Source organism: Papaver somniferum, chromosome 11 (assembly GCF_003573695.1).
Source record: "Papaver somniferum cultivar HN1 chromosome 11, ASM357369v1, whole genome shotgun sequence".
Lineage (NCBI taxonomy): Eukaryota > Viridiplantae > Streptophyta > Magnoliopsida > Ranunculales > Papaveraceae > Papaver > Papaver somniferum.
Window position 1 is genome coordinate 129,586,134 of NC_039368.1, and position 72,089 is coordinate 129,658,222.

Consider the following 72,089-nt stretch of genomic DNA (forward strand, 5'->3'; position numbering starts at 1 on the left):
TGTGGGGCAATTAGGTCCTGTAGTTCATAGTTAGGATCAGTTGTACGTATTCTGGTCCTATTTGGATTCCTCGTATCATTTTTCCAGTTCTTTTTATGAGAGGAGTTGATATTGGCTCATATTTATGTAAGTTCTTTTACTGCAAATCCTTTAATCTCCTAGAATATGTAAATTCGGGGTTTAAGGTTTTGGTGGTGGTGTTGGGTGGTGAGGACACCTTGTTATGATGTTCTCTGGCTTAATTATGTCTTAATGGTTGGAACTGAATCAATAATATCATAATGGTGTTGGCGTTGGTCATAATGGTTGAATAATTTTGTTACGCAGCTTCGAAAATGGTTGCATAACCTATTATGCATCTACGAAAATTGTTGCATAACTTGTTATGCAGTCCATAAAATGGTTCAATAACACGTTATGCAATTATTATTGTAGGTGGATGACAAGTTATGCAGCCTTTTTTTTTTGTATAACTTGTTATGCAGTACAGAGAATGGTTGCATAACACGTTATGCGCGTAGCTACATTTTGTTAGTATTGAAACCAACAAAAAAAAAGGTTGCATAACACGTTATGCACCTATAATAATATTTGCGTAACATGTTATGCAGTCAAGAAAATGGGTGCATAACCTGATATGCATCCGTAAATATGGATGCATACTGCATTATGCATCAATTTTTTTTATGTACGCACTAAAATCAACCAAAACAATGGTTACATAACTTGTTATAGATGCATAACTTTGTTATCCAAATGCATAATTTGTTATGCAGTGAAAAAATGGTTGGATAATTCGTTATGCGTCTGCAGAATGTGTTATGCATCTTTTTTGGTGGATGCATAATGGTTATGTATCAAGTTTTCGAAAATTTTGCCAAAAATGATGATCACCTCCGATTTTTTCGTAAAAAAGAAAATTTTGATATTCTTGTTTGTACTCGTTGCGTAGCTCTCTTAAAAAGATTTCCAATGATATAAAATTTGTAAAATTCCAAGGCGCGGATTTTTAGATATGTTATATCCAAGTTGCGTTGTCAATTATACCCCTGATGCATAACCCGTCATGCGGATGCATAATCCGCGTCATGCAGACATTTTTAACGATTTCATATAATTATGGGTGTCACGGTACTAAAAATTAATTGTGGGCCTGGCAATGAGAATATTTTTTTTTGGGCCTCCCCCTAATTTTCCCTTCTAAGAAGATTTTGGGCATACCAAAATCTTTCTAGGCATACAAAGTAATAGTCCTAACTTGGGTGACCTTATAAGGGGTACCCTATGGGTAGTCCAATTACCTATATACCCTTAAATCTCTTAAATTACTAACAAACACAAAATCAGTTTCATTCCAACCTTTCTTCTTTCTCATCTCCTCTGCCGCTCACCGAACCTCCTCTCTATTTATTTTTTCATCCACCATCGCCGAAATTGATTATCGTCGATTCGTGAAAAGTTATTTGACGATTCTAGAAAAGTTAATCGAACCTCCTCTCTATTCGTGAAAAGTTAATTGATAATCGTCGATTTATGATACAAAAACCTAAAATTAAGTTTAGATTTGCGCCGAACTGTTCTTGAAATTGAACCCTGAAAGTGCATATGAACGACTCGGCTTAAAATGCATATCAGTTTTGAGCCGAACTACAAAGAAAATCACAAGGTTAAATACTACAAAGGGAAATTAATAGTTATGTTCGGCCTATACGATAATCATATTTTGTGCCGAACCATGAACATATAGAGGTTTTGGCTTATACAATATTCTCAATATGTGCCGAACCGTTAATAATGATATGTTCGGCTCATACGATAATCATATTTTGTGCTGAACCATGAACATATAGAGGTTTTGGCTTACACGATATTCTCAATATGTGCCGAACCGTTAATAATAATATGTTCGGCTCATACGATTTTCAATATATAAGCCGAACCACTGACAATTTTTATTCCAAAACTCTCAGGAGGAGGTTCGGCTTTCTATTAAACTTTCATACAAGCCGAACTAGTGTCTAGCAAATGGGTTGGAAGTGGAAAATATTTGTTTGGCGCATACTGTAAACAGTTTCAGCGAGCCGAACCGTTCATCAATTGGTTGGTTAGGCTCATAGATTTAAGCCGAACCTCAACCTGGTTCGCCGAACCATAAAGAAATTAACCATTGGAAATCATTGTTGTAGTTGATGTGTATTTTCCTAGGTTTTTTAGACGAATTATGACCCTCCTCATCCTCCATTGAACCAAGACGAAATTTTTTCTCACTTTCTCCTTCTCTTTCTCAATCAAAACTTTGATATTTTTTTTTTTCCCAAATTTTTTCATCTAAACAACCTTTATAATTCTGAAAATTATCTTAATCACTAAACAAAAGTTTTAATCACTAATCCAAATTATTAACACTAATACGTAAAGGGTGAATTAGCCATTAAAAAACAATTTGGTAAAGGGGATATCTGATTTTGTTATTTCACATCCTTTTTGTCTTTATTCAGTATGCCTAGAAAGATTTTGGTATGCCCAAAATGAGGGTTCTCTAAGAAACCTACTTCTGCTTTTGGAAGAGTTGCAAAGTTTGAAGGGGCGGAGCCCGTTATGAAAGCATAATTTGCACCAGCACACCCAGCCCAATTGATTCCTAAAGCCTAACATAAGATATTGGGCTCCCAAGCCCATTTTATCTTACTTGCACCTCCTGGTAAATTTTTGGGTTCTCCTTAATCAGACATCGGACTCCGACCCTCGTGGTGACTGGTGAGTAGTCATTCAGCTTAAGATAACCAAGCTAGTTAAGACTTGAGTGCTAAAAAAGAGTTTTCTTAAGCTAAAGAAGAGAAGGGTATAGCAGATTTATATGTTCTGAATCTCAATTCAGTCACCAAGTGGTTGAGCGTTGAATGATGCCCATGGCATGAGGTTGAAATGAAAGAAAACAGACAAAGTAGTTTCATAAAACAGTAAGAAAGTTACTCTATTTTGGCTATACACATTGGGAATTGAACAACAGTATCCCAGAGTCCAGACAATGGACCTTTTTAATGTAAGTTATCACTACTTAAATCTATTTAGTCTATTTACATTTTCGCCAAACTGCATTAACATTATGACTTGCTCAAGTCTTGGGGTTGTGTAGTTGTTGTTTCAGGCATCGATTTACAGTCAATCCGTAGTGCTGTCAACCAAGCATCCACCTGCAGTATCACCCATTGAAAGCTTTAGTTCCACTGGTATATTTTGATGTAAATGCTGAATAACTGAAAGAAGATCAGTGGTACTAATGTAAGCCTACCTGTATCTGAGATGGACTTGAGCACTCAAAGCGTAGTCCCTGGCGAGTTAACATATAAAATGGATATCTTGTCTGCTCATCTTCTTCTCTTATGAAGCTTGGAAGCGGACCGACTTCAACAATATCAGACAGTAGAGTGGAATCTTGTGGGCTAAAGTCTGCAACAAATAAACGATACATGACTCATGAACCGAACTTGGCAGCATGCCTTACTGGCCATTAGAAAATGGAGGCCAGAATGCCGAAATCTGCATATGGTAATTTTGCCAGGGTGATAGCTAATAGTCTTATGCGCGGAAACTTGACTATCCCGTTACCTGTAGACCGTAAATAGAAAAAGATGCATGGACCGTGCAGAACGAGAAAACGAGGAAGCCAGTCGTCAACCTCAGCATCATCTAGGGGAGGTGGCTCTCCTGGTAATGCTGTCCATCTCTGCCAAAACAACAAAAGAAAAATCATCAGTTCAGCACGCTTTTTGCACACAGCGGGGGGATTTTTAAGAGGGAAATAGTCATTACGGTTCGGATAAACAAATAGCCAGCCAGGCGCGCAGACCTCAAAATTTCATCAATTTGTTCCAATCTGAAAAGGAGATAAGAGTCCAGGTCAAAAACAAAAGTTATACAAGATGAACCATACAGGTATGGCTGGTCAAAACAATTAAGTTATACAAACAAACAAACAATTTAGAAGCAGTCGTTCTTACTGAGCTTTCAGGTGGGCTTCTCTTTCTTCTAAATCAACGATTTCAGTTCGAAGGGATTCTACTTGTGCAGCAGTTAGTTCCACCTAAAAAACATAGATATTACTTGAATAAACAAAACATTGGAATGTCATTGACTGCTACAGGAGAGCAGAAAGTACGGAATGCAACAATGTTGTCGTACCTTCTCCTGACTACCACTTCCCCAAGGAAGACCAGGTAAACTAAACAATCTTAACATAGATGCAGCTTTCATCAACTTTCTTCTAGAACTAGAACGACTCTGGGACCTATAATTCAGAAGTTCTCCATGAGCCATCACAGCAGATAAAAACATCTTAAACCAAGTGCATAAAAATTGAGACAGAACAACAACTTAAAGACAAGAAGTATGACCTGATAGAGTGATCAATCTTCAAAGTACGATCCGCAATTGGTGTTGAAACTTCAAAGTGATCCTTAAATACCTTTACATTCCCATAAAGACTATCATCCATTAAGTTAGTTTCCAAATCCCAGGACTAAACATGAGTTCCACTAGGTTTAACTCAACTTCGGTTTGCTGCCACACGAAAATGTCTCTTGAACACCTTCAAAAAACACACAAACAATATCCATAATCAAAACCAGATTGTAGTTCTGTAGTTTGGACTAAAAGGGTGAATGTGTAATGCTTTGTTTCCTAGTTCAACCATAGTGCTTATAAGTACACACTATTACTATACGCTGAATCACCGCCCACGACCCATAGACCAACTTCAAATTCATGGCGACATAGTAGTCTTTATTACAGCATAAACCTAATAAGACACCATAAAATTTCAAAACCCATTCGATCGACGTCTTTAAACAGACATTCATCGAAGATCACTACTAGTAATTGTAAACATCCATTGATAAACTTGAAAATTATGTCAAAATTCAACAGAAACACTTCTACTTTACCAATTTGATATTTTAGCTCAAAACTAAAAGAAACCCAGATCATGAAATTACTTGTTGATCAATAATTCAGCAGAAACAAATAGTCATATGACATCAATCATAATAAGATTAAATACATGGGATTTAAAAAAAAAAAAAAAAAAAAAAAAAAAAAAAAAAAAAAAAAAAAAAAAAAAAAAAAAAAAAAAAAAAAAAAAAAAAGGATGTTGATACTGAAATCAAAGAACTACGGTTTGATGTACATGTGATTAGTTAAAGGAATTTATGTAAGTACTAGTTAACAATTGAGTTTACCTGGTTTCGATTTGATGCAGCCTTTTGGAGTTCTAGAAAGAGAGAGATTACAGGGAATTCGTTGTTTGTTCGCGGAAAAAAAAAGAAAAAGATTTTGACCAATTACAGAGTGTTTGTGTTTGTTTGAGTCTACCTGTAAAATTGAGTACAGATACTTATATTGTTTTTTTGTCGAAATGGCATAAATACCCCTCTTAAATCATTGTCTCCTTGCTTGCTGGAGCATGTTAATTGGTCAGTCTATACTGCAGTCCAGATCGGATTTTTGGATATTCACACGGTTGACTTTTTCCTGCCTTCTTCCCGGAATACTAGTCGGAATTGGAAGTGATTCCTATTGAGAAGTGATATCTCCGACTCTAATTTGCTTTCAAAGGACAAACAAGATATTTTTAAAAGGATGCATCATACATGTAAGTGTGCCACTTCCAATTCAGTGTTTTTGTGAATTTTAACAAAAAAGTATTTGGACTGTCTGGCTTCATCCATAACGCAAATTGAACCTTATCCATAAGTGGATGTTGTCCGCTAAACAAGCCTCACCAGATGCCAGAAGAAAAGCCAGAAGCAAAATATTTTTTCTTCACAAAAAATTAACATTTTTGTTATTAGAAGTCATTTAGAAATCGTGTACCCAAATTAATTTTTGATTTTTTTATTTCTATAAGTCAAAAATCAAACTTATGAGATGATATCTAAAAGGTACTCTGATTTCTTAAACGATTTGGGTGGAGATAGATTTATTTTTTTTCCCGTTAATCTTAATTTCAAGAAAATATAATAATGGGGGAAAGAAAATCGTAGAACCAGTTGACCCATCCAATTTCACATCCCTGGGCCATTGCACGTTATTTGCGTAGGAGAGAAGTGGCTGATTTCACTTCTACTAGATTTGTGCCCGTGCTACGCACCGGACATTTATTTTATTTTTAACTTGGTGTAGACTTCCCCTGCCCCGTGGCGATGCAGTTTTGATTTGGTGTGTGCGGAGCTTCGCCACGCCCCATGACAATGTAGTTTTGATTTGGTTTGACGGGGCAAATACACTAAATAGGTAGAGAAAAGATAAGAAAATATGTGCAGATTTTTTTTGTTTTTGTAGAAAATATGTATTTTTTTAATTTGGAAAAAAAAATCCTAATATAGTAGGTAGTCGACTTCCGAATTGAATTTGGACGTTCTATAAACAAACACGGTAAGTTAAGTTTTCTTTTTGAAGTTAACTTTTGATTTTAGTCTAAAGATACGCCAAACTCAAAAAAACAATAATAACTCTTTCCCATAAACGGATGAAGTAGATAATCACAATACCCAGGTCTTACTTAGGTTCTATATCGGATTCAGTTTTACCCCTTACCACTAACACTATCCATAATTTTTGTCTTTAAAATAGTTATGACATAGTCAGTTTCATTTTATGAATTCCAAAGCCTCCTACGGACGGAAATATTCCTCCATCAAGGGAAGTCATTGCAAATTAACTTTTAGGCTCCTATCGTAACGGTTCCTTTGTTTTGTAATGTCTGGCTTCCGGTAATATTAAGTCATTTGGTGAGTTTCCCACGTTCTTGATTATCACCGCTCTTTCACTGTTTCGCAACCTGTGTCGGTGGAAATTCACTTGCATTCCCAATGTTAATTAGTCAAATGTTTTCTCCTTCCGTTAGGAAACTAAGGCCACCAGCATAGTGCTACGTACTCCCTCCCTCCCGATTTACTTGACGTGGTAGAGTTTTTCACGGGGATTAGGAAATACCATAGAAAATAAAAAAAATTCCAATTCTACCCATATTAATTCTTTTTAAAATTTTAAATGACTAGTTTTAGTTTCTAGATTTTAGAAAAAGTTATCAATTCCCTAGTAATTTACTTGGGATATACTACCAAACTAGAGTAGATTTAAAATTAGAGTATTGATTACAATAAAAATTAATGATATTGTATGATTCCAAAGGAAGGCAAATCAGTGAGAATATGAGGAAAATACTAAAACTATCATCTATTTTGGAACATAAAAAAAACCCTAAAACATCAGGTAAAATGGAACGGAGGAAATATATAACAGAAACTTCCTCCGTTGTACTCTTAGAGATTGAACTGTCCAGGCTTTAGCTCTTAGTGCTCGAGTAGTATTGAAATTGCTTACAACACGTTCATCATCAATATATAATCCAAGGTCCTTATATATATAAAATCCTAGCAATGCAGATGTTTAAGCCTTGTTTTTCAAAGTTGAAGCATCAAAATTTCTGCTACACATTTCTTCCCCTCATCATAGAAAGTCCCGACACCAATTGTATCCTGCATTGTACCAGTTCTTCCAGCTAATTCATGAACGTTGTTCTTTCAGGAAGCACAACCAAGGAAAGTCGTTAAAGAGATTTTTACAAACACTTATATGTTAGTATGGAAACTATACAGAGCAACGGAAAAGATACAGACCTTTTGTGCGAGGCACTGTTGTCAATGGATCTTTTTGTTTCACCCTTTGTCTTCCGTTTATCTCCATCTTTGTTGCATTACAGTATAATTTTTTTCTTTGTAAATATCATTGTGCTGAAGTCTTACGAATCTTAATGGTGTTGTGCCTTTATATACATTATTAGGTTTTCCTTTTATGCTAAAATTAGTTTCCTAACATAGTCACGTTTTCTAATTCAAGTTTTCACGGTTTCAATTCCAAATTAAATTTGTTTTTATTTATCCCAATCATACGTTGCCAAGTGTCCTAACGAAAACTCTCGTTTAACAAAACTCAAAAAAAGGCATATTTCGGCCAATAAAAAATTAGGGTTTTATTTGTCTAGGACTTTAAGTCTTTAGTTAATAAGGATGACCATATTATTATCAATCTAACTAACAAAATGCATAACCAACCGAGAACAATTTTGTATGAGAAATAACAAAGAATGGTTGGTCCGGTCGGAACAGTTCTGCATGAGAAGTAACAGCTTGGATGTATTGTTGCAAAGTGACATTTTCTATTCTGGTTTACTTACCAAGAGGTCACGTATGGTGGGATTAGTTTTTAATCCTATCCTCTTCTTGAGAGGACGAGGTGTACTAAATTTTATGAGAAGTTACCCATATAATGCATTCAGTAACGAGAATTGTTTTGTATTATACGGAACGGTAACAGTAACCATAGGAAATTGCTGTCATCAAGAAAGATCATATTGTTTTATTAAACAAACAAAATACACTTAAAGTAAGTCCGCTGATTAAAGTGACAAATAATCACAAATTTTACTCTTATAAGCTGTTTTCACTTATCCTTCCTGACCAAGGAGTTTTTCACTTCAACCAGGCTTCCGCGATTCCGTGTAACTCCTGCATGGGCGATCGTCAGTTGCGCTCGTTTAAGCCACGTTTCAGATTTTACTCGTGGGGCCTCCTTGCAAAAGGAAACGCAGCCTTGGGTTGGGGTTGCTCATCAGACGTTGCCTGCGATTCTGCTTAGCTCGAGGACCGTAGTATCGCCTATAAGAGGCTTTTATTTGTAAAATATAGGAAAAAATATCGTTTGGTCCTTTTTTAGGTGGGTTCATGTCTGTTTGGTCCATGATTATTTAAAAATATAAAACAGACAAAAATACCCTTCTATGTTAATTTTTACTTATTTTTTTGTAGCAGTTCATTCTGTGTGATGAACCATCAAAGTTCATTCTTACAAATGAAAACCTAATAAAAATCAAATTAAATCACATATGAACGAACTTCATTATTTTCATTATAAAATTCTACACAAATTTCATTACTAAGAACAAACCAGAGTTCATTTCTGGAATGAACTCCTCATAAAACTTATATAAACCAGAGTTCATTTCTGGAATGAACTCCTGATAAAAACCTATATAAATCAGAGTTCATTTCTAGAATGAACTCCTGATAAAAACCTATATAAACGATTATGTTCATCAACAACAGAGTTCATGCCAAAAATGAAGTTCATTTCAGTAATGAAGTTCATTCCAGAGATGAAGTTCATCTTAAGCAACAACAGCAACAACAAAACGCATAAATCTTCATCTTCAACAACAGCAGCAGATTTCTAGGGTTTGACGAGTTCATCTCCATCATCATCTCCAATCGCAGCAACATCAAGAAAACCAAAAAACCTAATTAAATCTTCAACAATAGCAGATCTATCTTGAGTTCGTCTTCATCTTCATCACCAATCACAGCAAACACCAAGAAAAACAAAAACCTAATTAAATCTTCAACAACAACAGATCTATCTTTGACAACAACAACAGTAGTAGAAGATGACTTCGTTCCATCAAGAAAACACATCAAAATCTTCCCACATGAATTCATTCAAAAACAAAATATGATAGCTTAAATTCATAAGTTTTAATCTACTTAATTAATTCACCTAAACTCAATTAACTAAGATAATTGATAAGGGGAAAGCCACTTTTACTAAATGGAAAGCTGGACCTGGGGTGGATTAATAAAAAATAAAATCCCCATTAATGGATTCTTAATTTTTGATCAGATGTATCTGACTTGATAAAACCACATACCCAAAAACTCCAAATTCAATGATAATGACAATTCTGATTTTAACTTGATGTAATTAAATGTGATGAATGAATCATTCAGGTACAAAATCATAATGATTCTGAGATCACATCTAAAATGATCTAAGGATAAGATTTTTACTTGATTTTTTGTTTTGTTTCGGAATGATTCATCATGGACGGAATGAGAAAATCACAAGCATGTACAATATGCTATGGCCTAGCTTTCTCCTCAAAAAGAATTGGCTTAGTTTGCTACTGTTTTTACATCCATAGAATTGATCATATCGATAAAAAGGCCAATGAAGATTAATCTGGAAAATAATAAGAACCCAAATGCTAAAGTGTGTTTAAATTAACTTCTTCAGTTAAAATCGTTGAATATTCACCAAGTCTGATTAAAACCAAGTTGATATCGATATAAGAACCTAACTAACATTGCTCTTACAGTATAGGTTAACTAGATAGATAGAAGTCATTAGTTGTCCAGCGAATGTCATACAGAGTTATTGAGATTAGTATCTGGTGATTCATGTGATTCCCATGCATTAAGGAGTAGTGAAAGTTGACTGACCAAAGGCCGCAACTATATATAAGCATGTAGCAAGAGGTGCTATGTATTCTACCATTCATAATAATATTAATCACAGGAGAATAAATTTTAATTATCAACGAGAACACATGGAGAAGAAGAATTTGCTGGTAATTATGCTTTTTGTTCTCTGTGTTTCTGTCAATTGTCGGGAATGTGACAATTTAGGTGAGGGTTGCGCATTAATTTACCCCAATAATCATCGTTCGATGCCATTCATTTCTGAAGTGATTATGATGTGTATTGCTAATAAGATAACGGAAATGTTGTTGGTAGGGCTGCACATGGGTCGGTTTGGGTCGGTTTTGGCCTCACCCACCATTCAACCCACTGATGACGGGTAACAGAAGTTGTCTCCCGCAACCGACCCAACATCACAATGGGTCGGTTTTCACCCGACCCACATTACGACGGGTGTTGGTCGGGTGGGTGGCGGGTTACCCACCATAAAATAAAATAAACATTACAAATTTACAATAATACAGTTACAGTTACTGACAAGGTGTTTACTTAAAAGTGTTTACATAATAAAAATCCAGAGAAGCAAGAAGTTGATGCAAAATTGCAAACTCCAAAGTGATAAAGCTAACAATAACAAGAACAGAGTTCAATTGTTCAAATCTCAAAAGATAAATGAGTGCATTACTATTGAGTATTGCCTACTATACTAAAGCCAAAGATCATATAAAGCGACCAGCAACGACCAATAGAAAAAGATGTGGATGTTTTACCTCCGAATGCGCTGAAAGCCTGAAATAAAACGAAGTATGTAAATTAGTTACAATAAGAAAGATGAAACAGACAAACAATGAACTCAGAAAGATCAAGCTACTGACAATGACCCTTGGCGTCATTACCTTGTCTAAGCCAATAGGAATCAATCATCTATGACGATGGAAGAAGAAGCAAGGTCACCAAATAGCTCTGCATCCATTGTGACAAGCAAACACCCACATTGTACGGATGATTTACAGAACATCAACAAACTCAAATATCATTTCATATTTCCAATAAAGTATACCAAACACATTATGAGACAGTCCCCCTTCACCAAGAAGAGAATCAAGCTTCATTCATAATAAAGTCAGAACTAGTGAAGCTATCGATATTACGTGATTAACACAACTTCGAAAGTTAACATGACCAACATCAAAAGATAAATAACAAAGCTGAATTACTTGTAAACTAAAGTGTGTGGCCAAGTTGTGGCTTTATTGCCGTCTTCAAGACTCAAACTTAGAAACCACACCAACCTAAAGTAATCAAAGACATGCCAACACCATCAAAGCCAATGCAGAGGAAACAACAACAATTTATGGAAACCTATATCTTTGGCATCATCAACAACAACGCTAGCTCATTCAATACTAGTTATAACAACTAAATACAGAGACAAAATCAAGCCAATCTTGAAAAGCATGCTAACTAAATCATTGTTGATGACTGGCATATGTCTGTTTCAGTAGACAAAGTAATCAATGAACCTTTATTTTTCAATTCCAAGACTTTCGGTCTTCTTCAGTTCTAATCAATGAACCATGCGCACAGGATCTAGCACACGAACATTTCCATATCTGTAACAAAAAAAAAAAAAATCAATGAATCAAAAAACAAGCAATTCATCACACCCTAATTGAAATCACCATTATAAGTACTCAAATTACATAAAGAAGTTAAACCCCAAACTGAAATTAAAAAACAACACCCTAAACTAGGGCCGCACAAAACCGACTCAACACACCCACCCAACTCACACCCGCCTGAAATTACCCACACCCGACCCAACCCACCTAGGAGCGGGTCGACTATGGGTCACAACATCAAAACCCATTGTATGGTAGATCGACTGTGGGTGACAACTTCCCTCATCCGACCCAACCCACCCACCCACTTAATTATTTTTAAGTTAATTCTAAACCTTAGATTACCTATCCTAGATGAACCGCATCCGTTGAAGTAATGATATATAATGCCATAACCCTAATCATCGCTAACTTCTCTTCAGTTCCCTTGAATCCCTTCAGCGACAGCTTCTTCTCTCCCTCTCAGACTCAGTGTCTTTTCTTCACTTTCTCTTCGCTTTGTAAATCAAATCACAGCATCACCAGCAACAATCAAAAAATTACAAGTTTACAGCGGTTGCTAGTCTTACCTTCCGTTATTGGTTTGCTGCTGGTGATGTCGGTGATCCACAAAGCGAATCTGATTTGAGAGATGAGAAGGGTTTCGTGAAAAATGGAGTCTGACTGTTTGAGAAGGAGAGAAGAGGCGGAAGAGAAGGGTTTCGTGAAAAATGCGATTAGGTTAGGTCTTTTATTTCATCTCTTCAACGGCTGCGATTTATTCTAGGTTAGAATTAGATAATCTAAGGGTCAGGAATAGTTTTGGGCGGGTGGGTGGGTTGGTTCGGGTGACGGAAGTTTCTACCCGCAACCGACCCAACATACGGTGGTGGGTTCTCGCGTGCCTCTCCCATAGTCGACCCATGCCTATGTGGGTTGAATCGGGTGCGGGTATTTTTCGGCGGGTGCGGGTTGGGACGGTTATGTGCAGCCCTAGTTGTTGGATATACGGTCACAGGTAAAAAACAATTCTTAAATCGACCCCAAAATTAGCTTTTTTCCCTTAGTAAACGTGGCTTCCCCCTAACAGTTATCTTAATTAACCTAATCAGAATTTTAAGTGTTAATTAAACAAGGATATATTAGGCATTTAGAAAATACAAGGTTAAGGGGTGGCTTGGTTTTTACTTCAAAATGACCCGATTTAGGTATATACCCCAACGAAGCCAGGTTTTTTAATGAGTGGTACACCTGTCGTTGGATGGATCTTTGGACTGTTTGAGCAGACCACATCCATAGGATATACGTGGATTTTGTGAAAGCATGAAGATTGGTATAAACCAGTTGACTGACCATCGGCGAGTTCACATGAATCCCAATCATCGAAGAATGGCAATTTCTCACAGTGCAAAACAATTTTCGTATATTCTCCTTTTCGACGGAAACGCGATGTTGGTTGATGATGATTCATGGCTGTCGGAGATTGCATATCTTTCAGTTTTCACATCACCGGACCCGTCGAAGAAATGACATAGAAATTAAAAAAATCCCAAAGTGCAATTCGTGCTCGTCTCTGTTCTGATTATTCGTATCGAAAAAGAAAGGAAATTATAAAATAAAATAATTCTTGGGGTATCATAATCATTCAAGAAAAACTTAGGCGAAATCCGAAGAGGAAAGGGAAAAAAGAGGGGTAGTTATGACATAAAAATACGCCTAGAGAGAGAAACAAAAACAGATCCCTTTCTTCTTCTTCATCGTCCCAACTCCTCTCTGCAACTACAATCATCTTCAAACCCTAGCCTTTCTCCAAAGACTTTTCCCGCCAATTCAACTTCCAATCATTCAATCCAACCTCTAATTCCATCTCTGTTCTTCTTCGTTCTCTCGTTGAAGAACAGACCCAACAAAAAAAAATTAGCGACAGTTTTATTATTTTCTTATTCTTCTTAATTAGGTCTTAATAGTTGACAACTGACTTGAATTTGTCTTCTGTGTGATGATTCAAGAGAATGGTTGAGTTAGAAGACGAGGAATTCAGATTCTGATTAAATTGAATTTTTTTAAGGGAACCCTAGAATTTGGGTCCTCAAATTTCGAGCAAGATGATAATTAAAAAGGCATTGAAAACCAAAATGCCGATTCTGAAACGGTGTAAAACTGAAGAAGACGATGATGAATTCGCCAGAAGACAACAACAACACCGGAGTAAGAAACGGAAGACGACGATGAATGGTGGTTATTGTGCGCTTGATCTGCTTGGTGATATTGCTTTTAGTAGAGCTGCATTTAATTACAATGGATTCCGTGGGAGATTTCCCGAGGATAATGATGATGATGAATTCGAAGAAATTATTCGAATACGGAGAAGACAAGAAGAAGAAGAAGAAGAAGAAGAAGAAGAGGAGGAAGACGAGGAAGAAGAGAATGTTGTTAATGTCAATGGAAATGGTCGTGTGAAGCATTATCAACACCAGCAGCGGCAGAAAGTGGTGGCAGCAGCAGCAGCTCAACTAGTTCGTCCGCCACTAGTTAAAACATCAAGAGGAAGAGTTCAGGTACTTCCTTCTCGTTTTAATGATTCAGTTCTTGATCCATGGAAGAAAGATAAAGAAACAAATGCACCACCCATTGAACAAGAACAAGAAGAAGATGAACACGAACAACAACAACTAAGAGGAGTTATTCCTACAATTAAAAAGGAAAAATCATCAATGTTTAGTAGTTATAGTAAGAGTAGAAACATTATTAACAACAGATTGATTGCTAAGAAACAGTTTAGTAAATTGGAGAAACATGGTAGTAGTAACGGTTATAATAATTGTCCTACTAAGTATGTCACGTCGTATCGAGACGAGGAAGAAGAGGATGTAAAGCAGCATAGTTATTTGGGGTATAACAAGTTTGCTGGTATGAGGAAGTACACGAGTTCACGTAGTAAGGTGATTTATGAGCCAAGGGGAGTGAGTGAAGATGAGGATCATAAGGATGTGTTGATAAGGAGATTTGACGACAATGCAGTGGATGATGGGAAGGGGGATTCGGATTTTGTCGCAGGGGATGTAGTTTGGGCGAAGTCAGGGAAATATCCTGCTTGGCCTGCTATTGTGATTGATCCAGCATTGCAAGCTCCTAAAAAGGTTCTGAGCATGTATGTTCATGGAACTACTTGTGTTATGTTCTTTGGCTACTCCGGGAACGGGAGAGATAGAGTAAGTAAATTACTTGGCATCATATTTTCTTTTTCCCGTTTCAAACCTAAAATTAGCTTTGTTTCGTTTTGTTGGAATTGTGTCTGAATTATGTACCCATTATTGATGAGCAAGCAGGAATATGCATGGGTGAAACGCTTGATGCTTTTTCCTTTCATTGAGTATGTAGACAGGTGTGTGGTTTACTCTCTCTTCCCTTCTGGTTTTTTAGTCTTTGGCTTAATTGCAACTTGGGGTTCGGTATGGAGATGTGTATTTTGTAATATTTGGTTTTCTATCAGATTTCAAGGGCAGACCCAATTACACAAGAGCAAGCCTACTGATCTTCGGAATGCGATAGAGGAGGCTTTTCTAGCAGTGCATGGTTTTGTAGAGTTGCCAACGATTCAGCTTGACACGGTGTCTTGGCAGTCAGGTTACCATCCTTCAATATCCAATGGGAAGATCGAAGGAACAACAACTGATTCTGATCGATATCGGGGATATCACTCTCATACCGAGGTAAGTGGACGATCAGTCCTCTTTTCGTTTTCTCTTTCTTCTTTTTTCCCCAAAGCAACACTGTAGGTGCTAAACTTAACATACGTGGAACACTAGGTTTTCTTGCGCTTAGTTTGTCTTGTTTTCTTTCGTCTTTTAGTAATAGTCGTACCTTTTGTTTCCCGATTATGATGAAAGTAGTTATGGTTGAGCATCTGTTATCCAATGAAGATGGTAGCAAATCTAGGCTTGTAGCTTGTCTTGGGGTTCTTAGGTAGATTTCAGAATGTAAATAACAGATGAGAGTTTACATTGTGAAATAGACCTTCTTCCTACTTTTGTGTTGAAGGAACTGAAACAAGAGACAACCTAAAGAAGGATTATGTCTTCCATAAGGATAATGTAGTCAATAGTCCTTAGAACATACCAGTTGTATTGTTGGTACTTCCTGTGCGTTTTAAATGTGACCATTTGGATCTGGTGTTTTTCAATGTGGTTGCAGCTACCGAAGTCCAAACAATGTTGTGGCGTATGCAGGAGGTTATTGAATCATTCAGACGGTGTTAGTTGGGTGAGACCATATAAAAAATTAATCTCTATTCTCACTGACATAAGCTATATGATCAATATTACTGATGATTTTTCACCGATTTAGGTACGTTGTAATGGATGTAAACTTCGGGTTCATGCGGAGTGTGACAAAACATCTACAATCCTTATGAAGGTGATTCTATAATTCATTGCTGTGACGTTGCGAAATTTCATAGTTGCCCTCTTTTCCACATTTCTATTCTCTGAGTACAATGGGGTTTTTGAGTTAATTCTTTTTTTCCCTTTTGTTAAAGGATTCGGAAACCTCTAATTATTACTGCCCCGATTGCAAAGCGAAGTTCAATTTCGACCTATCAGATTCTGAAAGATATCGGCCAAAAATGAGGTACTTCTCCACCGTTCTCTTTGCTATATCTGGTTTGACTTCCTTGGTAATTGCATACACTGTTTGGTAGTTGTTTTCCTTCATATTTCATCCCTGATTAAGCTATTGTGCTGGTTACAGATCTAACAAACAGAATATCCCATTAATGCCGCCAAGCAAGATAGCTGTTGTTTGCATTGGTGTGGAAGGGACATACTTTCCTAGTCTACATTTGTAAGTGTCAAACTCATCCAATTACATTCTCTATGATTTCAAGTGGATGATGTGAGGTTCTCGGCATTATTTATTTGTTTAATTGTTCACCTTTTCTTGCAGAGTTGAATGCAAGTGTGGTTATTGTGGATCAGAGAAGCAGACACTTATGGAATGGAAGAAGCATATAGGTTCAAAAAATAAAAATTGGAAGAAGAGTGTTAAAGTGAAGGGTTCGATGTTATCACTTGAACAATGGGTTAGTAATTGAAGTTTATTTTACATATAGTAGTAGAGGATATGTTCGTGGCACATGTTATTTGAGGAGAACATGTCACATATAAGTACCACTAGGGATGCAGTGATGACTTTGGATCACTGACAATTCTATCTATAATCTTCTGGTCAAGAGATTAACAGTCGCCATCCTATTTGTGAATGTTTCAGATGCTGCAGATTTCTGAGTATCATGAACGTGGTCTGTTTTCTGCAAATCCCCCTAAAAAACCTTCTATGAAGTCAAGAAGGCAAAAGCTTCTATCGTTTTTGCAAGGTTAGCTTTCTCTACCTGGAAACAAATTTTTAGTTGAAGTGTTTATTCCTGTATATGTGGCTTGCAAGAACATAATCATGACAATTGTACGCTTTCGTAATCACAGAAAAGTATGAACCCGTTCATGCGAAATGGACAACAGAAAGGTGTGCAGTTTGCAGATGGGTGGAAGATTATGATTACAATAAAATTATCATATGCAACAGGTACTTATATTATTAACTTTCTTACCACTTGCCTGGCGAGTATCTTGGTGTGTGGTATACAATATTTTTTTTTCCAAACAGTATCAAACTTTATCAAATGTTTTCCAGGTGCCAAATCGCAGTTCACCAAGAATGCTATGGAGCAAGAAATATTCAGGACTTCACGTCATGGGTTTGCAGAGCATGTGAAGAACCTGATGTAAAAAGGGAGTGTTGCCTTTGCCCTGTAAAAGGTGTGTGGATTTCTTGATTCTGATGAACTGCAGTGACTTTTATCTTTTTAATTATGTAAATTATTAGCTCATGAATTTCATGTGCGAAGGACGAATGATTGCTTGTATAAGTTATTGAATATTTTTCTTCTTCAGGGGGTGCTCTAAAACCAACTGATATCAAGACATTGTGGGTTCATGTAACGTGTGCTTGGTTCCAACCAGAAGTTTCTTTTGCTAGTGATGAAATAATGGAGCCTGCACTTGGAATCTTGAGTATTCCATCTAATAATTTTGTGAAGGTAAACATTTTGTGCATTATTGTACACCATTGACCTTTTTTGTCCTTTTTTGACCAGTTTATTATTATTAATCTTGTTCTGTTGATGTTGCTGGGTTCATGTTAATAAATGGGTGTTTTTCCTCTTCTGCCGTGGATCTGTAGGTATGTGTGATTTGTCAGCAAATGCATGGTTCGTGCACACAATGTTACAAGTGCTCCACTTATTATCACACTATGTGTGCTTCGAGGGCAGGATATCGTATGGAGGTAAATCATTCGAAGAACAGTTGTTTATAATATGTTAACATTGATCCTCTTTGTTATTTCGTGATCTGATTCTAGTTCTTTGGTTTGACTAACAGTTGCATTGCGAAGAGGTAAAAGGGAAACAGATCACAAAGATGGTCTCATATTGTGCTTTTCACAAGTAAGATATATTTGTCTTTTCGATCCTATTGATAGTTTTAAAAAGTGAAAAATAGTTGGATTAGCGAACGAGGCCACTCAATTTTGGTATTTTTCGCTCCTTCAGGGCTCCAAATCCAGATAATGCTTTGGTTATTCAGACTCCATCAGGAGTTTTCAATACAAAAAGCTTGCTTCAAAAGAAGCAAACTGGCACAAGGCTAATTTCTTCTAAGGCGAAGATAGAAGAAGTCCCAGAAGATCCAATAGCAGAAGAAACCGATCACCAAGATCCATTTTCTGCTGCAAGGTGTAGAGTTTTCCAAAAAACAAAAAACAAGGTACATAAATCATACACAGTAGAAATCAATAAATAACTATGAAAAGGAAAACCCATCATTGTCTTACTTTTATATCGGTCTTATTTGATCATAACTTCTTTGACTTCATCTTTATAGAGAATACCTGGAGTCCGACGAGAAGCAATAGCACATCGACTAATAGGACCTTGTCGTCATTCTTTAGAAGTGATACAGTGCCTGAGAACAGCTAAGGTAATTGTTTTTTCTTACTTTGTAGTTGTACAATAAATTGGCGGCAAACTGAGAACATAAATGTCCCTTTTTTATTACAGGAGCAACAGGATAATAAGTCCTTTTCCACTTTTAAGGATCGCCTTCGCCATTTACAGGTGAATAGCTGCTCCCTGGTGTTGATGTTTTTCTTTCTTGCTTACCATATTCACTTTTCTCATCGTATTAACTAACTTCTATACGTTGATACAGAAAACTGAGCACGAGAAGGTTTGCTTCGGTAGATCTGGAATTCATGGATGGGGCCTCTTTGCGCGTCAAAATATCCAAGAAGGAGATATGGTATTCTTTGACTGCAACATTTTGCTAGGACTTTATTTTCCTTCTGTCGGATTGAAGTTTCTTGACCATTAAATCAATTCTGGAGAAACTGTTGCTCATCGTGTGTGAATTTCCGCGCATGTGATTAGGTCATTGAGTATCGTGGGGAGATGATGAGGCGAAGTGTTGCAGATTTGAGAGAGAAACAGTACGCAAGAGAAGGCAAAGACTGTTATGTGAGTCCTGTTTCTATTAGTTTCATCTTATGTGCTATCTCGTTTGTTTTGTAACCAACTGAATTTGGTTTTGCAGCTGTTTAAAATCAGCGAAGAAGTTGTGGTCGATGCAACTGATAAAGGGAATATCGCACGCTTGATTAACCACTCAGTAAGTTCACTTTTCTGCGGCGCTTCTGACCTTTTCAAGATTGGTCGGCCAGGCTTTTAGTTATATGCGTAAATGCAACCTAAATTTTGGCATTTGTCTTCCCAATTCTATTCAAGTTTCTAAACAGCTCTACTTTTCTTTCTGCAGTGCATGCCAAACTGTTATGCGAGGATCATGAGTGTTGGGGATGATGAGAGTAGGATTGTACTTATCGCCAAGACAAATGTTTCGGCTGGTGACGAGCTAACGTATATACTCCTTCACTCCAACTTTCTTTTGTCACCGCATCATCTTTTCTTCCTTCTTTATATCTTAACAATGGTGATTTGCCCAAATAACTTGATTTATTGTTTAACAGATACGACTACTTGTTTGATCCGGACGAGTCTGACGACTGCAAAGTTCCCTGCCTCTGTAAATCAGCAAACTGCCGGAAATACATGAATTAACAACAACATGCACAGTCAAAAACAAGAACAGAAAGTAAAATTGTTTCTCCACATGGAGCCCCCCCACTGACAGACATCATTTGTCACTCACTCACCACACAGGACAAGATCGATCTCAACAGTTTTTAAAGAGATTATTGATGCTCTGGTAAATCAATCAATAAACCCCAAGTTTGGCGCGCGCGGTGTTGATGTAAATCACATCATCGTACAGGGAGAATCTCACATCTTCTTCTTCTTCTTTGTAATTTGTCCCAATCCCCCATTTAAGTAAATTAGTTTGAAAATTCTTGTAAATTACAATCTTGGAATATCATAAATGAGATATCTAATGTAGAATTCCATTTTTGTTATAGTCAAGAATTTACCTTCAGTAGTTTATTATGGACAGCCCGGCCTTGCCTTTCAGTGTAAAATTTCCATTTTTGTTAAATATTTAATATGAAGCATTTTTTTCATTATTCTTTCTATTCCATGCTTTCTATGATGATGATGAAATTCCTCAGAAGATGAATGATAATGGAGGGGGGAAACTGGCTGTTTTGGTTCTCGACGAAGTAGGTTGCATTGAAAAAGTGATAGTATCTCTTTTCTTTTCCGAATATAAAGTTAATCATTTTTTCATTATGATGCATTTGAAGTTAAAAAAGGCAAAAGCAATAGCGTCGAGGTAATTGAAGAAAGGAGATGATTTTCATTCATATTTATGTAGAAATAGCTGATATACAAAGAGAAAAGAGCCCAATTTTCATCACCAGCTACTTGTTAGAGCTCTATACTGGCAAGGAAAAACATGACGACTATCCTGGATGATGCAATCTCTATTTCCTACATACCTATTCTTTCTTCTCTTTATTGAAAGGTAAATAACAACTTAGAAAGAACGACCTTAAGACGATGAGTAACAGAAGAAACAGAACATGCAAATTTTCAATGGGAAACGGAATTTAAAAAGCAAAAAAATTTACGGGAACTGAAATTGTCTTAATGTGTACTTTCAGAAGAATGTATCCGACTTAAATTTACCGACCTACACTCAATTGATTCTGGCGTTAAAGCCTCCTCACATACCTCGTTATGGGCATAACCTAACGGATCATACCTTGAACCATTGATAGACTTACTATGTTCAGCATCAGTACCGGCTGTGCCACCATCACCTTCTGAATCGCTTAAAATGACAATGGCATCTTCCTCATCGACCAGGTCCACCAGTTCGTGATGATTTGCGATTGGTTCTTGTTCCTCTTGATAAATATTTGGAACAGGGTGGTGTGTTTTCTCCTGATCAGGGTCCAGTACTGGTTCTTGCCCTTCATCAATAATCAGGTCTAGTACTTCTGTTATTTTATGATCATAGTTTAGGTCTGGTTTCCCGAATTCTTCATTATCAGCAGCTGGAACTGAATCATCAACCATCTGTGGAGAAGGGCCTGATTCTTCGACCAACATTTGAGCAGAGACTGGTTCTTCAACCATCATATGAGCAGATACTGTAACTAGTTCCTCGACCATCATTTGAGCGGGGATAGGTTCCTCAACCATCGTATGAGCAGGGACTGGTCCATCTACCATCATTTGAGCAGGGATAGGTTCTCCAACCATCTTTTGAGCAGGGACTGAGTCATCAACCATCATTTGGGAGGGGACTGGTTCTTCAACCAGCAATTTAGCAGGCACAGGCTCCTCTACCATCATCTGAGTAAGCACTGGTTCTTCAACGGCCATTTCAAATGAAATTGGTTGTTCAGCCATTTCTTCAGCTAAGATTGGTTCTTCAACCATCATTTCAACTGGGACTGATTCTCTAATCATCATTTCAGCTGGGACTGACCCTTCAATCCTCAATTGAGCAGAGCCAATTTCTTCGGCCACTGTTTCAGCAAGGGTAGGTTCTTCTTCCATCTCTTGAGCTGAAGGTGGATTTTTCTGAACGGTCTCATCAGAGATAGTTGGAGGTGTCTCTAGTTTCGGCACACTCAAAGCTGGATATATCTCTGCTTTGTCATCGTTACAGCACGGAGTAGACTCTGGTTCTGACCCAGGTAGGGAAGAGAGAGGAAGTTTGGTTTGCGTCTCTTCGTCTCGTTTCCTGTAAAGGAGCATGGCTCTCTGCAGATAGGAAATTATCGATAGGTTATATGATAAACTAGAAAATAAAGAAGCCCTAGAAGATAGTTTAAGTTCCTAGTTTTGGAAAATTTGAACTAGCTTTAGCTCAAGAAGCTCCATACTCGTGCACTTCTTGCACATCTGCTCTGTCCGGATTTTATACTACATTTACATAGATTTATGAGAAATTATGGTTTTGACATAAATATACCTGTAATAGAGTATCCTTCAGTACGGGGAAAAGTGAAGCACTCAAGGGTGTGTTGGACATCTTCAGTCTTGATTCCTCGAATTCCTGTAAGAACATAGATGTGATCAGTCCTAGGCCAATAGGAAAAGAAAAGAAGTCGATGAAGCCAGACTCTCAAGGTATAGAATCTACCTTTACATGTGCATGCTTAGAGCCATAATCATTCATTGAATTTCCTTCTATTTCAAATAAACTCGCGCACTGCTTATACAGCTGAGGATGAGTAAGATCCACTGAGATGTCAAGCTTAGAAAGATAAACATGGCAAAAATGAGTATCACTACGACGTGATGTTTTGGCAGGTTCTGGTGTCTTTTCCAGTACAGGCTTCACTGGAGGAGCTTCTATTGGGGCCTTGGGTGGTGGAGGTGGTGTTTCATCGGATCTCTTTACCTCAATACTCTCCGCCCTAAAATTAGGCCTGTTTCGCTCATTCCGGGATCGCTGACTAGGGTGTCCAGCCCAACCATCATTTCCTGTGGAAGATAGGTCATGATCGTCTTTTTCAGCTGCTGCAGGATTATTTTGCGCTTTCCACGTTTCTGAATTCCCATCCCAGCCATGACCGTTCAGCATGTGTCTGTTCTGATCCCAATCTGGTCTCCCATACATATGAGATTCATCCCCAAAGACGACATTACTACTTCCATCCCATCCATGCATCTGAACATTAAATCTATCAGCATCAGGCATGTGATAAGGAATCCCAGGGTGGTTACCAAACAAAGGTGGAGCGGGAAATTGCTGCATCATTGGATGAAATCCTCCTTGAGGTGGACCATGCTGAAAAGGCATGAAGTTGTTTGGTAATTGTGCGGGCCAGTTTGGAATGCCCTTCCATGCATTACCCGGTCCTCTTCCCACATTAAAATCACCAGTCCTCCTATAACGATTGGACTTGCCTCTGCCATCTTCTTCTGATGACCCATAAACTGAAGGGTTGGAAGCCCCGCCCCTGAAAGAAGGTGTTGTAGGAATAGAAGAGGAATTGCTCGGAAAGTGACTGCTTCGATTAAATGATGATGACACAGACACTGTATCACCATCTGCCTCTACATTCTTCTTCTCCGAAGGCAGTTCCCTGCTTCCTCTGTCATCTCTTCGTCCAGTTTCTTCCATATCAAGGCTTCGGTTAACATTTGCTCTGTTTGAATATCTTCTCTCATAACTTGTTGAGGATTGAGGCTTATCTATCAACGCTGCAGGTGAGGCCTGTCTAACTGGAGACTTTTCCGCTGAAAAACCAGCCAAATGATTTCCTTCCTCTTTGGAGGGCTTTGTTACGGATCTGTGCTTCTCTGTTGACCAAGATTCAGAAGCTCTCTCAGAATTCCCATGAACACTACTACGCTCTCTTAAAGGAGTGACATTAGATCGGACTCTTTCATCTGGAACAGGTTCCTTGTACTGAGATTCCGCTTTTGAACTAGTCCTGTAAAAAAGACAACATACAGTTAGAGGATTATTCGATATCTGGATTTACGTGCTTTGAGCCTAGACCAGACATACAAATTTGGACTCTTATGTGCACAGAATATATTTATTCCTCCTCTAATAGACTAATACTAGAGTCAAGAACAGATTTCATTTTTGCCGCTAGACCATTATGTGAAAGCTATGGATAGCTTAATAGTTTGTGCTGATGGCATTTCAACAAGCATTACATGGACTCTTCTCTAGCCTGGCACAGACATTCATGTGGACCTACGGATCCAACTTTTCTAGATACCTCTTCAACTGTGAAATTTTGAGCAATTTGCATAATATATGCGGAACCACCGTCCAGTGGTCATTATCTTGCATTCATTATCCATCATTCCAGAAAGTCATGGTAGGACATCATAAGCGAGAAATATATGGATTACCTGGACTGATCCTTGACAGGATGAGCATTAGGGCTGGGACTTCTGCGTCTACTTCGGCCCACAGTAACATAATCTATATGCCGCGACTGTGATCTTCCCCTATCAGCAGGTGATTCTTTTCTGCTTGGTGTTTTCTTCTCTGCCACTGAATGGTGGTGCTCCTTGGCATTACGAGATTTAAAATCACCGTAATCATCATTATCATCAGCGTACCTCTTCTTTCCTCTACTGTCTTTGTAATTGCTGACACGGTCATCATTACGTGGACTACCATCACCTTCACGTTCCTGAGGTTTAGACTTCTCATGTGGGCTTCGTTTTTCATCTCTGGGATACTTACTGTCAGACCTTTGACCAGAGTGATCTTTTAAGTATTCATCTCTGCGCTTGTCATCTCGGTTTGTGTGGTCCTTGCGTGAATCTTCAAGTCGACTTTCTCTATACCTATCATCTTTCTGCTTGTCCTTGCGCATATCATCATGATGACTTTCTCTATACCTATCATCTTTCTGCTTCTCCTTGCGCAGATCTTCATAATGACTTTCTCTATACCTGTCATCTTTTAGCTTTTCCTTGCGCAGATCTTCATGATGACTTTCTCTATACCTGCCATCTTGCTGCTTTTCATCCTTGTACCTTGAACTCCTGGACCGATCATCCCTTGACGATACACGACTCTCTTTAGCATCTCTGCTATCATCATGATATTTATCCTTGTCATCAGAATCATCTCTCCTCCTCCTGATTCGTTTCTCAAGTTCCTTCTCCAACTCAGGATTTCGCAACTCATCATGCTTCTGCCTCTCTATAAACAATGCAGTAGAAATTTAATAAGTTACAGATTTCTAGTAAGCATAGATGCTCCCACCAAAAACAAAACTGCATAAACTGGACTACTTAAAATAAACAAAAAAGACGTAAAACAATTTACGTTATATACAAGTTCCCCAAGAATCACAAGATAGAGAGACATTTTGTAGCAAGAATTTATGCACAACAACCACAGCTCATAATTACAGTCATCAACCTCCTAAAGTAACCCGCTCTAGCAATTTATCCGGACTTCATATTAAGGCTTAGAACTAAAAAACAATAATGGCTTCAAATCAGATCAGTTTCTTTTCATTCGTTCATGGATCAAGAGAAAATGCATTGTTAAGATTTAGATAAACAAATGAGAATCTCGTAGTCGGATAATATATATGTCCAAAACCTAAGTTCGAAAATAACTAAAAGCAGCACAAGTTTAGAAAATATTCACAGTTAGTAAAACTAATTCCTTCATTTCTTTCTTGATAAGCACATAAATTCTACCCACCTATCAAAGGTTCCTAAATTCAATGGACATAAAAAAATGTGATTAACAAGTGTCCTGTATCGTTGTTTCCAATAATTAAAACATTCGAACTCTAAACATGGATTGATACAAATTCAACCATGATGGTGACGTAACCAAGTTCAAGTGCTCCTTTGACACATTGAATGCATACAGTGATGGACATGAGTGATACTGGTCAACAATAATCCTCTTAATGTCACTCCTAATGTCAGAAACTTGGTACAAAACAACCCTAAATATCTCCGATCAATGCCCAAGTTGAATCTTACGAAAGAAATAAAACCGAATAAAATTCTCTTCTCCCTAGAAAAGCAATGTACTATGTCTCCCTTTTCCTCTACAAGTTGGCAATACAATTAACCTAGAACCACTAATAACAAGCTATTATCCATGTTCGATAATGGTTCAATTTTTTCCTACTGATGTTACTAAGTCTTACCTACTCTACACAAAACTCACATACCAACACGAACAAAAACATTCTAACCCACATAAATAAACAAATCATAAGTTACCTTACCAGCATTTACTACATCTTTCTTCACACTCACCGCCACTGAATCAATCTTCGATTCAATTTTCGTTTCACACCGCACATCTTGATTCTTCTTCTCTCTCTCTGAAGACCTGTGTTCCTTCTCCTTAGTAGACTCCTTATAATGAACCTCTTTAATAGACTCCTTATAGTGAACCTCTTTAGTAGAATCCTTATAATGAACATCTTTCTTACTCGATTCCTTATCAGACCTCGACGTCTTCACCTCGACCTTACTCCCATTACTAACAACACTTTTCTTCGCCACCACCACCTCCTCATTCTCCACAACAACAACACTCTCAGATTTCCTCTCCTCATGTCTTCTACTACTAGACTTACTCTTCAAATCAATCTTTGATTTCAATCCATCCTCATCAACTAATTTCTCCTTACTGACAACAACAGAAACTTCGCCGCCATTCCACCGATCCGATACCGGTCCATCGCCACCCTTCTCTTTCCGCCTCTTCGAACTACCACCACCACCATTATACTCTCCTCCAATCAAATCACCGCCACCACCATTAACTACAAGTTTCCGCTTCTCTGATTCCCTACTACTCATGGATTTCTCTTTACCACCATTCTTCTCTTTGAAGCTCAATACCTCTTCAGCTGCTTCTTCTTCAGAATCAATCACATCTTTTGAGCTGTGTTTATGTTGATGAGACTTGTGATGAGATGACTTATGTCTCGAACTTCTTGGCATAATGAACTTCAAAATCCTTTATTCAAAACTATGAAATCAATAAAAACCCAATGGAATCAAACCCTAATTTATGATTTTTTCGATTTTTTTCTTTTTCTTTATGATGATTACAATAAATTAAACCTAATTTTCTTGATCGAAGGAGATGGTGATGATGAAGATGAAGTGAACCCTGATTTCAGATTTTACTGAATTGAAATTTTGAGTAAACCCTAATTTCTGTGAGCAGAGACGGAAAAGGAGTTGAAGTGAGAAAGAGGAGAGAGGGAGAAAAGCGAGACTGATTTTTATTTTTCAAGGTGAGGGGATAAATTGATAAATAGTTTGTTTGGACGGAAATACCCATGAATTAAAATATAATACTGGTGATAAGTATGGGTATTTCGGTCTAAGGGTGATAATTTTTGAAGTCAATGTGGATAAATTAGGTATGGATACCATATCGTTGGAATGTAGAGACGTGATTCTAAAGATGCTTTAGCTTAATCATCCCTCACTACTCATTTATTTTTACTAGCCGGGAAACTTTGGATATCGAGAGGATGTTTGTTTTTTTTTGCTGACTCGGGATCTGGATTTTGATGCCTCCAAAAATTAGTGAGTAATCTCAAGTATTCCCTTAAGTTACTATACAGATATAATTATTGTTGTATCAGGGATGAACACAGTTATAAGTTATCCTGATAGTAGGAGCATAAGTTGAGTCTAAAAACAAGGAAAAAATGACAATTTGTTTTATAAGAAGTTTTTCTGAATTCTAAAATTGTGTCGGCAAACTATTTTCTGACTTTTCAACTTAAGTAAACTGAAAAGTAACTTTTGAAAGTGTACTTAAACATCTTAAAGTCGCTTTCATATGAAAATAAAATGTACCAAAATATATTTGAGATACACCATCAAATAAAGTTGTAGGATAAGTTTATTGCAGATATAGATTTCGCTTTAGAGTTTGTGAGACTCATTCCCAAAGCATACAACCTATTACGAGCGATGTTAGTGGTATTGGACCAACTCGTAGATGTGTTATAATTCCAAGAACTACATGTGCGAACTTGAATTATTGGCCACTATCAACATAGACAAGTCAACCAAGGCTTGTGTTCAAACTTCACCTGGCCTCAAGCTAATTTGTTTTTAAGTTCCAGTTATTATGTCATTCCTATGTCCGCTCTCGTTTTAAGAGCATATTCAATGCAAGGGATCAAGGTAAACCTAAGCGGATATATTGCTCCGACAAGAGGCATTAGACAGGGAGACCCGCTCTCATCCTATGTTTTCATAATTTGTGCGGAAATTCTCTCCACCAACCTGGGGAACCTAGAAATCCGCAAAAACATGGGGGGACTACGCATATCTCAAAAGGCTCCGCCAATTCTGCATCTGATGTATGCAGATGACCTCCTCGTTACGTTTCAAGCTTCTACGGAAAGTTGCAATTATCTAAAGAGTCTGCTACAATCCTACAGTTCATCAGCAGGGCAGGTGATTAATACCTCAAAATCAATAATTATTCATCATCCAAGATTGGAGCAACAAAAAATAGACAATCTTCAGCAACTTTTCGGAATGCCAACCACATCAGAACCCCCTATTTATCTGGGAGTCCAATTCAAGATGGGAAGAGCTTCTTGTCACATCTTTGACCCCCTCCTCCAACGGCTAGCACGAAAAGCGAAAGGATGGATGACCAAATGCCTAACACCTGCGGGAAGGTTAGTTCTCATCAAAACTTCTCTCACACCAACCGCAAACCATCTTATGCAAACCCAACTTTTCCCTGCACATGTGCACCAACAAATAGACCGTATCAACAGAAACTTCTTTTGGGGGCATGACTCTTCAGTTAGAAAGCTTTATAATTTGGGTAGTGACAAACTAACCAAACCAATAAGCGAGGGAGGGCTTGGAATTAAGAAAAGTAGTGACCACAATAAAGCTATATTCATGAAGAGGATATGGAGTTTACATAACCAGAAAGATTCCATATACACAAGCCTATGTAATGAGAAATACCTCAATAATCAGCCAATTCTTCAGAGAACCATCACCATTGCACCTTCAGCCATCTCACTTTGGAAAAAATTAGCATCCCTCATACCGATTTTCCAGAAACATACTTTCCACCAAATAGGAAACAGTTTGACAACCCCTATTGAGGCTATCTGGATCCCACATTTCACAAACCTAGATCCAACACAATGCTACCCCATCCAAATGGTGGCAGACATCATTGATCTCATCTCTCATAATTGGAACCATGACAAGCTAAACAACTTACCCCCCCCCCCTTGCTTCACAAAGAATTAGAAACATCCACTTCCCTCTTAGCGACACGGAGGATGAGATCATCTGGACGCACTCCAAATCTGGGAAGTACACTACTGCCTCTGATTACAAATGCTTAATTCAAGGAATACAACCTCAGCAGAACCCCCTACCCACAACCAAATTTATTTGGACCTTACCATGTCCACCAAAAATTCAGCTTTTCTTGTGGAAAACAATCAATGAAGGCCTACCAACCTTCACTATCTTAAACCGAATCAATCTCGTCAACTCCAATATATGCCCTCGTTGTAATTCTGATACAGAATCAGCGGATCACTTACTCTTACGCTGTCTGGTAGCGATTACAACCTGGAACACTCTACTCAATCAACTCACCAACACCCTAAATATCGCCATTATCATCCCAAATGCAATAACACCTCAAACAACCATCTCCCAACTCCTACAACAACAGGTCCCTCCCACAGTACTCTCTTCTTTCTGTTATCTTTTTTGGTCACTCTGGTTGACTAGAAATGAATTTGTTTACCGTCAGAAACATGCAACATCAAATGACATTTTATTTTCAACCCTAAAGCAACAACAGGAGTACATATGGTCTCAACATTCAGTCCCCCTACTTTTCCAGGCGACTTACCAACTTTCACTCTGTCAAGAGGAAACAGAACGACGACAACAATATTGGTAGGATGGTCCTATCCCGGCTCAGATTGGATAAAAATTAACACATACGGAGCTGTCAGAGGTCACCCCGGATTGGCAGGGGAAGGCTTCATCTGCAGAGACTCGAAATCGAAAGTCATCATGGATCTCGCGCAACCTCTAGGAATTACTACTGCTTTAATAGCAAAAACCTGGTCACTGCTGCTGGCTACAAAAACTGCGACAAATAGACAATGGATGAAAGTACTTTTCGAGATAGATTCTGAAACTCTTCTGCACTTTGTCACATACCCTAGAACATCACCTTGGTATTTAAAAAGAATGATAAAGGAAATAAAGCACAATTTTAATCAGATACCACACAGAGCCATCCAGCACAACTACAGAGAAGGAAATCAAGCAGCGGACGGCCTTGTTAATCACGCAGCAGATGGAAGCCAAACGGGGAATCTTGGAACCAAAATTTGGGAACATACAATCCCAAATTTCATTAGTCAAATTGTACTCAGTGACTTCATGGGTACTAGATACCCTCGTGTAATTTCCTTCTAGTTTTGTTATTATTTACATGCTTGAAAAAAACCCTAAGCGGAGGTCTTATTAACATCAATTTTGTTGTGAGTCATTGCTAAATGACAAAAGAAAATAAAGATAAGACTTCTTGCATAAAGCTCATCTCCATTCCCCAAGGTTTTTATTTAATACCTTTTATTTAAATTTGGAGACAAAAATATGATATGGACTAAAGACCCAGGGTTATGAAGAAAGTCTAGCTTAGACTTTCTCCTTTACTCCTACTTAGTCGTGTCATATTTCTTTATGACCTTCACCCTTACATTGGAGATAAAACTTTGGTGAAAAAGGTCTTAAATCCCAAGTGTCATGCTATTTTAAAACTTTACCCCCTGCATTTGAGATGCTCTAATGGTTTTCCATCTTTTAGGCAAGGTACAAGCTGACAATGAGATGCTCAGATGAAAATAGGTTTTAGACCTATGGATTTCCAAAAGGCTCTTAGGTGTCTTGCTCATATCCATAATCTTTATGAACTTTCTTTATACGACTTCAACTCTATGATTGTCGGCGCTTCCAGACAGGTAAAACAAGAACTTTCCTTTTATCTTAATGTTTAGTAATCTGCAAAAGAAACTGGTCTCTCCTTAAATTATTTGATGTGAAGTGCACAGGGTATTTTCAGTTTTTATATCCTATGGAGATTTAGAAGTTTTAATTGGCTGGGGACTTATGGTGGTAGTATAGTTTGTTTCACCTTCTCCCCTAAAGATGAATTTTACTTAGTATTATATTATTACTTTTCTAACTTGTTTACATATATAATGTCATTATAGGTATTATTATTATGGAGCTTACTTCACATGTTTTTCTATTTCATCTTAAGTTATGGAATATACAAGGCTTAAATTGAGGTGGTCAATAATGAGCTTTATAATAATTGTTGTTCTGATTATCAACAACCTTCATCTTGACAAAGGATCTTCTTGGCAGGTACATGGTCAATTGATAATGGTTAATAATGGTCTATTAGAGAAATTTAGTCAAAATTTGGAAAGGGAAATGGGCGTTCCTAACATAAACGTTAAAGTTACATTATTTATTGGAAACATTTCGTATGATTCCAGTCTCGAGTTTCATCAAAAAGCCTGTAATTTATAAAATTTGCAACACTCAACTAAATCGGTGTCTAAAGTTAAAGATTCTGTAAAGTGGACCTCCTAGTTCCATGAAGGACATCGTGACACTTTTATTAACTTGTTTAAAGTTTATATAAGGGCTCAAAATACCGATTTTATCATATTATCACAAGCGAAAATGCTTATTTACCACAACTTATTTGTGGATGCAAATATTTCCTCTATGACGATATATCATCCTTGAACGTGGTAGGAAGACAAATTAGTATCAATCATATGAAGAATATTAATATATTTTTATGGCGTTCTTTTAGGATTCATCGCGTTGTACTCTATTTCCCTTGTCAATCTTTTTTCCTCTGGGTTTTCCTTGTCAAGGTTTTAACGAGGCAGCATATGCATGTGCAATATTGTTTCGAGGCTTTTCTTGTAAAGACTTCAGGGGTTTTAGTATTTGCTTTATTTTTCTTGTATTTTCTTTTCTGCTTATAAATATGCATGTTTTTATTCTTGGTCATTTGAAAGTAACAATCGTTAGAGACATAACTCTGCACAGAGAAGGTTTAGAGATTCTGTCAAATTCACTTAGCCTTCATTTATCAAAAAAGAAAAAGGGTAAATCTAGTTTTTTTTAATGTTAAGCAAGATTTTAGAACCACATTTAACATGAATTCATGTATAGTTGTTAGGTCCTATAACCTAAAAGTGCAGATATGAACATCAAAAGGTATTATTGAAAGTCTTAACTAGACTCTCAGTTGGACCTCCATGTCATATGTTTACGTATTAATTATTATTTACTCCAGAACAGGAATAAACCTAAAGGAATATCAAATGTTTTTCTTGATCCATATATGAAATTCTATATTTAAAACTGTACACTATTGGAGATGGTTTTATGCGGAAAGTGTTTTACTTTTGACACATATGCACACCCTCGTAAAAGTGCGCGTAGATAAGACTACCAAATAGAAACTTTAGAGCCGTTATTGGTGTTTCTCTTACGTTGTTGTAGGGATACAAGTATTGGTGATCCGGTGGTGAACATATTTAGGGTATTTTGATATGAAAAACTAAAGTTAATATCAGAAGTGAGAATAAAAAAAATTTGCTTCATCAAAAGTTTGCCTTTTTGCGTTTAAAAGTTATTCTGAAATTGTATTCTCAAACTAAGTTCTGGCTTTTCAACTTAATTAAGTTGAAAAGTAACTTCTTAAAGTTATCTAAACACCTTATTAAAACAGTCTTTGATAAGAAATCAACTATTAATCCCAACCTAAGAATATTAAAAGATGTTTGAATCATATCAGCAAAGAAGGTTGTAGTTAAAACTAGTTGAAGATACAAATTAGTTTTTTGAGTTGGTGAGACTACTTTCAAAGCAAGGAACGTATAACTAGTGATGATATTGATACTGGACCAACTCCTAAATGTCTTAAATACTCAAAACGGCATACACTAATGGTGTTAGAAAAATATATGTTGTATTGCAAATAAACAAGGTTGGGTCGAGCATGAATGTAAATTATCACCTTTATTTCAACGAACATGCTGAACTGTTATTATTAGTCCCTCGCAATATCTGGGAAAATAGCCAAGGGCATCATGTTGGTTGCCTTGCATTTGACACTATATAGATAAGATTAAAACTCTAGGAAATATCCAACATTATTTTCATTTTCATTCATCAAGAAAATAAAAAATTTATTGGGTTTTTCGTTTTCAATTGTTCAAGGTAGTTGTAATAATTTAGGTATTATACTACAGTTAATCAATTTTTTTTATATATATTGGAATATTGTCTTTATTTCTGTAATTTTATTACATGATCATTTTTAACCAATCTTGTCGATACTTCACCTTCTTTACTAGATTGAATTAATTTGTTATGTCTTCATTTTCGAAAGGATATATATATATATTCTTACTAATCAGTTAAATACATTAAAGTTCAAAGATTGAATGTGAGTGGTGTTGGAAATGATAATCGTATTATAAAACCATATAATCATACAAAAAAATAGAAAAAATATATCCCAGATAATCTAAGTTATACTATATATATGGAGTATAATTAAAAAGATTGATTTCTTTCCTCTCAAATGAAAAACAAGATATATGCTAAAAACTCATTTATTGGAATAAAAATAATAACAAACAAACAAAAAATCCTCTAGTTTTTCTAGATATCAAAGTTAAAGAAAATGATGAAAACAATTACCACGATTAAGACTTAAGTTATCTATTACAAACTTGAATCTTCGCGATTTTACTTTGATTATGAGTTAAATTTTAATAATTTTTAATTTAATTCCAAAAATTATAGGAAAACAATTGCAATCCAAATCATGGTAACTATTAACGAAAACCAAATCTAAGAGTTTCGTAAAGAAACAACTAAGATGTGAGGAGCTTGATACTCAATATTTGAATCACAAAACCTTTCTATGTAGCATTAAATTCTATCACCTACAATTTATGAGCAGACAGAAGGAAAAACAAAAAAACAAAAAAAAAACAATGGAATGAGGTAAAAGATTAACTACGAGAAAAACAGGTTGTGTATCCTTGGGTTTTAGGATACTCATTTTCTGAAACCAAACCAACCTCAAATTCTGATCATACATTTCAAAGAAGATCTAAAGAATCTTCTAATAGTGAAGAAATCCAAATAGAATCTTCAACAATGGCTATTTTAACCAAAGCAAACACGTTAAAGTCAAAAATGATGGAGCCTAAAGAAGGAACAACAGAAATAGAATACAAAGATGATCCATTTCGTAATCAGATTCCCTCGAAGTACCAAAACTCCGTCATTCTTAGTCCTTTAGTATGGTTAGAAGTGGTGTTTCTTCTAATCATTACTACTGCCTTGTTTTTAACTTTTATTGTACATGATTCAAGAAATTTTAGATTATCCGGCATTTTGTTGTGGAAGATCTGGATATTTGTAATGGTTATTGTATGCGGGAGATTAGTATCTGATGGGGTCATAAATAAAGCTGATCGTCTTCCTCCACGAGAAGAAGAAGAAAAACTTGATGTACTTCTTCCATGGCTTAAGAAAAATTGCTCGACTGTTATTATGGTCGATTATGGTTCTGGCAATATGGTTACTCATGATCAACAAGGAACTTCAAGAAGAAGACAACCATAAAACTTTATCTTTTATAGTAACAAAAATTCTCGTGGTTTTGTTAGTCGCGGCAACAGTTTGGTCAGTATCTCTTGAATTAAATCATCATTGAGAGAGTATGAAATAATCCTACAAGTATGATGATTATATATCTCAAATAAATTGTGCGATATATTATCTAAAAATTAATTTAAAAATTGAAAAAAAAAGTATTATGTATATCTAAAATAAGGGATATTTTGACTTTGGGTCACAAAAAAGTGACCAGAGTTGCATTTGGGTCATAAGAAAATTTTAATTAGAGTTTGGGACACAGGACCGTCATTGACCGTTTTGATCCTTATCAAGAGAAAAAATAAATAATTAATTTGTATTTAGTTAATACCGTTAGTGACTGTCTTCATGTGACGCGCACGTGTAACAAAATTCCATTTTCTAATAAACGTAACATCTAAACCGAGAAGAATTCATTTCTTCCCTTTCTCGTCTGTGATTTTCGGTTGCTGTCGGGATTGATTTGACGGGCTTTGCTCCGTGTAAATTGAGAAGAGATGATGAATCAATAAACAACAAATAAGTTGCTTACTTTGGTAGTTTATGACATGCTGCAATCACTAAGACTTCGAAAAAAAGAACAAATCGAGTATTAAACTTTTAGCAGTTGATTAGTTCTAACAATTGATGTTGTTATGAAAGTTAATAAAGAAATTAATTGGATCATTGTTTCATTTTCATTGGTTAGCAGATCATATAAATATTTTATAAATCAACAAACCCAAATCAAACAAATCCTAATAAATTTCATTATCCTTACAGGGTATTAGGGTATCAGATCTCAAAAATTCAAACATCACTGAAAAAGTGTAAGATATAATTTACCCATTTGATTTATTTTGTTCATCATTTGTACAGATCAAGGTTTGCAGATGAGGTTATTAAAATGAAACAATGGGGAAAATCAGAGAAGAGGATAGTTGACTTCTTGCCATGATTGGTTCTTAAAGGAACAATCAGAGATGAGTTTCATGGTTCATAAGATTGAGAATCTGAGAAAATAAAATATGATCTCGCTTCCAAGTATACACTATATTGAGAATCTAAGATGTGTATTGAGAAAAGTTTGAGATGATGTCACTACCTCTGAGAAGGTCATTTCAACCATTTTAGGATATAACTGAGTTCCTTACGGTCAAGAGGGTCAAAAACGGTCACGTGACCCAAACTCTAATTAAAATTTTCTTATGACCCAAACGCAAATCTGGTCATTTTTATGTGACCCAAAGTCAAAATATCCCTTAAAATAATAATGATATTTTATTGCGCTTGTATTTCAAGGTATTTTTGGGTTATTAAGGTCTAAAGTTGTGTCAAGCTCAAAACTATGTCGTTTGTATCAAAACCTCAAAGATGAAGATGAGGACTTGATTTTTGTTAAAGAATTAATCGACGAACTGGGGAAACATTTAATGGCAGAACAAAAATATTACTAATTAATAACTAAGGTATGTTTATGTTTTAAATTTAAATTTTACTTTTCACATCAAAAAAAAAAATTTAACTCGTTTAAAGAAAGAGTTTGGTAAAGCATCACTAAGTTTTATTGTCCCGCTATTTGATTGCCAATGCGAAAAGGATTTTTCGTACAACAAAATAAATCTTCACTTTGTATTCTTTTTGGTAACAGGAAGAAAAAAATGGGTAAACTTTCTAAGGTAGTGAGGGGCATTGATTACTAATTCTTCTGATACGAAGTACAAAGCTGGTAGTGATATATAGCAACAATGTGACCGAACTTCTTCTTTTTAAACAAAATATCCAAAGGTATTATAACTTACTACACATTAAACAACATATTCCTCAAATGAGAAATATAAAAATTAATGTAACACAATCAAACTCTCCAAGTACGTATACATTCCACCAATTACATGATTAATCAGAGGTTGTATATGACATGATTACTTTTTCAGTAAGTAAATTATTAATTCGAGTTGGAAAAAAGACTACAATCCTTATATGAGATAAAACTGAAAGAATAATAACTAACAACACTTGGTTTTGATTTAGTACATTGTACTAGATTTAACAGTGCAGATGCTTAATATTTTTATTTGTATGTCCATTGTAAGAATAAAATTCTTATGAGTATTTAATATTTTTCTCTCATCTTTCTTATTTTTTTCATAATTTCTTGCATTCATAGTTTTCTTGCATAAAACATTGAACCACTTTTGCTTAACAAAAAGAAGGTATATAAACATCTTTTGTGATAGGATTTCAAAAATATTGATAAATTCCTTTCAGACACTTGAAGATAAGCATCTTATACCGTATTGAGATAATAAAATTGTTGGATTTTTTGATCTTATTGCTAAGATAGGTAAAGATAGTATTTTGTCTTCTGAAAACAACTTTTGTCATAGGATTTTGAATGTTGATAAATTCCTTTGAACACTTAAAGATACACATCTTATATCGTATCGAGAGAATAAAATTGCTAGATTTTATGATCTTATTGCTAAGATAGGTAAAGCTAGTATTTTCTCTCTGTTTTTCTTTATAGCATGTACATTAAAATAAAAAGACTAAATGGTTATTACACGTAGGTATCTGGTACCCATAGAGTCTGTGAGAATAATCTGGTTTATAAAATAAGTAACCCGATGACACTTTGATAGTAATGAAGTCACTTATTGAATCAATTTTTTAAGAATATATCTACTTGATTAATGAAATATTCTTATTTGGTTCTCTTGGTTCAGTAAATCAAAAACTTTGAAGAAAGTTAAACAAATTAAAATAAAAAAAAAGTAAAAGGTAAAACAAATCCAGATAAACTCATTAAGTTTGGTGTGGTAGAATAAAAGTTGGTAAGAACAGAGGATTTTTGCATTGTTTTGCTACACCCGTCATTATCAAGCTTGTCATTACCGCCACAAGGTACTTCATCTATGGAAGACATTGCAACTGAGGTTTGAAAGTTAAAATTTTCGTAGCTCGAGCATGATCCGGATGCTCCTCATATTGCTCCCAATGATCATACCCCTCAAGATTCTCCTACTGCCCCTGATCCCTAGTAATTAACCATCAAAAGTGTGAGAGTAAAATATCCAGCAGCGTGAGAAGCACCGCATAACATCATCAAAGTTACCACTCCCAATCGAGATATCTACCATCATTGACAAATGATAGCACGTGCAAATCTCCTGAATATCATCAATAAATAAATTAAAACGAGGGTAAACAAGTGGTAGATAAGGACAAAGCCAAGGTGAGTGAAGAAGCACGCACGAGGAGGACATGCAAGACCAAGGTAAGGGGACCTACACGAGATTTGATATATATTGACTCTGATGAGTCGTAGTATATCAAAACACATGTTGAGGTAAAGTAAGCTTGTGAGTGTGTGAATTCTGAGAGAGAGGAAGGAAGAACACTTATTAGTCTAAGCACTATGGGAGGGGCGAAATTGGAGTTAACTCAGTAACTTAAATCGGTTCTAAAAATTCAATCTTTTTGGTTTGTGTTATGCTTCTGTGACCATTAATCTTTTCTGTTATTTTTCTCATGAAATCTTATAGTTTTTACATTAGTTCACGGTGATTTGTTCTTGGATGATCTTTTAGAAGTCATCTTTTTTATAAGTTTTTTCATTTATTGAATACTCTTTTAACATATCTTTATTGATTTATCTGCTAATGGGTTTCTAATTTCTGTTGGCAGATCTCTCTTGTTGATCTTTGTGTAATCTTCATTCGTGGAAACCAGTCATGGTGAAATCTTCATCAACCAATCCCTTGAGTTATCGCACTCGTGCTTGTAGTCTAGTAGTCGTATTGTTTTCATTATCATTGTGTTTTCAATAAAGTTGTTTTGGTCCAGTTATTTCTATCAAAATCTGCATCAGTTTCATTCTCAAATTATATATCTTTAAGGTTTAATCTTCATGATTGAACTTCATCAATCAAATCCTATGGGTTGGTCTGGTCAACATGGTTTTCAAAAACCAGCAAAATTTTAGCAACAAAAATAGGAAACTTTTCCCTCTCAATGTCATTCAAAAAGAATTCAAAATTTCAGCTCCGGATATTAAGTGGAATATTAGTCTTCTCAACTATTTCATGAAACAAACAGATATGGTTTATTCTCAACCCTTTTATAATCCAATAACATATCCCCCCTTTATAGCTAACCCTAATAATCCTGGCTTATATAATATAGACGGTTCTGGTATAGTCTATATTCATTTCTTTACCATTAACAATCACTCAGTAAAAATGGAAGATTTATCTCAGACCATGCAATCAACAACTATTGGTGCTGGCCCTTCAAGAGTTTTAAGGAGAGCTATTACATCTACTCAAGTGGTGAAAGATGCAGCTGATGAATCGACTTATAATCTACTGTGGAAAATAATCTCAAAGGAACCTCTAAACCATGAAAAGATCAAAGTGGAGGTGAATCTAAGATGGAAATGATATCGCAGGTTTGAAATCATTTCTAAGGGCACTAATCTTCTGGTTTTCTGATTTGCGAGGAAAGAAGCGTATGATGATGTTGTCTATAATACTCCATGGTCGATGCTAGGCTATCTTTTATGTCTCCAAAAGTATAAATCAGATATTCCTCTAGAAGACCATAAATTTTTGAGCCAAGTTTGGAGTGTTAATCTGAGGAACCTCAAACAGATAATTTTGAACGAAAAACTGCTCAAGGATATCTGTTTGGATATTGGAAAAAGGGTTTACCCATAAGGAAGGATGACATTTCCGAGAGGTTATGTATCCAATACAGTCTACATAGAAGTCAATCTGAAAGAGCCACTGAGAAGAGGTGGATGGATAGATACCCCATCAGGAGGAAGGGAATGGATCATTTACCACTTTAATATGCAGCCATATAAAATCTGCAAAGATTGTTGGGTGGTTGAACATGTTGAGGAGAATTGCAAGCGACTTTCTCAAGAACATAAAGTGGAAGCTATGAATGAAATTGAATTTGAGGAATTCAGTAAGACAAAAGAGGGGAAAAAATTGGCAGCCTATATCCTTGAAGAGAGTGTGCAAAGTAAATTTGACTCTATGTTAGGGTCAACTACATGTGAACATGGAACAAACTCAGAACAAGAGCAAACTGAAGGGGATTTGAGGAAAAACAAGAGGACTAGAGAAGAAACAACAACCTTCTCAGAATCTAACAACCAACCCATGCTCAATACCCATACCAACCCAATTTATCAGATTGATGATTCAATGAATATAGAGGATGGAGCTGGTGCAAATAGATCTAATATGGATCTTCAGATGGAATACCAACACAATGGTGAAGGATCGACTGCAACTAATAACTCACATGACCAAAGTGGAGGTTTGATTACACAAAATCAACAAGGAGGAGCTTCCTTCTACCAGGTTAAAACCCTTACTCCTTTTCCTTGTCTTAATTTTAAATATGGTAATTTTATTTTGAATCATGATTTAGTCATATTAGGTTTTTTGATTCACTTATCTTATACCTCTATAATCTACTATCCCATTGATTTTACATATCTCTTCTGTGAACCATTTCTAAGATATAAGTTTACAATCATGAGATTTATTGCTTGGAATGTTCAAGGTTATGGAAATAAAGATACTAGAAACCATTTTAGGAATTTAATATATACTAATGACCCTGATGTTATCTTTTTATATGAAACCAAAACCTCATACAAAAAAATGTCTTCCTTCATTAAGCCTTTGAAATATCACAATTTCTTTATAATTGATCTTATTGGCTTGTCTGGTGGTCTCTGCCTTTTATGGAAAGATGGTTTGAACCTTGAAATCATTAGATCCCAGTTCAATGTGATAAACTGCACTTTCCAATTTGATGGAAGATCTAAAGTAGCTTTTTCTTGTATGTATGGAGCCCTAAGTAATGGAAATAGAGATGCCCAATGAGATTTCATTATGCAGTATAGACATTCTACTTCTTACCCTTGGATTCTCCTAGGTGATATGAACTTTATACTAAGTAATGATGAAAAGTCTGGTGGTCATCCCCATACCCAATCTGTCTTGGACACTGCTAGAAACTTTGTCAATAGTCTAGGACTTCAAGATATGAGTTATTCTGGGAACATTTTTACTTGGAACAACAGAAGGCATGGCACTGATCTAATTCAGGGAAGGCTTGATAGGTTTTTAGGAGATGACTTTTGGTTTAAACTATATCCTGATTATCATGTTTATTATTTAGCACCTATTGCAAGTGATCACAGTCCTATAATACTTGTTAGTTCAAGAAGTTCTAATACTGTGAAAAGACCAAATAAGTTCAAAAAATGATGGATAAATGATTCTTTATGCAAAGAAGTGGTTTCAAACAACTGGAAATCTAATAGTAATGGTTTTGCTGCTTTCAAACATAAACCATCTCTTAAACAAGTTAGATATGCCCCTAAGAGATTGGAACTATAACTCCTTTGGTGATATTCAATCCCATCCTAGTGACATTAGAGGTCAAATTGATAACCTTTATAATCAAGAGGTAGTGGACACTAACAATCCTACTTTGTCCGAGCTTCTTAAACAGTTGAACTATTGGCAGGACATATAAGAAGAGTACTGGAAACAAAGGGCTAAATATGATATGGCAAAGTTTGATGATAGGAATACTAGGTATTTCCATATAAAATCTAATTATAGAAGAAAAAAAACTCATATTGAATCCTTGAAGGATATCACTGGCATTTGGTTAACTGATAGGCATGATATTGCTACTAATCTTAAGAATCATTTCTCTTCTATTAGTAGAACTAATAATCCTTGTAATAATACTAATATTTTTGATTATGCTAAAGCCTGTATTACTGATGCTGATAATGTTTGTCTTATGAGCTTGCTTTCTAATGAAGAGATAAAGGAGGTTGTCTTTAACATGAATCCATGGACTTCTCAAGGTCCCGATGGCTTTCCTCCAGGTTTTTATCAAAGACGTGGGATATTATAGGTGAGGATACAGTTAAAATGGTACACTGCTTCTTTCAAGGTATATATATCTTAAAAGAAAATAATCATAATTTTATCTCACTTATTCCTAAAGTTGATTGCCCTACCATTGCTAGTGACTTTAGACCTATTAGTTTGTGTAATACCTCTTATAAGATTATATCAAAAATTCTTGATAATAGGTTAAAGCCTTTGCTAGGTAAGATTATTTATCCCTATCAAGCTGACTTTGTAAAAGGTAGGCTCATGACTGATAATATAGTCATTGCCCATTGAAAAAGCGGGGGTCTAACAACACCACCCAATATTTCGCTAAGCAATCTGTATGGACTAACTCCGAAATGCTTTGCTAGAGAATCAACTAGACAGTGAGACTCAATCTAGATAAAAGTATCTCAAGGAGTTAATATCTATCTCTTGTTTTTGATATTACTCAAGCTAATAGAAATCAGCGAGTCCTAATCAAACACAAGGAATACTTGGACGGTACCAAAGACCAATGTCCAAGGATCAATCAATATCAATCAACAACCAAAGGTCGGATTTCCAATTGATGATCACAAACGCACAACCTGTATTATTTCAATTTATAAAAACTATAATGCGGAAAAGAAATAACATAGACACCAGAAGTTTTGTTAACGAGGAAACCGCAAATGCAGAAAAACCCCAGGACCTAGTCCAGATTGAATACACACTGTATTAAGCCGCTACAGACACTAGCCTACTCCAATATAACTTCGGACTGGACTATAGTTGAACCCCAATCAATATCCCACTAATTCAAGGTACAATTGTACTCCCTACGCCACTGATCCCAGCAGGACACTCTACACTTGATTCCCTTAGCTGATCTCACCCACAACTAAGAGTTGTTGCAACCCAAAATCGCAAACTTAATAATAAACAAATCTTTCTCACACAGAAAAGTCTATCAAAGGATAAATCTGTCTCCCACAGAAGAACCCTAGGTTTTTGTTCCGTCTTATATAAAGGTGAACATGAACCAATTGATAATCCGGTCTTATATTCCCGAAGAACAACCTAGATTAATCAGTCCCCTTTCAACAGTCTTACTTGTATAAACAAGAGGATGTCGAGGAATCACAAACAGTGAGATGAAGATGTTTGTGACTTCTTTATCTTTCCTATCAGATAACTCTCACGATCTCAAGCCAATCAATAAGATTGTACTCGTACGATAGAAGATGCAAAATCAGATCACACAACTACGATAAAAGTAGTATCGGTCTGGCTTCACAATCCCAATGAAGTCTTTAAGTCGTTAACCTGGTTTTAGAGAAGAAAAACCAAAGGTTAGAGGAGAATCGACTCTAGCGAGCGCACTAGTATCACACAGACGTGTGGGGATTAGTTTTTCCCAATGCTAGATGACTCCTTTATATAGTCTTCGAATCAGGGTTTTTCCTTAGGTACAAAGCAATCAATATTCACCGTTAGATGAAAACCTGATTCAGATTCAAGCTAATATTTCTCAACCGTTAGATCGAAAACTTAGCTTGTCACACACACTTGAGATATACGTTTACTGGGTTTGTGAAAACCGTGACCAAACGTGTACGTGTATGTTGGTTCAACATAGTAACCCAAAAGGTTAACCATATGAGCATTTCATATTAACCTTGTTCTTCTTCACCATAACTAGTTCAATTGACTCAAATGAACTAGTTAGAGAGTTGTTCAATTGCTGTGAGATCTTATATAACTACACAAGACACAATTGAAACAAAGATGATTCGATTCAATTTGAATCGGCTCATGAAATTTATAACTGCGGTTTGCATACTGCATTCCTTAGTAATTTAAGTTTCATGTTCATAGCACATCTTTAGATCATAACCCACTCAAGTTCGCAAACAAGTTCGCGGATTTAAGGAAACCGGCAGAGTTTTCCAAACTCAGCAGAAAATCTCGGCAAAGAGACTTCCGCCAGTTCTCGGACTAGGTTCGCGGACTAAACACGCAAACGAGTTTTTGGAAATCCCGGCAGAAATTCTCAATAAGAGAACTTCCGTCAGTTCGCGGACTTGGCAAAGCCAATTCCTCCGGTTTCTCTCAATCAACAAAGTTCGCAAACTTCGGATTAAGGAATAGTTTTTACGCACATATGTGTTACCACACAATGCTTATATCCATCATTGGTTATATTGACCTAAACTCTCATTCCAACCATTGAAACATTCTTAGAGGACGTTATATAGTTGTTACACTATTTCTCGTCAAAGCGATTTTCAAAGTGATTGAAACAGCATAACTTTTGTCATTAGGTGAAGATAAACCTGATCAAAGCAAAATGGTTTACCAACACATGATTTCGAAATATATATAGGCGAGATGTACTCGGCTCGAAATATCAAATGTGTATGATCTAGTCTATATAGCATACGACTTTTGTCTCATATGAAGTAGGAGATAGAATAGATAGAATTTTGAGTGACAGATAAGTTCAAGTCTCCACATACCTTTTTGTTGATGAAGTTCCACGATTCCTTGAGTAGATCTTCGTCGTTATATGATGAATCGCCATGAAGTCCTGATGAGCACGAACGTGCGACACATTTTCACCCATAAATACATTAGTTGGGACTCATTTTATCACTAATAAACTTGTTTGTCGGTGTTTTTGTGAAATAAGCTCTTATGGAGAAAGTTGCTCGAAAAGAGGTTTTTGTACCCAGAAGGACGCGTGTTATTCGGACTCTCATCGCTGGCTAAGGGGCACCTCAATTACTAAGGGGTAACCCAATTACTATTCGCACCCCAAGAATTACTAAATATACCCTAAATTTCTAAAGGGACGCTAGATCTGGATAAGTGGCAGTCATCTTCTTCGTTTGAATTTTGAATTTTGGCGGGAAAATGGCTGCTGGTAGGCTTCTAAAAGGTCCTAAAAATTATCCCCGGCAGCGGCGCCAAAAACTTGGTGGGCCCGGGGATGTGTATAAAATTAAGCGTAATAAAACGCGGGCCTACAGTAATACCGCAAGTGCACGGTTGTCAGTTGTAGCTCGTGCAAGTACGGGTCGATCCACAGAGATTGGGTGTGTTTTGTAGTTTTCTAGCTATTTTGGGCTCTAAATTGGTTATTGTTGGGCTTTGAATAATCAATGGGCTTTTGAGTCCTAATGGGTTATGAATACCCTTGGAATCAGTTGGGCTTTCAGTGGTTTTGATGGGCTGAACTTGGGTTCAGTTGGTTTTGATGAATTGCTTTGGGCCTTTGAGTTCTTTGGGAATGAACTGTGAACTAGGCTTTGGCCTTAAACTTAGGCTTGGGCTCAATGGACTACAGATGGACTGAACTGAACCTTGGGCACCCTAACAGTGATCTGGGCTTTTGCTTCACCCTAGCAATGAGCTGGGCTTTTACAGTGAATTGGGCTCAATGTAACAGTGAATTGGGCCTTAGACCTTAATGATGATCTGGGCCTTGAGCCTTTAGCTTGAGCTAGGCTTTGAAGAGGAAGCAGCAGCAGCAGTGCAAAGAAAGCAGCAGCAGCAGCACAACAGCTGCACAAGCAAAACTGGAGAAAACAGCAGCAGCAACAGGGTTGCAGCAGTGCAAGGCAAGTGCACAGCAGCAGGACAAGGAGAAAAGAAGAGATGGCAGTGCAAGTAGTGGTGGCACTAAGCCAAGGTAACAGTGGCAATGAGGCAATATAGCAAAGGCAATGCAGTAAATAAAACAAGACAATGAAGACAATGAAGAAAACAAGCAGAGAACAATGCAAATGAACCAAGGCCTAAGCCAAGGGCAAGGGAGATGGTGAAGCTAACAGAGCAAAGCTAAGGCATTCATCTAGAGTGGGAAGAGAACTAGCTTGCTCATTGTCACTAGTGAGCACTAGTTTCTCCCCACTACTCAATCAACACAATGCACCCAGGTTTTAATCTAACATTCCACTAAACTAACATTACATGGAACACAAACATCAACAGGAACATGCACATTTAACAGGAACATCAACAGGATATGAAAGCAGGAAATTAAAACATGCACATCAACAGGAACATAACAAACATGAACATCAACAGGAAATTAAAACAGGGAAAGAAACTAACACACATGAACAGAAATGAAATTGAACTGAAATTGAAAATTGAACTAAAATTGAACTGAAATTGAACATTAACAGAACTTGAAAGTCCTGGACACTGGCTAGTCCAGCATACCTTTAACACTAATCCCACACCCATATTTATACCCAATACCCAATTAGGGTTTACAATCAAAATCCCCAAATTTGAGAAATTAGGGCTTTTAGAAATTGGAGAAATCTCACCTAATTCTCTGAAATTGTTGTCGACCCATAACTCCTCTGTACTTGTTCTTCCTCCTGCTCCAACAACTCTACTGATGCCCTAATTCGAGGTGTTTTATCTGCCCTCACCTAGGTTTTAGTGAGGAAAGGTGAGAGATGGTAAAACAACTAGGTTAGGGGGATAGGGATTTCGGGCTTTGTTGCTGTCGAGTGAATGGGGTGGTGTCCTTGTGGTCGTGGTGGAGATGGAAGAGAGGCAGGAGCAGAGCTCGACTGCAACTGTCGGGGGAAGAAGAAAGATTTTGGGGGAAGTGAGTTTTGGGGAAGAAGAAGGTGGGTTTTTGTTTGGGTCGATGGGTTTGATGGCTAAGGTGTTGAGCGGGATCATCTGAAGTTGATGCGCAGCGAGGAGATCCGTCGGATGTGAAGATGGTAGGTGGATCCAACGGCGATACGGAGGTAAGCGTGGAGAGACCGTCGGATGAAGGGATGTAGCAAAACGGACGACCCAAGATGGAGATGGGCGTTGCGATGTAAAGCGGGGTCTTCGGAGTTTGATGTGCGATGATGGAGCGACCGTAGGATGCTGAGATGCTTCGATCTGACGGCTGAAATCCGAGACGGGCTTGGATATAGAAAATGGGTTTGGGTAAGGGTTTTGGGCCTTGGGTATGCCAAGCCCATATCTTCTTTAAGGACAATTCTTCTTCTTCAAGCCCACTCTAGCCTTTTGGTCTTGTGCACAACATTCTTCGCGGCTTCCTTGTGTAATTCCTCCCGGCTTTTCACTACTTTTCTGCTCTTTTCCGCTCTTCTATTCATCCAAACTTTATTTATTACCTAAAAATGCAAAATTAAGTAAGAAAAATATTTATTCTTGAAAACAATGAAAATACAGAATATGGGATAAAATGTAGAATTAATGCACAAAAGATGAGTTAAATGCCAAGAAAAAGGGATAAATATATACAATATTTGGCACTCATCAGCTGCAGAATTAGGGTTGAAGATTTGAAGGCGTTAGGAAGAGACTAAAGCACTGAAATCAAATGGGTTTGTTCCTAGGGCCTAAACGGAGGTGGTAATGTGCTTTGTTTCAGTTACATTTGGTTGGGTAATCAACGATTGATGGAAATAACAAGAACAATTTTGGCGGGAAAATATGGAAGTGAAGAACATAGTTTAGGGTTTGATTTTTGGGCATTCTAGGGAGAGATTCAATCGCCGATTTATTTGTGATAGCTTTATTAGACCCAAACAGGACTGGTAAGTCCACCAGAACTGGTAAATTTGGGCTACATCGTCGGGCAGACGAAATCAGGGCAGTTGACGCATGGGAGATTATCACAAGATTTTTGGATGATACGTATTGCATGAGAGAATATTTTCTTCTTCATTCAACAAGATTCGACCAATCAAGCCAAGTTAAACAAGGAATTCCAGCTCAGAACACGCGTGTGAGTAGATAAGGAAGATTTGGGTTTAATCTCGTCAAACAGGGGAAGAAAACATACCGAGTATTTTGTGGTTAACTTCTGCTTATTTTTGGAGATTTTCAAGGGTCATTATGTCGAGAATTTTTCTCTACCTAATTAGAAGAGATGGTGACGTGTTCTGGTGAAAAAGAAGGAAACAATTACGTAAAAATGGATGAAAATATGCCGAAAATATTTTGTGTTTGCTGCCGAGTAATGAAAAGATATTTTGGATTAAAGAGAAGTTTTCTTGGTCAGAAGAGGTATAAATAAGTTTCTGGAGTCAAAGGCAGGGGCATCGAGTTATTGGGGAGGCTACAGAGTCGAGAGAATTGCTGCAGAGAAATCTACAGCAGCAGCAGAAAAACAGTGAAGAACGAAGAACAGACTGGCAAAGATAGTCGTTTTCCAACAGTGACAACGACAATTGATAGACGCATTTATATGTCTATTTTCATCTCTATTGTGTATATTGTTAGTACCCATTTTTGTACTTATTTCGGTATTTTATCTCTTTGTAGGTGTTTTTGGAGAAATAAGATTTTGCGGCGAAATTGGCTCGAAAAGTTATTAAAGGCATCTGGGAGGACATTTGCTATTCAGACTCTCTCTTTGGATAAGGGGTAACCCATTTCTAGGCATGTGCTAAAGGGACACCAAAACTGGATAGGGGGACACCCTTCTTCTTCACGTTTAAAACGGTTTTTGGCGGGAAAAGAGACTTCACGTCTGCAGATTTTGGACGTGAAGCTTTTGGCAGTTTTAAAAAGATTCAACACCGGAGATTGATTGGGATGGACTTGATATGACTTAACAAGTTTATTAGAAGCAATTGGACCGATCAACTTGGGTTAGAATAGCCGGGAATTGGAATCAAAGTCAAAAAGGAAACACGGCTTCATGGGTTCAAAATCTGTTATTCAAGGAGATTAAAGGCAAGTAAACTCTTTCCAAAGATACATACATATCTAAGGAAGAGTTTGAGATAAGTGGGAAAGCTCAGAAACGCGTGAAACAATTTATGGAAGGAATTATCGTCGTGACTGCCAAGGAAGGAAAGAAGAGATTTCGAAGCGATTTGGGAGAGATTTAATCGTCCTGTGGTGTATAAATAGGTTGCTGAGAGTCCTAAGAAAAGTAACGGAGAGTTTGGGGTCGATAGGAGAGCTCAGGAGGCGAGAATCAGAGATTACAGGAAGCCTGTCGCTGCTACTGCTGCTGGTGCTGAAGAACAACGTTGCAAATAAGAACAACGTTTCAAATTCGCAACACTGCTACAATATTCTCTCTGTAACAGCTGAACAGCCACATTTATCTTCAGTTAGCTACACCTCCTGTAACAGTGAACTCTGTAACGCCATTACGTGGTTGCATATTCACTGAATCATATCATCTCTTCAATAAAAACAACTTTTGAGCCATGATTTATTCTTTTGAGCCTGTTTTTGATATGAGAAGCTAAACCCTAACAATGGGATGACGGAGGAAGCCCTATTTCACGCATGTGGTAATTCTAATAATTCTTTTATAACTATTTGCATTTATTTTTAATCAATTTATGATTTTTATTGAATGGGTGTGATTTCGTTTGATGGTGTATGCTTGGTCTATGTATTTTTGATACATCATGCTTGTGATTTACAGTCATTGCTTTTCAAAAATCTATTTTTGGCAAAGAACAAGAGTCCATATTTGAACTATAATTGATTGGAATTATTATTTGAGTCAGATGAATGGAATTTGGTGGAATCCTGAGTCTCAGTACCTCTCGATACTGTGATAACCTTTTGTGAATATATTTTATTTATTTTTAGTGTTTTCTATTTTTGAGTCTAAAATCGAGTCTACACAAGTCCGAGTGAACGACAACCTTACTTACCACTTTAAAATTACATCAATTTTTGGCGCCGCCGACGCGGATTTGTATTAGGTTTTAGGTTTTAGATTTATTTTATTTCTTTTAGAATTTTTGTTCTCTTTTACGCCTTTGGTATTTTTTGATTCTTTTCAGATTTCGAGCGAAGCTACAAGGAAATAAAAAGTGCTATCAAAGGAAAGCATCGCCAAAGAAGGAAAGAAAATAGGAATCCGAAAGGAGTGAAGAAGAAGATTTTGTATATAGTTATTTTGTTTTATTTTTAGAAACTGTAAATAGGGTATTATTTTTGTAATTTTTCTTTTCCTTTTTGGGACATTTTTATTTTTGGACTTTTTGGACATTCTTGGACATTATTTTTAAACCCTAAGGAAGGGTCAAAATTAAATATCAACTGTTTGCAGGGAAGGACGACAGTTACGATACTGTCTCGGCCCCTCGGGTTCGTACACTGACATCGGAGTCGGTGGCCTGAGTCGACTTCAACGGTTCATCGCCCGTCTGGTACGGGAGGTAAGACTCTATCCACCCTCGAATCCCCTGTCAGTGGGTTTTATTTTGTGATAACTCACACCCCTGCAAAAGAATGTTGAACTGGTATCACAATATCCAATACAACGAATATCCGACTGCGTTTCAAAATGGACGTTAACCATAGTGTGAATAGTGATTGGGAACATCAACCTTTTCAAGGTTACGACTCATACCATGGTGAGCCCAATTACTATACACACACACACACACCGGTCATACGAGCAAGAAAATAAGGATTATTATAGTACTAGTTCCTCGTCTTTGGACAATATAATGAAAATGTTGAAAACTAGTCCATATTATGATCCTTCTAAACATGTTCTTCCTCTAGAAGAGTCTTTCAAACAATTAACTGAGAATACAAATAGGTTTGTGTTAGAAATGAATAAACAAAATGCACCCATGAGTGAACCTTCTATACACGATACCATAAGGAAGTCATGTGAGTCGATTCAAAAGCTTTTATTAGAGGCCCATAACAGAATTGCTCAAGATAGTCTTAATTTCCAATATAGTGTTTCCAATAGTACCATTGAAAATGAGGATAGTTATTTGCATAATCAAGATGCCGAGGTTAGAATTGGTAACACTACTTTTTTAGATGAGGTTTAACCATTTTCATGTTATTATGATGATTATGACGATGATAGTGTTGATGAAGAATTTGAAATATGTAGGCATAGTGATCAGGAATTTGTTACTCCAAATGAACTTTATGATGATAGTGTTATTTCTGGTTCAGATCCCGATGATTTTAATGATTATTCACCTATTCAAAAGGACGAGGATTTGATTAGAGATACCACTTCTTTAGATGAAGTAGTATTTCCTTTTGATGACGAAGTCGATAATGGTTTAGAGGAACGAGTTTATTCTGAGAATATCGTTTTAGAGTCTAGCGATTTAGAAGCAATGGTCTTAGACGAAGAAAATGAACTCGTACAGATATTAAATATGGGTGAGGATGTGTCACTTGAATATAACCTAGAAGAAGCAATTGACTATTTTCATGATTCCAACGATCTAGAAATTAAGGAAATTGTAGCTAGTCTATCTAGAGATACCCAAAACTCTAAGTTTGGGGGTGATTATCATTCTCCATGTGCCTCAACCATTTTACAAGGTTATCTTCACACACGTTTTTCTGAACCTAGTGATGTCCATAAGTAAGTTCAGTTGTTAGAAACCCATCCTCTGGTTGATGAGGTTAGACCAGGATATGATACCAAGATCGACTTTGTTTTCTCACCAAATATTTTTCAACCAATTGTGGGTACGTATAAATTTCATATGTGTCAATTATTTAGTTTTGAGACTAAACCTAATTACTTTAAGAGATTAGGGTCGATACATTTGCTTAAGATTGACCACCAGTTTCATCGTGGTCCATTGTGTGAGTCAAAACTGATTGACTTTAAGGATCCTCAACTATTCAGGTTATTATTATGTGCTTTTAAATTTTTACTTGAGTTTCTTCAGACTCTAACACCTGAACCGGATCTTAGCTTTCAGGAATTGCAACCCATGAAAATATTTTATTTGGACCCATTTATAGAACCTGAACCTGAACCATAGCTAGATGTAGTTGTCTTAAATAGGAAACTAGACAAGGGTGTGCTTTATTTGTTTATTTTCTTGACAGGTTGCAGATTCCTTTTATTTGTGATAGCTCTATTTGGTTTTGATGACCCACAGAAATTTCGGCTATTACCTTATGATTCTATGAGGTGACTAATCCTTTCTTCGTCTGGCTGAAGAGTTTAAACTTAACACTTCTTGGGAGGTAACCCAACATTCATGCGACACGGTAATATCTTTCCTTATCTCTTTTGCTTCAAATGGTAACAGTTTCTCCTTGTTCATGCTTTTAATTTCATCTTTAGAACATTGAGGACAATGTTAGATTTAAGTTTGGGGGTATGGGAGAAACTTTTTAGTTGCAGTATGAATAAATAAACTCCCAAACCTAGAAATTTATGCCTATTGAGGATTTCACTAACTAATCTAAGTGGATGGAAGCATTTTGATCGTAGGAGTTGAGGAACCAATCTGATTATATGGAAACATCTAAAAGAGTCTATTCATAAAAGCACAGAGCTCAGGTGTTAGAAATAACATGATAGTTTCACCATATCTCGTTGAGTCCTTTTCACTTCTATTTTTTTTTTAAACTATGTACTCTAAGTGATTAGGTGGGGCTCACGATTCAAGTTGTTACCAATGCTAGGGTGAATTAGAGTGATTGAGATATAAAAAAAAATGGTAGTTACCAAAAAGTTAAAAAGAAAAAAAAAATTATTATGAAAAAAACAAAGAAAAAAAAATTGAGACCAGACCATTTGACCAAAATGAATAAATTCAATAAAGTCGACCACTGGTACCCTTGTATATGCCAGTTGTGTTGACCTAGAGTTAGGTTATCGACCACTGGTACCCTTGTATATGCCAGTGTGTTGATATTAGTCAGACTAGTATCTCAATCCATTAGGATAGGTTCATTTTGGCAGAGGCCTTCAGACAGATATGGGAAACGCCGTTCACTTAGTAAACATCAAAACCATCTATGTTTTTCTATATCCATCTTCTTGATCTATCCATGTGATTAGTTTTGACTCCGGATATTGATGTCCATAGTGCGACTATCTTAGTAGAGCTCTGTCACTTTATATGAATTTTAGTATGCTTGAGTGAAAACTCGTGTACAACAATTGGAATTTCGCATCAGGGTACTTTCTCCTGTAGTCAATAAGTATGCCAACCAAGGAGATTCTTTAGTGCCTTCCAAGGTTCTGCGTAGATAGCTAAGGTCGGGAGTAAAGGTTTTGTGGGTATATCTCTTGTAAGCCCTCCCGAGACTAAAACTCGGCCACTAGGGACACCTAGGGGTTTAAAGGCTTATTTCATACGCTAAATGCAATCGAAGATGCCTGCGACAGTGAGTTAGGATTTTATTTTGTAGTTTTGATTTGCTCGGGACTAGTAAATAATAAGTTTGGGGGTATTTGATAGACGCATTTATGTGTCTATTTTCATCTCTATTGTGTATATTGTTAGTACCCATTTTTGTACTTATTTTGGTATTTTATCTCTTTGTAGGTGTTTTTGGAGAAATAAGCTTTTGCGGCGAAATTGGCTCGAAAAGTTGTTAAAGGCATCTGGGAGGACATTTTCTATTCGGACTCTCGATTTGGATAAGGGGTAACCCATTTCTAGGCATGTGCTAAAGGGACACCGGAACTGGATAGGGGGACACCCTTCTTCTTCACGTTTAAAACGGTTTTTGGCGGGAAAAGAGACTTCACGTCTGCAGATTTTGGACGTGAAGCTTTGGGCAGTTTTAAAGAGATTCAACACGGGAAATTGATTGGGCTGGACTTGATATGACTTAACAAGTTCATTAGAAGCAATTGGACCGATCAACTTGGGTTAGAATATCCGTGAATTGGAATCAAAGTCAAATAAGGAAACACGGCTTCATGGGTTCAAAATTTGTTATTCAAGGAGATTAAAGGCAAGTAGACTCTTTCCAAAGATACATACATATCTAAAGAAGAGTTTGAGATAAGTGGGAAAGCTCAGAAACGCGTGAAACAATTTATAAAAGGAATTATTGTCGTGATTGCCAAGGAAGGAAAGAAGAGATTTCGAAGCGATTTGGGAGAGATTTAATCATCCTGTGGTGTATAAATAGGTTGCTGAGAGTCCTAAGAAAAGTAACGGAGAGTTTGGGGTCGATAGGAGAGCTCAGGAGGCGAGAATCAGAGATTACAAGAAGCCTGTCGCTGCTGCTGGTGCTGAAGAAGAACGTTGCAAATAAGAACAGCGTCTCAAATTCGCAACACGGCTACATTATTCTCTATGTAACAGCTGAACATCCACATTTATCTTCAGTTAGCCACACCTCCTGTAACAGTGAACTCTGTAACGTCATTACGTCGTTGCATATTCACTGAATCATATCATCTCTTCAATAAAAACAACTTTTGAGCCATGATTTATTCTTTTGAGTCTGTTTTTGATATGAGAAGCCAACCCCTAACACTGGGATGACGGAGGAAGCCCTATTTCACGCTTGTGGTAATTCTAATAATTCTTTTATGACTATTTGCATTGATTTTTAATCGATTTATGATTTTTATTGAATGGGTGTGATTTCGTTTGATGGTGTATGCTTGGTCTATGTATTTTTGATACATCATGCTTGTGATTTACAGTCATTGCTTTTCAAAAATCTATTTTTGGCAAAGAACAAGAGTCCATATTTGAACTATAATTGATTGGAATTACTATTTGAGTCACATGAATGGAATTTGGTGGAATCCTGAGTCTCAGTACCTCTCGATACTGTGATAACCTTTTGTGAATATATTTTCTTTATTTTTAGTGTTTTCTATTTTTGAGTCTAAAATTGAGTCTACACAAGTCCGAGTGAACGACAACCTTACTTACCGCTTTAAAATTACATCAACACTCAGCCGTGGGTCGTATATCTACAGTGATTGTGATACATAGTGACAGTCGTAGAAGCTACAACGTCAGTAACAGTTTATTGTTGTATCTGTAACAATTATATCTGTTACAAAAGCCCTGTTTTATACCTTTTCTTCTTGTAAACACCTTTTTGAGCAATGAAATATTATTTGAGAGTGTTTTCACCATGTGGAGCTAAACCCCAACACTGGGTCGACGGAGGAAGCTGGACTTCATACTTGGGTGAGTTTGTTTTATTTTCTATTTGACTTTTGCACTTAATTAAAATAGAATTATGATTTGAAAAAATTAGTTATTATTTTATTAGATGGGTCATGTTTGCTTAGATGTTTGATGTCCCATGCTTACGATTTATAATTAATGTTTGGAGAATCTACCTTGGCAAGAATAAGAGTCGATGTTGTTTTATTTGTCAAGCGATAATTGTTTGAGAATGAATAATTGAACCTATTGATATGAGTTTGGCCGAATCCTAGACCCAGTAAATCTCTATTTTATTCCTTTAAAATTAATCTTAACAAGTCTTAGAGTTCGAATCTTTACTATTACAACAACCACATCAAAAAATTATTTCATTTTGGCGCCGCCGACGCGGATTTGTTTTTAGATTAATTTTTAGGTTTATTTTTATTTGTTTTGTACCGTATTTTAATTTCATTTTAGATTTTCTTTTTTTATTTTTATGCGTTTCTTTTTGTATTTGTTTTCAGGGACTTTTTGAGGATGACGACTTCTTCTGAGGAGACGCCACCTACGATGACGCTGGCGGAATATATGCGTAGAAAGTCAAATTATCAGGAAACCTCATATGAGATGACGCTTGCTGAATACATGCGTAGGCAATGGTATGAAGTTTCTACTTTACATGAGGTAAGTGAAGAATCTCCTCTAGAGATATATGAGAAGTATTACAAACACACACCGCCTAGTTTGGAACAAAGATTGAGAGTTCTTGAATGTCAAAGATTATTTGCTGATGATGATGAATCTGGTAGTGACTCTCTGTTCCAGACAGAATTTGAAGATGACCCTATGGATGACTGTGTTGATGATTTGCCTAATTCCATAGATGAATCCATCCCGCAAGATAATTCACCCAACTTAGAGGATGTTTCTAGACCCGTAGACTTCCAAAAGTTACCTAATTTAGGGTTAGAATTGTGTGCTTCTAAAATTTTATTGGAGTACTTTGGATCTAAATACCCATAGGACTTGCCTATTCCTGATACAGTGCATGAGCCGATTGATAATTCCGCAGTCTCAATAGAATCCCCATAATGTGTTCTTTACGCACTTCCTTGTGCAGTAAAAACTTGGTTTATGGGTAAATCTTGGTTCTTGTTAATTTCAGCGTCTCCGCGTTTTCATGACATAAGTGTGAAGATGTTGTTTGTAAATATTGTATTTTGGGTTGATCCCCAAGTTTTCAGGTTATTAGTTTATGGGGATCCTTTTTGTACATTCCAATAGGTGTATTTTTATTTTTATATTTTCTTTATTTTTTTTTGCATCTTATGGATTTCCCATATTAAGTTTTGCATTGGATGACTCAATTACATTGATGACAATGTAATGTTTAAGTGTGGGGGAATGGTTAACATTTTATTTTTCTTTTTCAGGAATTTTCTTGCATATTATGACCAGTTGTATAGCGGGTCTCGGTCTCGGAAAAAATAAATAAATTATGACCAGCTGTGTAGCGGGTCTTTTCGTTTGTTCTCTCATCATTTAAAAAAAAATATATATATATATATATATATATATAATTTATATGACCAGCTGTGTAGCGGGTCTCTCTCTCTATCTTCTTATATGACCAGCTGCGAGCGGGTCAATTCTCTTTTCTTGCATGTTATGACCAGCTGTGTAGCGGGTCTTAAAAAAAAATAAAATTATGACCAGCTGTGTAGCGGGTCTCTCTATGTCTCTTATTAATGACCAGCTGTGTAGCGGGTCAGTTTTCTGTTTTGTTCGAGGACTAGCAAAATCTAAGTGTGGGGGAATTGGATGAGCACGAAAGTGCGACACATTTTCACCCATAAATACATTAGTTGGGACTCATTTTATCACTAATAAACTTGTTTGTCGGTGTTTTTGTAAAATAAGCTCTTATGGAGAAAGTTGCTCGAAAAGAGGTTTTTGTACCCAGAAGGACGCGTGTTATTCAGACTCTCATCGCTGGCTAAGGGGCACCTCAATTACTAAGGGGTAACCCAATTACTATTCGCACCCCAAGAATTACTAAATATACCCCAAATTGCTAAAGGGACGCTGGATCTGGATAAGGGGAAGTCATCTTCTTCGTTTGAATTTTGAATTTTGGCGGGAAAATGGCTGCAGAATTAGGGTTGAAGATTTGAAGGCGTTAGGAAGAGACTAAAGCACTGAAATCAAATGGGTTTGTTCCTAGGGCCTAAACGGAGGTGGTAATGTGCTTTGTTTCAGTTACATTTGGTTGGATAATCAACGATTGATGGAAATAACAAGAACAATTTTGGCGGGAAAATATGGCAGTGAAGAACATAGTTTAGGGTTTGATTTTTGGGCATTCTAGGGAGAGATTCAATCGCTGATTTATTTGTGATAGCTTTATTAGACCCAAACAGGACTGGTAAGTCCACCAGAACTGGTAAATTTGGGCTACATCGTCGGGCAGACGAAATCAGGGCAGTTGACGCATGGGAGATTATCACGAGATTTTTGGATGATACGTATTGCATGAGAGAATATTTTCTTCTTCATTCAACAAGATTCGACCAATCAAGCCAAGTTAAACAAGGAATTCCAGCTCAGAACACGCGTGTGAGTAGATAAGGAAGATTTGGGTTTAATCTCGTCAAACAGGGGAAGAAACATACCGAGTATTTTGTGGTTACCTTCTGCTTATTTTTGGAGATTTTCAAGGGTCATTATGTCGAGAATTTTTCTCTACCTAATTAGAAGAGATGGTGACGTGTTCTGGTGGTAAAGAAGGAAACAATTACGTAAAAATGGATGAAAATATGCCGAAAATATTTTGTGTTTGCTGCCGAGTAATGAAAAGATATTTTGGATTAATGAGAAGTTTTCTTGGTCAGAAGAGGTATAAATAAGTTTCTGGAGTCGAAGGCAGGGGCATCGAGTGATTCGGGAGGCTACAGAGTCGAGAGAATTGCTGCAGAGAAATCTGCAGCAGCAGCAGAAAAACAGTGAAGAACGAAGAACAGACTGGAAAAGACAGTCGTTTTCCAACAGTGACAACGACACTCAGCCGTGGGTCGTATATCTACAGTGGTGGCGACACATAGTGACAGTCGTAGAAGCCACAAAGTCAGTAACATTTTATTGTTGTATCTGTATAACTATTACAAAAGCCCTGTTTTATACCTTTTCTCCTTGTAAACACCTTTTTGAGCAATGAAATATTATTTTGAGAGTGTTTTCACTATGTGGAGCTAAACCCCAACACTGGGTCGACGGAGGAAGCCGGACTTCATACTTGGGTGAGTTTGTTTTATTTTCTATTTTACTTTTGCACTTAATTAAAATAGAGTTATGATTTGGAAAAATTAGTTATTATTTTATTAGATGGGTCATGCTTGCTTAGATGTTTGATGTCCCATGCTTACGATTTATAATTAATGTTTGGAGAATCTACCTTGGCAAGAATAAGAGTCGGTGTTGTTTTATTTGTCGAGTGATAATTGTTTGAGAATGAATAATTGAACCTATTGATATGAGTTTGGCCGAATCCTAGACCCAGTAACTCTCTATTTTTTTCCTTTAAAATTAATCTTAACAAGTCTTAGAGTTCGAATCTTTACTACTACAACAACCACATCAAAAATTATTTCAAGTCCTTGAGATCAACTACACTTTTCTATCCTAGTCCGAGACTTATCTATGTAGACTAGAAATCAAGACTCATAGTTTTGATCACTAACATTGATAAACATGCTTGATATAGAAACGCATGCGAGGTCGACCGAGCTATGCTCTAACACCCATGAACTTATAGATACTATGAAGAAGTACAAGTCTAAGAAAGGTCTTATGGCTCTAAAATTAGACATGTCCAAGGCTTTTTATATGATAGAGTGGTCCTTTTTGAATGATTGTTTTAAGTCTTTAGGATTCGTGATGATTGGTGCCATTTAATAAACCAATGTGTAACTACTGTCTCTTCTTCTATCATGCTAAATGATGTTCATGATGAACAATTTTGGCCTACTAGAGGTCTGAGACAGGGAGATCCCCTGTCTCCCTATCTATTCATCATATGTATGGATATTCTATCAAAAAATTTGATGGATGTTGAAGCCAAAAATCTTATAAAAGGTATCAAAGTTAGTAAAACTGCTCCTGCTGTTTCACATCTCTTTTTTTGCAGATGATTGCTTAATTTTTACTAAAGCTAATCCTAAAGAGGTAAGATGTCTGAACTCTATTTTAGATAATTTTAGCAAGGCTTCTGGTCTGGCTATCAACTTTGACAAATCTGCTATGGCTTTTAGTAAAAAAAACAGAGAATCATGTAAAACAGGAAATCACCCAAATTCTGAACATTAAGAATATGGCTCTGCAAGACAAGTACTTAGGATTTCCCCTTCTACTTCAACATTATAAAAGTGATTCTTTCTCAAGTATGATATCTAAATTTGGAGGTAAGCTTTCTTTATGGAAATCCAGCCATTTTAACTAAATAGGTAGAACTATTCTATCTCAAACTGTTCTAGGAGCTATAGCTACTCACCCAATGGCAGTGTTTCCCATGCCTAAGAAAATTACTGAAAAAATAGATAGAATTCAAAAAAACTTTTTCTAGCACAAAGACAATAATGGTAGGAAATGGTACCCAAAGTCTTGGAGTATAGTAGGTAGTCCTAAAGATAAAGGTGGCCTTAATATAAGAAGATCTGTTGATTTTAATAAAGCTCTTTTAGGAAAACTTGCTTGGAGATTAATCACTGAGAAGCATGCTATGTGGGTTCAAATTATGGCCCACAAATATTTTCCTGAGTTTAACCCTCTATCCGACACTTTAAGCAGTAATGGATCTTGGATTTGGTGAGGCATTTGTCAATGGCTAGAGTTTATTAAACAACATTATTGTTGGGAAATTTCTGATGGTGAAAGTATTAATGTTTGGAAAGATGTGCGGGTTCCAAGTTTGCGAAAAAGGGTACCTAATGATATGTACTCTACTAATATTTCTAGAGTTTCTCAACTGATTGATGTTGACATTAAAACTTGGAACCATAATATGCTACAGGCTTTGTTCCCTAATGATGTTTTTGACCAGATAGAGAAACTGAGAGTACCTATGATCGGTAAGGATCAAATTAGATGGCTAGAAACTAGGAGTGGTCGCTATACTGTTAAATCAGCTTATAACATTCTCCCGCAGGATTCTTTAAGGCTTCAGAACAATATTGTTCCAAATTTCCCTTGGAAGAAGTTATGGAAAACTCAACTTCCTCCAAAAGTTCAGCACTTAATCTGGAGAATAATTCACAACTGTGTGGATACTAGAGATAAATTTCATAAAATAGTAAGTAATATTGAGTCTATTTTCCCTCTGTGTAAACAATCTGATGAGACTTGTCAGCATCTCTTCATTGACTGTCCTGTCACTAAAAGACTGTGGTTTGCTCTAGATCATACTTTGATACGTACCAATATAAACATTACTCTCTGTGATTGGTTAACTAATCTGTTTAATGCTAATAATTTTTGGACTCAGGCAATGCAGGTGAGAGTAGGATATATATGCTGTATTATCTGGTGGATATGGAAGCATAGATGTGCTGCATTATTTGACAATAAGCAGCTCAACCTTACTGGTTTTATTAATTGTGTTAAGGAATTCATCACGGACTGAGAAAAATCAGTAATTCCAGTTACTGACAATAGGACAGCCAATAGAAATATCAGCTGGAAACTCCCTTTGATAAATTATATGGATATAAACTTTGATGCCTCCTTCATTATAGATAAACAACCTGTGGGTTATGGTCTAATTTTGCGTTCTGATACAGGTACCTTCTGTGGAGAAAAAGGTGGGAGTGCAAAGGCAGTAGATGAAGAGCAAGCTGAAGATGTTGCTACTCTAGAAGCTATGAAGTGGGCTCAGCAAACACATATTCAATTTCTGGAATTGGAAGGAGACTGTGGAAATGTAGTGAGTGCCATCAACGGCAACTTAGGCTCAATAAAGTGGACTACAAATAGTGTAGTTCAAGAATGCATCTCAATTTTTAATAACTTTAAATTTTGGTCATGTAAGCAGGTTAAGAGAGAAGCACATGCAGTTGCGGACACTCTAGCTAAATAATCAAAATCATTAAGTGATAAGGTCTGTTATCTTTATCCTCCAGAATTCCTCAACAGATCTCTGGAGAAAGATAAAACTAATGTAACAACATAATTTTAATAAAATTTCAGTTTCTTATAAAAAAAAAGCACTATGCGAGAAGGCATCCCTTCCCTATCCCTCAAATAAAGGTAAGGGATACGGGTGAGAAGGAAGCCTCACTATGGTGCGCTTTTATCCCTTCCCTACATGACATGAAAACTGGGTTTCCGTGTGAATAGTGTCAAACGAAAATTGAGTATCCGTATTTTTTTTATGTTGGAATATTTCTATAGGTAAAAAGATAATTTAGAGTAAAAAAAGGAGATATAATAGGTAAAAAAAGAGTGAAAAAGGAAAGTTTTAGGTTAAAACTAGGAAAACCAGAAACGGATACTTATTTTCCATGGAAAAAGTCACGGATACTGAATATCCGTTTCCACTGAAAAATGGAAACTGAGTATCCGTAAAGCAGAGTTCTACACGAAAATTGAGTTTCCATGTAATATCCTTTCCATACTATTCGGATCAGATGTGATCCACCTTGTAGGGAAGGGAAGGGATATACCTACAAAAGTATGGATATAGGAGACCATAATGGTTGCCATTCGAACTTTTTCCCTACATATGAGGGATAGGGAAGGGAAATAGGGCACCATAATTCTTGGCCTTAAATCTAGCACTATGGTGACCTCCATCCCTTCCCTATCCTTCATATATATCGAAGGGATAACACAAGGAAGTCAACCTCACTATGGTTCCCTCCTATCCCTTCCTTACACGATACGACTACTCAGTAGCCGCATGAATAGTGCCAAACGGCTACTCAGTAGCTGTATCAGTCAACTCGTTGACTTGACCAATACGGCTACTGAGTAGCCGTTTTATAGGTTTTAGTCCACAGAACCTCGCTCGGATTTCCCACTTCTTCTTCTCTAGTTTTTCATCCTCTTAAAACCCGTTCAAACCCTTCTTACCCCCTTTCGATTTTCATATTGATTCATTGTGATTCTATGACTTAAATTAAAAGGGTTTGATCGTTACTTCAAGGTGAAACAAATCCATTCTTCAATTTCGAATATCATTCAAAAAATCATCTAAGGTGAGTGATTCTAATGTTAGGGTTTCAAATTAATTTGATTTTGATTTTGATGAAATTGTTGATATTAGGTTAGTTAGGTATGTAGTATGCAATTCAATAATGTAATTAAAATATGTATTTAGTGAAAAATCCATGATGAATTGTTGTGTTTCTTGATTTATGCTGAATGAAATGTTTGTAAACTAGCATATCAATGTAGAACATTGATTGACTTGTATTTATGTATGGTATACACAAATTAATACTGATTTTGTTGTTTGCAAAGGTGCATAATGAGTCTAATACGTGCTTATGTGAGAGTGAAATATGGAATCTATTTGGATTCCTCTAGTAATTAAGAAGAGAAAGCTTTGCTAATGTTTATACAACTATGTTTGGGTGAACGATTGCGTATTATTAGACAACCTGTACCAAGGGATATAACGCGTGATCGAGTGTGGCATGATGCCAAAATGATGAATGATTATTTTACGCCTGTAAATGGTTATACCTCAAGACAATTCAAACAACGTCTAGGCATGAGGGAAGACTTATTCGAGAAATTGTTAGGAAAATTGCTTGAAGTTGATCTAGAATGATAACAACGTCCAGATGCAACCGGTACTATGGGGCATTCTCCGCATATGAAATTAGTTGCCGTGATAAAATGTTTACGCAAAAGTAAGGAAGCTGATATTATTGACGATTACACTCGTATGAGTGCCACCACAATATACTATTATCTAAAAAGATTTTGTCACACAGTTTGCATGACTTTTGGAGAAAGATATTTGAGCGATCCCACTCCTGAAGATGCTCAGAGGTTGCTAGATGAGAATGCGGACCGAGGTTTTCCTGGAATGCTTGGCAGTGTTGATTGTATGCAATGGCCATGGAAGAATTGTCCGGTAGCTTGGCAAGGAACTTACCGGGGTAAAGATAAAGAGAGTAGTTGGTATTAGAAGCGGTGGCATCATACGATTTATGGTTTTGGAATGCTTTTTTTGGAATGCATGGATCAAACAATGATTTGAATGTGTTGGCACACTCACCCCTTTTTGATAACATGCTAAAGGGTGTAGCACCTCTATGCAATTATGTCATCAATGGTCACCACTACAATATGGGTTATTTCTTAGCCGATGGCATCTATCCAAAGTTGACTACAATTGTACAAGCTTTCTCTCAGACATTGGACATTCCCGACTACGTGAGATTCAACAAGTATCAAATGGCTAAAAGAAAGGATGTCAAGCGTGGTTTTGGAGTGTTTCAGGGTAAATTCGTCATTAGCAACAATCTAACTTGAACCTAATTATGAAATGTTGTCTTATTTTACACAACATGATTATCGAGCATGAACGTCGGGATCCAGATTAAAACAGAGTTGTTCCTGTTACGATTCCAGAACCTACCAATAATGGTCGTGTATTTATGTCATCTCTGAAAAACCTAAAAATGCACCTACAACTAAGAAATGATCTTGTCAAGCACATTGTTGTGCGTCCTTGTAAAGGAGGCCAGGAAGCGGATTTATCTAGTTTGGAGGGTTCAGATATGGAATACATGGTACTTCCATCATCAGAAGGAGATTATGATGATACAGACTTAGAAGAAGAAGTTTTTCCTGGTCAAAACGAGGATGGAGCATTTGATTATTATGGAGATTACAATGATCAAATTCCAGATGACTTTGAACATGCAGTTAAACATGTTTATGCAGACGGACATGTGGGAGACGAATATGAACATGATGGAGATGACGATGAGGAATCTGGCGATGAGGAGGATTATGACGATGATGAGGACTATGACGATGATGAGGACGATGACGATGAGGATTCTGACAATGACAATGATGCGGGTATGTATGATGATGATGATGTTGAGGCATATGATGTATTTCATTGTTGTGTTTTAAGATTTCGAATGTTACATGCATATGTAATAACAGACTTCTAATTATTTTTGGGTTTCAATTATGTATGCAAATGAATACGTTTATATTTGATGGCATATGGTTTACAATTAGTAAAACCCGTGAAATTATTTAAATCTCCTTGTACAGTACACGGATATGTATACATATCCGTGAAATCTCTTTTTACAATATATGGATTAGTATACTTATCCGTAAAATCTCTTTCTATAGTGTATGGATATGTATAATGACCATGTATAAAGGATTCAAAATCTCTTTACCAATGAACACATTAGTTCGACCAACTCTGTTCTCCATCTTCAAAAATAAACACTTATTTTTGTCCAAGTTATTATCCACAACACTTTTCTTTCTTAATTATGGTGGGTTATATTCCGGAGGAAGATGAATTGATAGTTAGTTTATGGGTTGAAGTTCATCTAGAGAATGAAGAAGAAGATGAACAACTAAATAACACAAACCTTTTGGAGCAGTTGCTGCATAGGTTGACTATTCGTAATGAACGCACGGTTAAGTATCTGAAAACAAGGTTAAACGTTATAACTTCAGACGTGAAAGTATATGTATCGACACAAAGATCATTATATTTATGGAGGTCTCCAGTACCTTCGTAAATCGTAAGAAACTTATCGGTTACCTATCCAATAATTTTTTGTGTATGTGTACTGAATTGTTGAATAATTTAATTGTACATTGATATTGTTTTCTTTTATTGTAGGAGCAATCGTTTGGATAGTTATGAAAAAAGGAGGGGAAACCTTTTAGATATTTTAACTACTATGTGATTTTTTCTCAGAATATAACCCTTACCCCTTCGAAGATATATCCTCTGAATCATCAGATGAAGAGTAAAGAATTTTAAATAAATATAGGTTTTGTGGGTATATCTCTCTGTAAACCCTCACGAGACATAACTCGTCCAATAGGGTCGCATATTGGTTTAAAGGCTGGTTGCACGTGCTTAATGTATCGTTAATCATATGAATATGAAAATAACTATTATTATTTATTGTAGAAGCATATTACATCATGCTCATCACATTTAAACTCCAACAATACTAATTATAAAAAATCACATTACATCAATTTATATTCAAACTCTTGATTAAACTAAAACATAACAACACTTATTCATCCCATGTCACCGTTCCACACTCAAGGCATTTCCAGTAACGTTTTCCATATAATTTCTTCCATAAAGAAATTACAACCCTCAGTTTCACAGGGAATCCCCTTGGTGTATTCAAACTCCACCTTTCCTTTTAGTTTGAAGTTCTTCAACTTTCTCTTGTTTGATTGCATCTTTCATTGCATCCTCAAAACATTGTGCTTCTCCCGGACATTTAGCATACTCACATTCCAAATACCTTATATTCTCCGGTATCGACTCTTTGACCTTCCTAGTGCCGGTGCAACCTCGTTGTGGACATTTTGTATATATCTATGGGTATTGAAGCAGACTATGATTATCCATGAAACAACATGGACAAACCTCTTTTGCTTCCACACATACTATTTTTTTCCATTTCTACTCGAACTGTTAGAATACATAATTGAGGTTTATATCTGAGAATGAATTGAGATTGTTTTTGGTTAGAAAAAATGTTCTATATTTATATAAAGAAATAGAGCCGCTGGGTATGAATTTTAAGAAATAGATCCGTGGGCACGACTTCTAAGAAATATAGCCGTTCGGAATGAGTTTTAAGAAATAGAGCCGTTGGGAACGAGTTCTAAGAAATATGGTCGTTGGGAACGAATCCTATATAAGGAAGATAACCCATTCTTCTTTGCAGCATCAATCTACCCATTCTTATTTGCAGTATTAATCTTTGAGGTGAAAATCAAATCTAAACATCTATTAAATGGCAAATCAATCAGCAACTACCAACTCAGTCGAAGACATTCTTAGAAGGTGCAAGTGAACCACTCGATCAATTGCTGCAATGGAAAAAGAGATATGCAAAAGAGGTCATAAAGCTATTACGAACTCAACAACGTCTTCATCACCTGCTAAATTCACTAATGTGATGGATGGAGTGTTAAGCAAACGAAAATCCACAAAAGAAACCAAATATTCATCAGCGGCTGCGACAGAATACGAAGAAAAACTCAAGGAATACGAAGAAAATTCAAGGCAAAGAAACGAGGTCAAGAACAATTCCAACTGAGGGAAAGGTTAAAGGATGTTGAAGAAGAGAAGGAATAGATTAGAAACTTTTACCTTTTCAAGTATGATTTTCCAGAAGATCCTAAAGATCATACTATATTCTGGATTCAAGTTGGTTGGGGTCCTTACGTTAAACCGACGGGGAAGAAACCACGCTTTAATTATAAACCATCCCACATTTGTTCAAGGGTTAATCATGTTGGGAAATTATGCATCAAGTACAATGAGTTACTCGATAGGTACAAAAGGGACAGATCCTATGCACAAAATGCATAGAAAGCCTGGAGAGGAGAACAGTTTTATCATATCGAAGCGGCATTGATCGTTGAATCTCACACCAAGAGAAATAATAACATGTAATGTATTCAGACCTATCGTGCACCAGGTTAAGAAACGAAGGAAGAGCGATACACGCTTTCAATCGAATGATCTGTTGTAATTTTTTTTAAAGTTATTAATTTGAATATGAAAATCTTTTGATTACAGCACACTGAAACATTTAATTAATTCAAACAACAATTTAAATTTATTTAGAAAGCACTTTTAAAATTAAGTTAACAACAATACTAACTAGAAATTTAGGACAACACTTTTAATTTAAAAATGGACTATAAATTAAAAAACTAAACTCAATAAAAGATAAAACAATTAGAGATGGATTACATCATCATCTTCTGAATCTTCAACGCTGATTATATTCATCCCCTTCAAAATCTCCTTTTGCTTGCATCAATAATATTTTTTTTTCGTTGGGAGCTAATCGACTAAGGTCCATAGACATTATTGCATTTTCTTGATCTAAATGCATTTGTTGTTGATGCATTTGATTAGTCTGTTGATGAAGCTTTTGCAAATTGAGTTGTTCTTCCATTTGATAACTCGGTTGTTGAGTATACTCCCAAATTGTTTGATATTGGGATTCTTGTTCCATTTTCATTTTTTCCTTCCTTGATCGTGTTTCCTTAAGATACTCCAAAATACTAGCACTTTGTTGATAGATCCTATCTTCTTCCATCTTAACCGAAGATTTTCCCTCATCATCTTCTCTAAATATACCTTGCTCACGATCCTTCTTCTGTCTGGCTAGCATTTTTGGCTTTTTTGGTTCCTATAGGACGTGCATTATGCTTGTATTTCCAACGAGTCTCTCCATTAGGAAGAACTTCAGTACCATCTTCGTTTGATACAAAGTTACGATGATTATTAAACAACTCACTGTTTTGGCTCACAGTGAGTTCATAATTATACCCAGGGACCTTTTCTCTAAACAATTCATGACATGCATCATACTTGAATGGTTGTCTTGTTTGTTCCTCAAATTGCTCCCGACCATCTTTTGTCTGAAAAATTATGTAAGAAACATTAAGTTTATTACTATTATCACCAACTATATGGAAAAACTTAACAAATTAATAGAACTTACCAAATCTTCACCGCTTTTGGTTTGCCGATATATAAAGTTAAGAATGGACACAAATTCTTTGACATCTTTTTTATTATTCTTCATCTTGGTTTTTAAAGTTGCCCAATCTCTTTCATATGGATTGCCGTTGCATTCGACAAAAATTTGGTGAATACGTATCCAAAACATAGCGGTTTTTTGTCCCGAACCCACAATTTCGTCCATACGCACATAAATAAATGCAGTAGTAAGATCAATCTCTTCCCGTTGAGCAAAATTATAAACCATTTTGAATGAAACTAAAATATAAAAACTTGAGTAGTAGAAGATAAATATAAAAATCAAAGTGGTATAATAAGAAGAAGAGAAATAAGAAATCAATTGATGTAAGAAGAAGAAAAATAAGAAATCAATTGATTTGGTGTGATTTGAGTAGAGAATTATAGTGGTATTTATAGAGAATTTTAAAAAATAACTGTTGGAATCCGACGGTTAAGAAGATGGAGCCGTTATTAGTGATGGATGGTTAGGATCGGATGTGAGAGATGTGTAAACGGAAAAAAAACAAACAGATATTTTTCCGAATAGACTAAGTAGCCGTGTAAAAAGCTACCCAAAAAAAATTGAATAAAATTAAAATAATATAATAATGTGTTGGCATTAACTAAATATATGCGGATAACTTCATAATAACCTATCAAAACTTGGAAGAATGGTTCTCAGAATTTTCATGGAACCCAAGAAGGCATTCTAATCACGGTACCCGAAAAGTCATTCTGATTTTGAAAGATATTGGGCCTGTGATTGTGGACCCAACATGCTGCACTAAGAGACCTATGATTCTGTGAATATGAGGTCGGGATTCTAGTCTTCTAGAAGCTAAAAGACAGTGGGGAGTGGAACTTCAAGAGGTGATGGCCTTTATGTTCTTCTCTTAGAGTGTGTAATAATAAAACCAATAGTACCTGACATGGATCTGGAGCAATAACATGGTGAATTAATGGTAGACGAAATCGAAGCTCCAAGTTGTCCCATGAAGATTTTTTGAGTGGGTGGAACCGAGGGAGAGTTCTATAGGACTCGCATTTCCCACTTCCTTCTCGGTTGATATTACGCATTTGTTTTTCTCTGCAAATCATAAAAAGCTCTCTACAAATTTCATTTTCTTTTATCTTTATAAATCACAAAGATTTTTTCTGAAATTACTTTCTAAATTTTCAGAAAATTTTCGGAAATTATTCAAATAAAAAATCTATAAAAATCTCAATTGACTATCATGTTAATTGAAACGAAATAAGATGCAGAAAATATACCCGTATATTGCATCGAGAAAAACTCATTTGAATTCTCACTTCATTTCTTTAGATTGCACTTCATGATACTTAGTTTTGTATAGAGAACGTATCTTGTTTAAAGAACATTTGTTTTGGTTTTGATTTTTTTTGAAAGTAGTTTTGGTTTTGATTTAGTACACTATTTGATGCACTAGTTATTCAACAGTGTCCCTGCATAATATTGTTAAAAGATATTGTCTTGGATTCTTGGGATAATCTTCTTGTACATGGCATGTATATCTTGTATATCTTTGTTTTCCTTATCTTGCATATCTTGTATATCTTGTTTCCTTTTGTATCTGTCTTTCTTGTATATAAGAACAGACTATTGTATCTTTATTGATCACGTTAAATACAATTCTATCATTCAGAATATACATGTCATGACAATCTCTATCAAATATTAGTGGATGATGAGTTGTATTTCCCATTGTAAGATACAAATTTTTATGAGCACTTAATATGTTTTTCATTTTTCTTTATGCTTTGTTATTTTATTGCGTTTCACAACTTTCTTGCATCTAACATTGAACCATCTTTGCTGAACATAGAGAAGCTATAAACATCTGTTGATAAATATTCCTTCTAACACTTGAAGATTAGCACGCTGCATGTGTCATGATAAGTGTGTAAACTAAATATGCCATTTTTATATCTCAGTTCATATTTATTTAGTTTTCTATTTGTACGTTTTATTTTTTCAGTATTTGGTCATGCAAAACTCGATTAAACTAAAATACGGAAGCTTACTGTAAAATAATGGATGAAAACGGAAGCCTCAAATACCATCTCGAGTTGACCCACGGAGAATAACCCCAGTTCGCTAGGGGTTCAACTCCATGTTGTCCAAAAAAAAAAGGAAAAAAAGAAAAAAACATCTCACTCAGATGAAGATGTGCGTAGTATGGATTAGTCTGCCAACAATTATCTCGAAGTGGAACGAAGACTAAATATTGTAGTGGGCTTTTTGAAAAAACAACGAAACTAATTTTGGAAGTTATTGGGCCTGTGATTGTGGACCCAACATGCTGCACCAAATAGTAAAAACCAGCTTTAACTAGTTGGTGAGCATTTTATCCGTAATCCGCGGGTTTAACCGGGACCAACCGTATTTTTTGCGGATGAATGCCCGGACGTTCGCGAATGGGTTGGATGGGGATGAGATTTTTGAAATCCAACGGATTACGGATTGGGCCCGGATGCAATCTTGAAAATCCGTTGGACATCCATATCCGTTAAACTAAGGGTATTTATATAGTTTCTAGAAAATATATACTAGATAGTTTTGGAATTTTTAAGGTGTTTGCTTGGAGTGTTGTCCATGACACTTCTATATTTATATAAATATATGAAATGTGTAGGTTCTATAAGAAGTCATCTATATTGGTTTTATTTTTTCATTATAAATTTTAACTAACACAAATCCATTGGATTATCCGCACCCAATCCATTCATCCGTGCATCAATTGGATGCAAATCCGTTGGATGTTGGATTGGATGCGGATGCCAAATTTGAAATCCGTTGTGGATTGGATTGGATTGGATGCGGATGAGGTAAAAACCGGTCCATATCGGCCCATACTCACCCCTTCTCCAACTTACATATGCGGTTTCTGTTTGACTTAAAACAACAAAGAGGCCGGCCGGCACTGTTCCTGATTCTGCTGTCTCTTCTCTTCGCTCTCTCGGAATTCAGGTCAGCTAAAAAAATCATACCCAATTCTTAATCAATGTCTTGATTTCCAATTTTATTTTCAAATGGTAGAAATTTTGTGCAACTATACTGGGTTCTTAATGTTTCTTAGATTACCCAAGCTTGTCAATCTTTGCTAGTGTTAGTTTTGAACGTCACGGAATTCGGTATAATTAGTTTGCTAATTAATTGATAATATGACATTTGAGCTCCATGATCAACTGAAGCAAAATACTAATAGTTCACCAATACTAGCAATTTTGACTTCGCATTTGAGATTCAAAATTTGTGTAATGGTTTCAGGCAAGTGGGTTTGTAGGAGATGCTCGTGAGAACGAAGACGCAACCAGACTTGTTGATGCAACTTTTCAACACTTTGGGAGGATTGACATTCTTGTTAATGTTGCTGCTGGAAATTTTCTTCTGCCTGCTGAGGATTTATCCCCTAATGGATTCAAAACCTCGTTTAGTTGGGGGCCCCTAAAAACAATTAGGGACCCTGACCAATTTATACCCACACCAAATATTATAGGGGTTACAAAATGGGGGTGAAAATACTATTATACCCTTCTACTTAAAAACCTATTAACTCTAAACCTAAGGCCCCAATTCATTTTCAAAAAACAAAATCAGAAACTCCTCCCCTCCTCTTCCTCTCCCGCGTTCTCTCTTATTCTCCTCCATTGACGACATAATTCTTTTTTTCTTCGTCGATTCATCGTCGTAATCGTCGATACGAAAAACTTTAATCGACGATTAACTTCTACTACAAACATGGCTCGAACCGAAGAGTACAAAGGAGAGTTGTCAAACCCTAAATCGGTAGAGAAACAGAAATTGAAGATTAATCTCAAAACCAAGACCATATCAACCAGCCGGGAAGAAGTAGAAGAAATGGCGCCGATTAGAAAGTAAGTGAACTAAAACCCACCTTTGTTTCGATTATTTGGCTCTATTTTGATTGTTTGATTGAGTTTTGGGATCAATTTTTTCATCTTCAGTATTAGGGTCGTCAATCTGTAATCTCTTATACTGGAACGACTCTATTCATGCATGTTTAATTTATGAAAAGTCGTTACTCTTACGATGTTTCCATTAACGACCGTATATCTGGTACTGCAAATTTTTGTTCATTCGATGAATATGTAGACGACCCTTGTATGTATATAATGACCCAAGCATCTATACGAACAGTCTCTCTGTCCCAAGTATTGGAAAAGTCGTTACTTTATATGTTAGGATCGTTAAACATTTTTGTAAGGGTCGTCATGTTTGTTGTTACAGTCGTTTCGATTTTAAGGTACATGTTGACGACTCTATTTCTGATAGCAGGAAATACTCAACTTATTTGTTTCTTTTTTGTTTACGTTACCATTGTAGTAAAACGAAAGACAAGAAACACATGCCTACTCCTCCCAACAAACCTCCCTGACACACCAGCTACTTGAATGCTGGTCCATATCGAGGAAAAAAGCCAAATGAGATATCCTTGTGCCTCGACCAACCTAGAGACCCCAATAATGGTTCGTTCGATTCGTCACCTTCTTCCTCCCCTGTTGTATCTGCTTCTGAAAGCAATGAGGAAGAAATTATGGAACAAGAAGGTAATGCTGGTAAGGGTGTTGGTGGTGATGGTGGTGATGATGATGATGCTGAGGAGGAGGAGGTGCCTTTTGAAATAAATCCTGAAAGGGCATCCACACTTCTTCGAAGCAGTTTTGTACACCCTAGTCGTCTTCTTCTCATATTTGTAATTCTTACCTTTGTGACTTTCTCCCTTTTTCCCCGCTCTCTCACATACCATCTCCATCCTACCGAAATCGACATGTTTGCTTTGAACAACCACGC

The 72,089-nt window shown here is 36.4% G+C and overlaps 3 protein-coding genes across 3 annotated transcripts; 1 reads left to right on the top strand and 2 right to left on the bottom strand.

Annotated features, from left to right (window-relative positions):
- Nucleotides 1-2,889: 2,889 nt before the first annotated feature.
- Nucleotides 2,890-5,357, bottom strand: LOC113323189. The gene is made up of 8 exons (XM_026571465.1): nt 5,238-5,357; nt 4,395-4,588; nt 4,183-4,288; nt 4,002-4,084; nt 3,814-3,877; nt 3,610-3,727; nt 3,293-3,450; nt 2,890-3,194 (listed from the first exon to the last, which is right to left on the bottom strand). Exons 2-8 carry the CDS (start codon nt 4,493-4,495, stop codon nt 3,105-3,107), a joined length of 720 nt encoding a protein of 239 aa, XP_026427250.1. The 5' UTR covers nt 4,496-4,588; nt 5,238-5,357; the 3' UTR covers nt 2,890-3,104.
- Nucleotides 5,358-13,308: 7,951 nt separating this feature from the next.
- On the top strand, nt 13,309-20,545 carry LOC113321819 (histone-lysine N-methyltransferase ATX4-like). Its single transcript, XM_026569741.1, has 22 exons — nt 13,309-15,126; nt 15,244-15,299; nt 15,408-15,627; nt 16,109-16,177; nt 16,262-16,330; nt 16,452-16,543; nt 16,664-16,756; nt 16,859-16,994; nt 17,183-17,288; nt 17,395-17,494; nt 17,603-17,727; nt 17,863-18,008; nt 18,152-18,256; nt 18,352-18,416; nt 18,522-18,735; nt 18,853-18,948; nt 19,029-19,085; nt 19,180-19,269; nt 19,398-19,484; nt 19,561-19,635; nt 19,783-19,883; nt 19,994-20,545. The coding sequence occupies exons 1-22, from the start codon at nt 14,020-14,022 to the stop codon at nt 20,082-20,084; spliced, it is 3,300 nt and encodes a 1,099-aa protein (XP_026425526.1). The 5' UTR covers nt 13,309-14,019; the 3' UTR covers nt 20,085-20,545.
- A 204-nt stretch (nt 20,546-20,749) lies between these two features.
- On the bottom strand, nt 20,750-27,168 carry LOC113325416. Its single transcript, XM_026573622.1, has 5 exons — nt 26,171-27,168; nt 24,312-25,116; nt 22,579-23,878; nt 22,408-22,491; nt 20,750-22,196 (listed from the first exon to the last, which is right to left on the bottom strand). The coding sequence occupies exons 1-5, from the start codon at nt 26,895-26,897 to the stop codon at nt 21,069-21,071; spliced, it is 4,044 nt and encodes a 1,347-aa protein (XP_026429407.1). The 5' UTR covers nt 26,898-27,168; the 3' UTR covers nt 20,750-21,068.
- Between the last annotated feature and the right edge of the window lie 44,921 nt (nt 27,169-72,089).

What these genes read in the sequence shown, in the direction of transcription:
- LOC113321819 (XM_026569741.1), top strand. Translation starts at nt 14,020, where the DNA reads ATGATAATTAAAAAGGCATTGAAAACCAAAATGCCGATTCTGAAACGG. An exon ending in TCCAAAAAACAAAAAACAAG is followed by an intron (nt 18,736 to 18,852) that starts GTACATAAATCA and finishes TCATCTTTATAG; the next exon opens with AGAATACCTGGAGTCCGACG. An exon ending in ATATCCAAGAAGGAGATATG is followed by an intron (nt 19,270 to 19,397) that starts GTATTCTTTGAC and finishes GCATGTGATTAG; the next exon opens with GTCATTGAGTATCGTGGGGA.
- LOC113323189 (XM_026571465.1), bottom strand. Translation starts at nt 4,495, where the DNA reads ATGGATGATAGTCTTTATGGGAATGTAAAGGTATTTAAGGATCACTTT. An exon ending in GAAGTGGTAGTCAGGAGAAG is followed by an intron (nt 4,085 to 4,182) that starts GTACGACAACAT and finishes TATGTTTTTTAG; the next exon opens with GTGGAACTAACTGCTGCACA. An exon ending in CAAGTCCATCTCAGATACAG is followed by an intron (nt 3,195 to 3,292) that starts GTAGGCTTACAT and finishes GTGATACTGCAG; the next exon opens with GTGGATGCTTGGTTGACAGC.
- LOC113325416 (XM_026573622.1), bottom strand. Translation starts at nt 26,897, where the DNA reads ATGCCAAGAAGTTCGAGACATAAGTCATCTCATCACAAGTCTCATCAA. An exon ending in GAAAGATGTAGTAAATGCTG is followed by an intron (nt 25,117 to 26,170) that starts GTAAGGTAACTT and finishes CATTGTTTATAG; the next exon opens with AGAGGCAGAAGCATGATGAG. An exon ending in TGAAGGATACTCTATTACAG is followed by an intron (nt 22,197 to 22,407) that starts GTATATTTATGT and finishes TCCTATCTGCAG; the next exon opens with AGAGCCATGCTCCTTTACAG.